Source organism: Bactrocera tryoni, unplaced genomic scaffold (assembly GCF_016617805.1).
Source record: "Bactrocera tryoni isolate S06 unplaced genomic scaffold, CSIRO_BtryS06_freeze2 scaffold_11, whole genome shotgun sequence".
Lineage (NCBI taxonomy): Eukaryota > Metazoa > Arthropoda > Insecta > Diptera > Tephritidae > Bactrocera > Bactrocera tryoni.
Window position 1 is genome coordinate 1,854,879 of NW_024395824.1, and position 72,089 is coordinate 1,926,967.

Below are 72,089 nucleotides of genomic sequence, written 5' to 3' on the forward strand. Positions count from 1 at the left end.
TTAACATGAACAGAATTAATATATCGACTTTTCCTAATTACGTATTCATCGCTAAAATTGCTATTTTTTGAATAGTTTGACCAGGTTTTGGCGAAAATCTGTGCTATTTCCACTGGAGTGGAAGCGCTTAAATTTTCAGAGTTTTGAATTACGTGGATATTTTTTGAAGGGAAATTTCCATGGATGATGTTTATTTTGCTCCAGAGAATTTGGGAGCTGGTTTGGTAATTAATATCCCTCGTAAATTCTATAAATGCGGTTCGTTTTGAGATTTTAACTTCTCTTTTAAACTTTGCATTGGCTTTTTTATAATTTAACACATTTTCATTCGTGGGATTACGCTTGGTAATTTTCCATAAATCCACTTTTTGAATCCTTAGGGAAGTAAGTTGCTCATTCCACCAGTAAGTTGATCGTTTGCAAAACCTGGGCTTGTTAACTGGTATGGACAAGTAAGCAGCTTGTTTTATTTTTCTTAGCATAGCTGCCGCTGCCTGGTTACTATTGTTAATGTTGAAGGTTAAGTCGGCTAAAAGTCTCTCCATAGTTTTTTGATATAATATCCAATCAGCAAATTTTAGATTGTACCCCCTATTGACGTTCATATTCTGACACCGATTACGCCCAAATAAGGATATGAAAATGGGTAGATGATCGCTGCCATGTGGTTGGTCAGAGGTCTTCCAAGTGGCAGCAATATTGAGAGGCGGATTACATATGCTAAGATCAATGTGTGTTAGTGTTGATCGTGTTGAAAAATGGGTTGGGGATTTGTCGTTAAGTAGTATTAGATTATTGTTTTGTATGAAGTTGGAAATGATTTTACCTCTTTTGTTATAATTAGGAGAACCCCATAGAGGACTCCACCCGTTAAAGTCGCCAAGAAGTAAATTAGGATGTGATGAAGTGTTAATAAGATTTGATAAGTCGGCTTCAGTTAAATTGTCGGTTGGCGATATATAAGCGTTAATTATTGTGAAAGTAATGTTGGATTTAATATTAGCAGCCACTGAAAGGATATTAGTATTTATGTTAACAATGGAATGTTCAAGTGAGTTATGGATTAATAGAGCTACTCCCCTTTTAGCAATTGTATCGCGCTCTATGTCGTTATTTGTGTAAATAGAAAAATTTGGCGGTATCATACTATTTGGTGGGTTATTGAATAAATGAGTTTCTTGGAGAGCAACTATATGAAACAGATTTTCTTTTAGAAGTAAAGTGAGCTCATTGTAATTGTTGTAATAACCATTAAGATTCCACTGCAGAATCTTAAGTACCATAAAGAATCAATGAGTGTTAGGTGGGAAGAAACTTCACTATTAAAGAAGTATTTAATAGTAAGAGTTTTTTATAATACTATATCGTCAACGGTTTCTGAGCTAAGAGAATCTGTTGAGAGAGCTAGAAGAGTATTTTGGATAGCAGTTCGGTCTTCGGTGTTTTGTAGTACTGTATTATTGTTTAAGTATTGCGTGAGAAGAGTGCGTGCGTTTAAAAGGGAGATTGGGTTATTGTTGTTGTTTGGTAAAGAAGGAATGGAAGAGGATATGTTATGTGAGTGGTTATTTGAATCAGTTGTGTAGTTGGATTGTTGAGTGTATTGTTGGTAAGGAGTATTGCTGTTATTGTTGCTATTGTTAGTTGTAAGAGAAGGATCAGAGGATGGGAATTGTTTGTTGTTGTTGTTTGTTTTTTGTTCTATTGGTTTTCTGATCTTTTTATTTATTGCTTCTTCTAAATTTTCTGTTGGTGAGACGTATTCTTTGGGTTTGTTGTTTATTTTTTCAGTTGCTTCTTTATAACTACATTTATTTAGTGTTTTGTATGTTAGAATGTCTTTCCTTTTAAGTATGGTGGGACATAGTTTGTGGTCCGATCTATGTTGTTGTCTACAGTTAATGCATTCTACTTTACTACATGGAGTGGGGTTATGGGTTGAAGAGGAGCAAACATTACACTTCGGATCGGATTTGCAATGTTTGGCTGTATGGCCCAAAACAAAGCAGTTTTTACACTGCATTGGGGATGGGATATAAGGTTCAACCTTAACTTTAAGCCAAGCGACATTAACTTCTTTGGGTAATTCATATGCGTTAAAGGAAATTATGTGAAGAGGGGTGTTTACAGTTTTACCATCTATAATTTTTGTAATTTTTTTGCACTCTGTTGCACCCTGTTGACGTAGACCGTCCACTATTTCATTTTCAGTAAGACTAGCAAGACAGCTTGCATATATAACGCCTTTCACCGTGTTTAGTGTTGGGTGTAAGTTAACAAAAATTTCACAAATGTTTGATAGTTTTGTTGCTTTAAGGAATTTGTTGGTTTGTTGGTTGTTTTTGGTGAGAATGAGGAGATCTCCGTCTCTGGTAAATGAGACAGAACTGGGTGGTTCATATGTGATTGATTCTAAGGCTTTTTAAAGGAGGAATATGTTAATGGATTTTAAGGGTTTTTGACAGTCTTTGTTTTTAATTATTAAGAAATTGGGACAAGAGGAAGGGGAGAGGTTCAGGGTTTTGTTGTTTTTCTTTATATGTGGGAAGTCATGTGGATTATTGAGGTTAGGAGTTTTCCGTTTGGGTGATGGCTCGGCTCCCAAGACTGCAAAGTAGTTTTGGTCACCACCTCCTGGATCGGAGGCCATGATTGATTTACAATGCAAAGTTTTTTTTGTTTTTTTTTTTTTTTTTTTTAATTACAACAAGATCACTATATTTTTGTTTACACTGATTAATTATAAGTTTAATTATTAAGAGAAAGTCACTATCTTTTAAAATTGACACTTGACAACAACAAAATTGTTGAGAGCGAACGAAATATGAGAAAAACAACCACTAAGAACGTGTTTACTGTTCGGTAGTCAATAACTCACTGGAGATACTATCATAATATCATAAAAACTTAATATATGTACATATTACAATAATATGTCATTTAATTTTCATACGCATCTACATATCAGCGCATAATTACATATGCACATATGTATGTATGTATGTAAGTACAATTCAAATACAAATCGTAATATCATTTATCAGTAAAAAGTGTGCCCGCACTGCTCTATATGTATGTATATGCATATGTGTACGACATTGCCGAACAAATAATGTATACCAACCAACATACAAATATGAGTACACATGTAAATATGTGCGCATGACATTCCCACACAAATAATGCATACACAACATACATACTTATATACGTTCACATGTAGATATGTCACCCGCAAAACTACGAATATTGCTCTACAAAACCACAATGGTTTCAAGTAGCATCAGCAGCGTCACAAGTCAATATGGCAGCCAAGTCGATGCCCAAATTTGTAGAAAATACACAACAACAATATTTTCATTCATGAACGCAAGCGCACTTTCAACAGGCAAGCTTGCTTCATTCATAAAAACAAATACCATTACATCTCCCCGATCATGGCTTTGCCGTCAAGCGTCTTTGGCGTCGATGGCAAAAGCTAAAAATCATAAACTGAACAATTTCTGATATTTGTACTGCTGGAAAACTGACAACCCTGCAAACTCGCAAAACACAGAAAGGAGTGACATAAAGTGGCAACAAAGTTCTCGTCGATTTAAAATATCGGGTGATTTTTTAAGAGCTTGATAACTTTTTTTTAAAAAAAAACGCATAAAATTTGCAAAATCTCATCGGTTCTTTATTTGAAACGTTAGATTGGTTCATGACATTTACTTTTTGAAGATAATTTCATTTAAATGTTGACCGCGGCTGCGTCTTAGGTGGTCCATTCGGAAAGTCCAATTTTGGGCAACTTTTTCGAGCATTTCGGCCGGAATAGCCCGAATTTCTTCGGAAATGTTGTCTTCCAAAGCTGGAATAGTTGCTGGCTTATTTCTGTAGACTTGACGTAGCCCCACAAAAAATAGTCTAAAGGCGTTAAATCGCATGATCTTGGTGGCCAACTGCCCATGCATCCCGAAAAATGCACTGTTTGGTGTGGTTTGTACGCTGGTGGAATCATTGGACCGTATTTTTTTCAAAGATGCTGTTGGACGCAACGTTACGGTGAATGGCGATCGCTATCGTTCGATGCTAACAAACTTTTGTTGCCAAAAATGGAAGAACTGAACTTGGTTGACATGTGGTTTCAACAAGATGGCGCTACATGCCACACAGCTCGCGATTCTATGGCCATTTTGAGGAAAACTTCGGAGAACAATTCATCTCAAGAAATGGACCATGTAAGTTGGCCACCAAGATCATGCGATTTAACGCCTTTAGACTATTTTTGTGGGGCTACGTCAAGTCTAAAGTCTACAGAAATAAGCCAGCAACTATTCCAGCTTTGGAAGACAACATTTCCGAAGAAATTCAGGCTATTCCGGCCGAAATGCTCCGAAAAAGTTGCCCAAAATTGGACTTTCGAATGGACCACCTAAGACGCAGCCGCGGTCAACATTTAAATGAAATTATCTTCAAAAAGTAAATGTCATGAACCAATCTAACGTTTTTCAAATAAAGAACCGATGAGATTTTGCAAATTTTATGCGTTTTTTTTTAAAAAAAAGTTATCAAGCTCTTAAAAAATCACCCGATATTTGCCAAATCTAAAATATTTTGCCGTGGGTCGAAAAAATCTGCGTCGATATGTATGCACGCTCATACATCTTCATACATATTTACGCAAGTTTGTTGGCGAAGCTGTTGTAGCGGCGACGGTTGGCGTTCGTTCGTTTGTTTTTTCGGCACAGCTTGGACAATAACACAATGTTATGACGCCTAGTCGTCGCGTCAGTCGTTCGAACAAATTGACTCTTTGACAAAACGTGACCTTCGGCCATTGATTGTCGTGACAACGGAGATTCGGAAAGATGCGTGCGGCACTTGTTATTCCCTTATGAATGTTTGTACATACATACATATGTACATATGTAGCTCGTATTTACTTTGGTAAACATACAGACAAATGCGGCAAAGAAATAATATATCTATGTCCTGAGTAAACATTTGCTTATTTTGCTTGTCGGTCTATGCGCAAAAAAAAAAGGCTTTTTTCCATTTAAGCATGCCACGTTGTATATGAATAAGGGTTGATTTCGCACTTGCCCATATGCGATGTCTGTATGTATCTACATATATAAGTTTAAACATATCAAAGTCAAGGTTATTGTTTTCAGAATATACTTATATGCAAATTTTATTGATTTATTATTATTTAAAATTAACAATTTAAAGATTTTGTATAAAATGTATAAGCAAGTTTAAAGTGTTAAAAAAATTATAATGCAGAATTACGAAATTGTCCATTTGAAATGAAAATTTCTCACACGACTTAATATATAAGAAAGTCATTGAATTTCACTTGCTTTTTTAAAAACAATTGCTGCACTTAAACAAGATGGAAACAACATTTGTGTTTAAAAAAGCTAAGCTCAGTTGCAAAGCTAAAAAGGAGAAAAATAAGAAGAAGAAAAAAGTACCTGAAAATACAACAAGATAAACCTGAAAATAGAAGAAAAAGCTGAAAATAAAAAAACCTGTAAATAGAATAAAATGCTAAATATTAAAAAAAGTAAATATGTATTTTCAATGAATTCATTACTCACCCAAAAGTAAGATGTTCTTAAATCAAACGGTCTTGACTTGCAACTTACTTTAGTTTTTTTAGTTTAGCATCGCGCTTCCGATGTCGTTCATTATTAATTTATTCTTTTACTAACCATTTCGAGTTTTTGAATAAAAGTACCGTTACCAAATATTCTAACAACTTAATTTTATGAGGAAAACACTCATCGGTTGGGTCAAACCACTCAGGAAAAACATTTTCCGTTTTTTTTTTAATTGCGGACAACATCAGACATCGAACATTTGAACTGTGAGCATATTTGTTGAAAAGGTTGACGTACCACATCATCTGCAGTCGACACACTTCGAAGACCCTATCACTTGGATTGACTAGCCTTAAATCCGCGTCATCCTTATAGTTTTTCGCTTTGATTAGGGCCTCCGAATAAAGCGATAAATCACTTTGTGTCTTCGTCATTGCCTTAGCGCATTTTTCGCAATGGATTTTACACAAAATTTTTTGGTAAATACCATAGCCAGTGTAATACCGCTTGATATGGACGTCAGCTGTGTCGTCCTCTTCAACAAAGTTTTCGTCTGGAATAGTAAACGATTCCAGGTCGAGTTGCTCAGATTCGTGTTCAACTCCCTGTACTTCTAGATGACGATCTTCGGGGCCTAAGTTCCAATCTAAATTTATGTCGTCATCATCCTCACAATTAGCCCCCTTATTTTGAAACTTTTGCCTCAAAATTTTCATCGAAATTAAACGACCTACTATATATTGTATCTCATTGGCAGACGGATGGGTATTGATACCCTGGCTAGCCCGGACTCTATAAAAAAAATTTTCCAACGCATCTTGATTCATTTTCCCAAGGAATATAAAACTTAATTCCTTTTGATCCCTAAATAATTCTTGGCTCAACTGAATCATTCCAACAATTGTGGAACAGAACCCACCTATACACCTACTTTGAGCAATGCTCGGAAGTTTGATTGATTTGAAATAATTAATGTATTCATAGAGGCGTTGGACCTTCCCGGAGTCGTTCTTTAATAACGGATATTTTAAGGGATTTTTTGAAACAAAATTTTTGCAGTCTAGATCATCGAATGATCTATTCATTTTTTTAACAAATAACTGCGTAGGCTTTGCACATTTTAATATATATTCGTCGGAGCCGAATAAATTTTGGCTATCGGCCATTTCTATGCCAGCCGCAACCGAATTGCTCAGAACTTGGGTTGCACGTTTTACGGACATTTTTTCAAAAACGCTAGGATATACGTGGGCCTCTGTGAGTTTTGGACATATCTTGAAACATGTATTGTCCTGATCTATGGAGTAAAGTTTTTTTATAACTTTAAAGCTGGCTATTCCATCTGGAGTTGAAATATCATATTTCATAAATGTGTTTCGGACGGACTTAAAAAGATGGCAATAGTCATATAAACAATATATCTTGGAACCTTCGTGCAAATAAAAGGGTTTTTCTTCAGAAATATTTAAATAATTCATAACTGAAATATTAGTGGGCCCTTGATCACAGACTAAAGCTTTTACGTTTAGACCAATCGACTTTAGTGCTGTGATGTTCTTATTCAAAATTTCATGTAATTTGAATGTAGGAAGTCCACTTTTGGCAATATAATATGAAAACACATATTTCCAATTGGAACTCAACCCTTTTATCATGAAAAAACAACACTTACTACCCAATTTCATTTCACGATGGCCTTCCCCATAATCCACAAACCCGTCAATAACATCCCTAACTCTATTGTATGTTAGGTCGGTCTTAATTGATATTTCATCAAATAGTAGAACGCAATTTCGTTCTAAAACGGACATTTTTTTTGTAATTTTTTCTAAATTTCCCAAGACATTGGCATCGAACCCAGGGACAACATACTTTATGGGGCGCCATCGCAATAGAGAGCTCTTGCTTGGTAAAGCGAAACCTAAATCGTCACGCATAAAATTATAGGATTTATTGGACATGTTTTAATGTTTTGTGCCAATGCCCTTTCATTGTCACTGAAAATAGTGCGCTTCGCGGCGATCATCCTAGCGAATGTTACAGCATCTTTGCTTGAATTTACTTCCGCAACTATTGCACATTTACTAAGGTCTTGATACCTTTTTTCCAAATCTTTAATAATATCCTCCAACTCTTTGATCTTCTTATTCAATTTAAGCGCATTACTTTGATAGTAACGAGCCGATCGAGCAAATCGTTCACGACTATCTAATGCAGCCTACGTCGTCATTTTGGGGTTCTAATTCTAATCTCCTTTGTTCTAAAATTGAATATATTTCGAATTCCCTCAAAGTTATGTCGTCCTTCTCTTCTTTACTTCCTACAGCTACCTCAGGACAACCATAAGTTTTAGAAACGGGCGGGCACACCCAAATTGAGTCAGCACTAGATGAGCTACGACTTAGTGCTGAACCTAATCTGAAACAGGGAAAAGCCCCAGGCAATAGTTTGAATTTGGTAACGTACTGCGAATCGAAATGGTTACGACAAATAAAAAGACTATCGGAAGGCGACACAACTAAGTTGCAAGCCTTTGCCCAACTTTCTCGAACATCTTTCTCTTTAGGAAATTTGTAGAGCGTTTTCTGCCTATTAACGCAATTCGAAATGCAGCACCTTCGAACCGGCAATTGAGTCGTCCACAAATGCTTAGGGGGTTCGTCGTATCCTATTTATGTACATAAAAAAATTTTAAAGAAATTCCAATATGTACGTATATATATAAAATTAATAAAAATTTAAATGTAATTTTAAATCAAATTCAACCCACTGTTTCCAGTTTGATAAATTTTAAACAATTTTATAATATATCTGTCGAAAATTCTTTTAATTAGAAAAAATAAAATTAAATTAGTTAAATTTTAATTAGAAAAATATTAAATATCTATGTTCAAATATATTGAACATACTATACATTGCATATATTGAACATGAAATGCATTATCATGCAAAACAATGTTTGTAAATGTACGCACATGAACACAACATACATATGCATGTTAAAACAATAGGCAACATAAACATACACACATGCAGGCGCGGATCAACGGGGCAAAGTTAAAAGTAATACATTATTTCCATCATAAGTGACACTCCGCGAAGAAAAAGACTTTGAGTTACAAGCACAAAATTATATAGTTCCCTCCCCAAAATTCTACTCTGGATTCGCCCCTGCACACATGCACATAAATTTAGTTATTTAGGATATTTTGAAAAATAATATATGAAGCTTTGAAATTGGAAAATAAAAATTAGAATGAAATATTTCTAAGCTTAGAAACGAGCCAGTTGTAAGAATCTAAAGAATCTGATTTAAGTTTAAAGTTTGATCATACCAATCAAACAGTTTGATATTACAATTCAAACAGAATTTTTTCTTAAATTTTTCCTTTTTTTGAATTTTGAAAACATAAGCATATTCTTTATACATATATGTATGCATGTATATAGAAAAATATTTATGAATCATACATACATATGTATGTATGTACATACACATATATCGCTCATTTACATGAACACAGAATTTTTATATCTAACACGAGATATTTTACGATAAGAATTACTTTATATTTTTCACAAACAACGTTTATGCCAAAGAAAATATTTTACTACTTTATTGAATAAACTTATGCTGGTTTCCATATTCTTAAAACAACTTATGACACTTTTCATGTAAATGAGCGATATGTACAAGAACTTAACAAGTACAAAATAAAACTTACATATGCACATTTTAGATTTAAAAAAACATCACTTACCAAGGTTTAGGGTGGGCACAGCCTGTGCCTTCAACTTTTTCACACCCACAGCACTTTGTTCGAAGTGCTTAATGCAAACAAATGCATTGTGGGTGGGTAAATCCTGCGATGGTGGGATGCGTAAATTTTCCACCCACTTCAGGAGCTCCTCCTCTCTTTTAGGGAATGAGAAGAATCTTCCGGAAGATTCTGTCTCACACTCGCGAACGCGACACTTCCTAACTCTAGCCATTTTTTAATTAAAATTATTTAAAATTCACTTAAAACACTTAGAAAACGAATTGGCGACCGAGCTAAACTTTTCTCGACGAAATTCTATAAGAACTAAAATTCCGTTGACGATTTCTTTTTCAACTTTCATTTTTGGCGCAATTTCCCCACCCAAATATATTAGGATTAGAAGGAATCCAACTACTTGCATATACATACATATGTACATACATAGAATACAAGAACTTTTCCAACCAACCAGAAAACACCTGCATATAAATATATATGTTTATATTAGCTTTAACGTACATTGGCTCTCTTTTATATATATTAACATATTTTTTCCCATTGGCTCTAATAACTACTCAGTTCTGTTATTGTCGTGCCCCTGATGTTAAATGGTGAAATGCGCTAATAATTTTCTGTGGTGAAATGCACTCATCCAAAGCAGGTAATATCCCAAAACTGAAATATCCCTAAATTCTCGGCGTCGTGAACCTTCTCTATAATATACCTTCTCTGGTAGATGAGCCAGTTATGCTCTTTATAGGGTTTTGGAATATACGTGAATTATGTGTACATATGTATGTATGGTATAAAATTTAATTCGCAAATACGCTCTTGTTTGTTGTTTTTTCTTTTTTCTGTGCTTGCCGTAGCTTACTTTAAGCAATCCTGCTTATACTTGATTAAGTATAAGGGGCTGAAAATTTCGCAAATTTAAATACTTGAATTTTTGTATATTTTTTCTCTGGGTAGTTTTGTGTTATAACACAACGGTAAGCATTTACCGGCAATCACTAATCTTTTATATACAGTACCAAACTGCTTTGTTAGCGGTTTTCGGTTTTTACCGGAAAATAAACCGAACTCCGAAAACAGTTTGGTAACGGTTTTCGCTTATTTTTCGACCTGAATTTTGGTCTGAACCGTAAATTTAAGTTTTAGATACTAAACCATACATATGCATATGAAAGTGATACAAAAATTGAAAGGAACGATACAACTCACTTTCGCCAGGGGCTTTTGGGGATAATATGAGAGTATGTGTATGTGCCTGTGCTCTTGCCTGCGCTTGTGCCTGTGCTTGTGCTTGTGCCTGTGCGTCTTTCTCCAATCTTTGTGTTGCTGGTGTTGTTGGGTTTTCCTTGTTCCTCTTTTGTTTCGATTTGGTTTTGTTTTCACCGCACTGTGAAATTTGTTTGTTATGTCAACCTTTAGTTTGCGCACCACACTTTGTCACCTCACTCTTTGTTTTTTTCACCTTACATACATGTGTATATGTATGTATTATATATGTATTTTATGTTTAGCACCGCACTTTTGTTCAATTCTTTCACACTTGGTTTGCCCACAGGTATTCACTTTTTTAACATATACAATATACGTATGTACATATGTATATTAGATTTTGTATATATATATTTTTTCTTTGTTATCACTGTATTTACGTTGTTTGTAAATTTTTTTCCATTTTTTTTTTCTTTTTTTCACCACCGCTTTCCTCTTTTTTTCAATTTTTGTCCAAAGTTTCACAGTTTTTCACTTTTGGTTTTTCTTTTTTACACTACCGGTTTTGTTCTACACCGGGACTTTTTCGTGGTCACCAACGGCCAGTTGTTACTACCGTTTGAAGTTTTTTTTTTTGTTTTACACTACCGGTTTTGTTCTACCGGGACTTTTTCTTTTTCTTGTCACCAACGGTCAGGTATTACTACCGTTTTCCACACTTATCTTCACTTTTTTTTTCACTTTTTAATTATACTCTCGCAACAATGTTGCTAACGAGAGTATTATAATTTTGTTCACATAACGGTTGTTTGTAAGTCCTAAAACTAAAAGAGTCAGATATAGGGTTATATATACCAAAAAGATCAGGGTGAAGAGTAGAGTCGAAATCAGGATGTCTGTCTGTCCGTCCGTCCGTCTGTCCGTCCGTCCGTGCAAGCTGTAACTTGAGTAAAAATTGAGATATCATGATGAAACTTGGTACACGTATTCCTTGGCTCCATAAGAAGGTTAAGTTCGAAGATGGCCAAAATCGGACCACTGCCACGCCCACAAAATGGCGGAAACCGAAAACCTATAAAGTGTCATAACTAAGCCATAAATAAAGATATTAAAGTGAAATTTGGCACAAAGGTTTGCATTAGGGAGGGACATATGTGGACGTAATTTTTTTGGAAAAGTGGGCGTGGCCCCGCCCCCTACTAAGTTTTTTGTACATATCTCGGAAACTACTATAGCTATGTTAACCAAACTCTACACAGTCGTTTTCTTCAGGCATTTCCATATACAGTTCAAAAATGGAAGAAATCGGATAATAACCACGCCCACCTCCCATACAAAGGTTATGTTCAAAATCACTAAAAGTGCGATAACCGACTAACAAAAAACGTCAGAAACACTAAATTTTACGGAAGAAGTGGAAGAAGGAAGCTGCACCCAGGCTTTTTTTAAAAATTGAAAATGGGCGTGGCGCCGCCCACTTCTGGACCAAGAACCATATTTCAGGAGCTACTAGACCGATTTCAATGAAATTCGATATATAATATTTTCTTAACACCCTGATGACATGTACGAAATATGGGTGAAATCGGTTCGCAACCACGCCTTCTTCCAATATAAAGCTATTTTGAATTCCATCTGATGCCTTCTCTGTATAATACGAGTATAAACATTAGGAACCAATGATGATAGCGGAATAAAACTTTACAAAAATACGGTATTTGAAAAATATGTAAATGACGTATTATGAAATCTCGATTATCACTTTATAATGCGAGAGTATAAAATGTTCGGTGACACCCGAACTTAGCCCTTCCTTACTTGTTTTTTCATTGCTTTTTTGTTTTTTCTAATTTTTTAATATGTATGTCCACCAACGGTTTATTAACCGTTTTTAAAAAGTGTCACTTCACTACCGGTGTCTTTACACAAATTTTTTTCACTTTTTTGTTTCACCCGTTTTATACTCCGGGTTCTGTTTTTTTTTCACTTTTTTGATTTAGTTACCGCGTTTCCGTGACCGATTTTTATTATATTTTTTATTATTTTGTTATTGTTACCACTACTGCCGTCCGGTACGGCTTCGAAGGACCATATTTAAAATAGAAGTCTTCTTTTTTCCGAAAAAAAACCTCGCGGCACTTACCCTTTGTGTTGGCGAAACGATTTCAAAGCGGGATACTTGGTTGATACTCGTATGTACGTATAAGCGCACGGATCGTATGAGAAAGAGAGGCTGGCGCCGTCCGCCAGTCCCTTTTGTTGCTTGTGTTTGGTGTCCTCGGGTGTGGTGTGGAAGGTGTGGTGTAGATAATGATGAGATGAGAGTGTGATGAAATGATGTAGATGGTGTAGTCGTGTTGAGTGTGGTGTGTATGAGTGGGGTGTAGTTTTATTATATTAAGAGGGGGGTCAGGTGCTCATTTAGCCACTAAGAAAACTCAAGAAGCAAGAAAATTCCATTCCAAATTTAAAAGTTCAAAATGTTGCCGAAGGTCCTTCAGCAGTAAGGAGCAAATGGATGATTGGATCTTTGCAACAAGCTAATCAGTTCGAACCAACTGATGCTGTTTCTAACATTGAAAAGAGATATCAACGGCGTGCAAAAGAGCTCAAAAATACATTTGACGAAATTGAGCAAAACGAACTGAATTCTCTCGAGCAACTGAGAGAATTCAATACCAAGCTTCAAATACATTTTGAATATGTACAAGAAGCATATTTGGAGACTTAAAATATCCAACTAAACGAAATAACGGAAAACTCTATTGAGGATCAAATAGAGGAATTTCGAGAAAAATATACAATTACCCTCGAAAAATATACAGAAAAATTAAAGATAAACAATACAACACAAAAAATGTGTTCTAATATAAAACTGCAGGAAATTAAAATTCCGATATTTTATGGTGAAATGAAACAATGGTCGTCATTCCGCGATATTTTTAAAAGTTTGGTGCATAATTCGGAACACTTTACTGAAGTGGAAAAGATGTTCCGATTGAAGACATCATTAGGTGGAGATAGATAGATACAAGAATAGAAGACTACAATTCGTAGCACAAGTAGGGAGGCTACTGGATCAACCGTCAGCAAATGGAGAAAAAGCAGCAAGCATGGATAGAACCAAGGAATGTATTTACGCTTTAAAAGGACTCAATTTAAATTTAGAAGACGAACAAGCCATCATAGCTTGCATAGTGGTTCAAAAACTAGACAAAGAAAATCTACGCTTATGTGAGCAGAACGTAAAAAAAAGTAAAGAAATACAAAACCTAAATGATGTTTTCTGTTTTCTGGAGCAGCAATATCAAGCTCTAGAAGCAATACGGGACAAAAAAACAGCTAAATGGAACAATCAAAAGCAGCCACAGCGAACCCCTACATTTTATAAAGCTGCACAAAAAATTGTGTATACTGCAAGGTTCTTGGGCATCAAATTTTTGAATGCAGAAAGTTCCAGGCACGAAGGAAGTTCCAGGAATGAATGAAAGGAAATTCATAACGAGCAACAAGCTATGTTACATTTGCCTTGATTACGTATATGAAGGCAATTGTAGTAATAAGAAAAAGTGCAATAAGTGTGAAAGAAATCATCATAATTTGTTGCATTACAATGAATTCTAAAAAGGAAATGAAGAAAATATCGCAAAAAATCCTCCAGAATGATGACGAAACACTCGGAAGCAGCGATACTCCTAGTAACAGCACAAATAAGAGTAAAAGCAGCAGATGGAGGGTATGTCACACTGCGAGCTCTAGTCGATCAAAGATCTGAATAGACTACTATTTCCGAAGAAGCAGCTCAAATACTTCATTTACCTAAAATAAGAGAAGTTACTGAACTACAAGGTTTAGGAAATACCACAATGGGGGTGTCCAAATTTAAAATCAGCATTGAAATCAAGCCGAGATTCCTAAGCAACGAAGCATACAATGTCGCAGCAATAGTTTTGCCGAAATTAGCTAGTGCTCAACCAGACAAATCGTTTAAATGGGATGTAGAACAATGGAAAAACTATACGTTAGCTGATCCCAATTTCAATAAATCAGATCGAATCGATGTCGTCATTGGAAGTGATATATTTGCTGACATACTAGAAGAAGGCATATTTAAATAGGATTGAATACTAGGTAAAGCAACGAAATTGAGCTGGATATTGTCAGGAGGTTTACAACAACCGAGAAAAAACAAGACAATTTTAGCAGCGGTTACTACAACATTTGAGAGATTTTGGGAAATAGAAGACACCACAACTCAAGCAGATGAAGCAGATGATGATCAATGTCTAAAAATTTTTGAAAAAACAACAGTAAAAGATGAAAATAATCAATTTGTCGTCAATCTACCTTTTAAAAAGGAAAAATAGTTGGCGACTCTCGCAAACAAGCTATGGCGAGATTTCTTAATCTTCAAAAAAGGTTCGCTGCAAATGACGAGTTAAGAAAACAATACGAGCAATTTATTAGGGAATATTTAGAAATGGGTCACATGAAATAATCAATTGAAAACAGATGCGGAAAATACTATTGCCACATCAAGCAGTGATTCGAGAAGGCAGTCTAACAACTAAACTACGAGTAGTTGTCGATGCGTCTGCAAACACTACAAATGGAAGTAGTTTAAGTGACATCCTCTTCAGAGGACCGAGACTTCAAAAAGATAAATATTACATTATAATCATATGGAGACTTTAGCAATATGTATTAACAAGTGATATTGAAAAGATGTTTCGACAAATTAAAATAACAGAGATTGATCAAGATTATCAACATATATTGTGGAGAGAAACAAAAGCAGAGCCGAAAGAAGAATACAAACTACAAAGAGTTACGTATGGGGCCGCATCAGCTCCTTTCCTGGCAACGAGAACTTTACATGAAATTGCCAATTTCTGCGAGCCTCACAACTATTTGTTTTCAAACATCATTAAAAACGACTTCTACGTGGACGATTCAATGACAGCAGCAGATTCAATAAATAAATGTAAGGCCATTCAGTATGAAATATCGAAACAACTACAAAAATATGGATTTCACTTAAGGGGGGAGCCTGCTTTAGAGGCTTCAAAAAATCTACATTTTCAAGGATTTTTTTGGAAAGGAAAAAAAATATCTGATTGAAATGAAACCTTTAGAATTTATTCTTATATATTTGAAGAGCCTTCTCAAATTTTTTTTATTATTATACATTAGATATTCTTCATGTTTGAAGAAATTTACGGAGGCGCCTCGAGTGTGCAATTTCTGTGTGGCGGGCAAGATGCAGGTCGCAATTTTCATCTGAAACAAAAATCCAAAAGAAATTTTTAATTTTTAATAGTGTAATTCCTAGGTGAACCAAGAAAATTCAACAAAAGGTGAAAAACTCAACAATTTTTCGCAGATTAAAAAAAATGCATTTAAACAAAAAAATACTTTAACTCGTTTAAAAACCGGATTAATGTTAACTTTCTTAAGGTATTTTATGTTCACCTAGAATAGAATTTAATTCCAAATACAACACCCTTTGATTCGTTTCGATAGGACGTTTACTTTTTTCTATCTTGCCCGCCAATTAAGAAAAATCGTAAAAATGAACAACCGAGAAATCGCGCGTCAAAATTTTCACTTTCTGCCCAATCGATCATATATCTGCTAGACGCTCGGTCACTATTTTCCTTCTAGCTCCGAAAATATTTCGAATTCCCATCTAAAACTTTGGGGACATATTCTTAGATTATTTTTAAAGAGATTTAAGCAAAAAAAAGGTGCGTGGAGTCCCTACGCGCGGAAGAAGTTATACTTCTTAGTGATATTCAGAAATGCATATCATTTTGTATGAAAGAAAACTAGAACATTTAAATTCATTATGCACATTTTATAAAGCAAAGTCTAAATGAAGGAATTTTGACTCGGAAAGTAGTTCTGTCTCTTCGTTGCGGAAGGGAATATGCAGCGTAACCATATCTTTTATACTCTTCGAATTGGGTTGTCATATTATAATTTGTATATCTTATATCATGGTGTTTAGTCAATTTCTTGTATTCATTATTGGCGTTGCATTTGTATTGCGCACAAAACTGGGCCAAAGTAAAATGAATTTTCTTTTTATTTTTCTTTGCAGTTTTTCAATAAATTTAAATAAGTTTCTTAATAAATTTAAATAAGTTTTTTAATAAATTTAAGTAAATTTACATGTATTTTCATTTATATTTAATTATCAATAAATTTTTTTAAAATTATTTGCCCTAGTTGTCCATTTTATTTTCTCATGCATTTCAGTCGATTCTTGTATAGAAATTTGACCGGCGTAGAAGCAAAATGCGAAACAATCATACATATATTATGTCGTTTGCACATTTGTCTGTATGTTTGCGAAAGCAAATGTTCTACAAAAACATATTTCTATACTTAAACAAAATTATTTGAACCATCGTATATTTCTTACATGCATAACCAAACCATACTTAAGACAACGCCACGAAAGTGTCAATAGTGGAGTTGGTGGTAAGCACATAAAAAGTCACAATGTGAACGCAGGTTCGAATCTCGACGCACTTAGTCTTTAATTTTTGCATTTTAACATCGTAATACTATACTAATAAATATTTTTCTTACTAATAGAAATTAAATTTATCACAGCAATATACCTAATATGCATATACATAATATTGCTGTGATAAATTTAAATTTCTATTAGTACGAAAAATATTTATTAGTATAGTATACGATGTTAAAAAGAATACATCTTTCTATCCTATCTTGTGTATCTGCACATGCTCATATGAATGTATGTCAGTGGTCGGCATTTCTTAGCACAATTGTGCAAACTAACTTCACACGTACGCTTACGCTCTATCGTTCAGTCCAGGAATAATGGGATGCCCAACTTGTCTCTCACTGGAAGTGAGAGAACAATTGCTAAACGTCGAAACCACCTAAACTTTGACAGTTGACTGGATTGAGGAGGTTTTGACGTTTAGCAATTGGAAAAGAGGGACGACCAGATTAAAATCCCGCCAAATTATTATTCGAATGGAGACATTTTTCATTTTTTTGTCTCCATTTGTAACGGCCATTATTTCGAAGAATACCGAATGCGCAACAGCACGCAGATTGAAAGCTGTAAGTATATTTTAATTTTTATTAAATAAACTTGCATTTATTATATACTTTTTTATTTATTTTACAGATAAAATGCCGAAAACAACCAGCAATTGGAGAAAATGTGTTGTTGGCTGCAACGAGGGAGGAATAACATTTAGTTTTCCAAACAGTGGAACGGACCTCGAACGGTGAGTGAAAAACCATAAATAGTGCAAAAAGTGTTTGTGAATTTGTGAAAAATTTCGATGAAATCAGTGTTAATAAAATTGAATTTCCGTGTGTTTTTAAATGTGATGTGCTGAACAAGTAGAGCGCGACAGTCTGCAAGCGACATCTGTTAAATATTAAAACACATACGTTCTTATGGACACAGTTATGTAGTCGTGCAGCTGCCTCAATAACTGTGTCCATAAGAACATGTGTATTTTAATATTTGACAGATGTCGCTTGCAGACTGTCGCGCTCTACTTGTTCAGAGCGTAACTGTCAATTTAATTGCCATTGCCGTTAATTAGTTAAATAAATTATTTTAAAGTAACGATTTATAATTGAATATTTATGATAGTTACAAAAAAAGTCGTAATTTAAATATTCATTAAATATACACTTTTTGCACTATTATTATTATTATTATACATATTTTATAATTAAATGTTTGCCTTTTTGTATTTTCTTTTGTTTCTTATAATAGGCGTAAATGTTGGCTCAACCGTTTAGGTGTTTCCGATGAAACACCTAAACATATTTTTGCTTGTGAGCGGCATTTTTCGGCAAAAATGCGCCTTGAAAAGCGATTGCGTTCGGGGGCCGTTCCCGATATAAATTTAAAAGTTGAGCCTACATTTGACGTCCCAAATTCCGAATTAAAAAATACAATTTTATTGGGTCTAGAAGATTTTGCTCCTCAAGTTGAAGAAGCTGTCTCAAATGCACAAAATGCATCGAGGCAGCTTTTTCCAAGTATCGAAAATGAAATTGAAGATGGAATTTTAGAGCCTCTTCCATTTTTTGAGGAGGATGTATCTTTTAATTTTGATAAGGCCGCGCAAACAGGTAGGGGTCTGACCGCAGGTACAGAAAGGAAGAAGAAATTGAGGGAAGAGAATAGGATTTTGAAAATAAAGTTAGATCAAAAAGAGCAGGAAAATAGAAGTTTAAGGGCCCAGTTAGTTGAAATGGCCGCAGAGTTAGAAAGATGTAGGGAACAGCTAAGGAATAGCTCATTTAGGGAACAGTCAGACCCTCTTTCTTTAGTTTGTAGTAAAGTTCCTCCTCAGTTAGGTGCTTGCATTAGGAGTAGTTTTATAATAGTAATCGCCGTACCCATGGTCGGCGATATGACAATTTTTGAAAACGATAGCTTTGGGTGTATTTTTTCTATCGCCAGTTGCTTTTCGGCACTTAAAGCACCAATTAGATTTTCCATCCGAAAGTACTTTGGAAAACTTTGTTACAGACTGGCCCCGTTTCCCAGGTTGCACCCAAAGTAGCATAAAATCGTTAGATATTAGGAGTAGGGGATTCACTTCCGAACAAAAGTTCGTGTCGGTTTCATGTGATGAAATGTCACTGAAATGTCACTGAAATGTCATTTGCAGTATGATAGGAAATTCGATAGGGTGATAGGTATTGAGGATTATGGCGATGAAAATCGCACTTCTAGATTAGCAACTACTGCAATGACTATAATGGTGCAAGGTATAGGTGGAGAGCCTTGGCCCCACCCATTGGCTTATTTTTTCGTAAAAGGTTCCTGCAAAGGGGATGTCCTCAAGAAATATACATTCTTGAAGCCATTACCCAACTGCAAAATATAGGACTAATTCCTTGCCATTTTGTTTGCGACCAGGGCACCAATTTTCAGAATTTCGCTAATTTGTTAGGTGTTTCATCGTCACGGCCTTTTTTTAATGTTAATGGCAAGGAAGTGTATTTTTTTTACGATAGCCCCCATTTGATAAAAAGTAGTCGTAACTGTTTACAAAATTTAAAAAATACGGTTTTCTTTAAAAATAGACGGGTAAGTTGGTCGGATATTGTTCATTTTTATGAAACCGACTCTAAGGCGAGTTATCGGTGTGCGCATAAATTAACCGATGCTCATATTTATCCAAATACCTTCCAAAAAATGAAGGTTAAATTCGCGTCTCAAGTATTGAGTAATACGGTCGCTTCTGGTATGTTGTCCCTATATAGCTCGGGAGCCTTAAGCTCGAATAGTAGGAGCTTTATTAACACCGCGGAATTCGTTTCGTTTTTTAATAAATTATTTGATATTTTAAATAGCAGTTTCGTTGAGGCTGTTGTACCCACTAAAAAAGTGTTTGTAGGTTCCCCTGAACAATTAGACTTTTTAAATGAGGCAGAAGAAGTTTTAAAAACTATTCGGGTCGTAGACGAATTAGAAAGCAACACAACCAATAATTTTAGTTTTATAAAGGGGTGGGTGTTAAATATTAACAGTTTAAGACGATTGTGGCGATTTTTGTCACACTCAGGTTTTCCGTACTTGAAGACGAGACGACTATGTCAGGACAGTTTAGAACATTTTTTTGGTCAGATTCGAAGCAGAGGAGGTACTAGAGTAACGCCCTATATGTTCTCTAGTTTGTTTAGGAAATCGTGGGGCTTACGTTACGTAAACGTCGTAACAAAAGGAAACTGTGAGCTGCCTTTGGAACCTGATGCTACAGTAATTTCGGAACATAGTAATAATGTTCTACGTAATGTGTGTAATGATTCACTATTGAATGACCTTTCTTGGCAGGATTTTCAAGGCCTACCACGGCCTGAACACTCCCTCGTTAGATCAATAACATTAGATAGTAGTTTAGAAATTAATTTTTTGAAAGAAAATGCATTTAGCTACTTTTGCGGCTATTTTTATTTAAAAATTTTCAAACTGCACACATGTTCCCTGCCTTTACCATATTTAGGAGATGAAATTCCTTCGGACGAATTCATCTTCATGCATCAAAATCAAATAGACAAATGCAATTTAGTGAAGCCGCCTGAGAATTTTATTGCATTTGTAAAAATTTTGGAAACCAGATTTTTAGAAGAATTCGACAGTAATTGTCATAAAATAGGAATAGGAGATATTCTTTTAATAAAATGGAAGATGTTAGGCCCTTTTTGTGTTGTGATAATTGTGACCCAAAAATAGTTATAGCCCTTTTATTAGAATTAGAATATATTTCTTAACTAAATTTTTAAATAAAGACCTTTCTGTCCCTAATTTTAAAAATAAAATTTTGTGTGTTTCACACCTATAGGTTTCAATTTTTTTTTATTTTTTAGTGGTTACAATATGCGAACTCAAACTTATGATAGAAAATAAAAAAGTAGAAATTTTGTAAACAGTTAGGATAAAGAGGCTCTAAAATAAGAAAGCAATTTTTTTTAAGGAAAATTAGAATTTGGGATATAAATGTAGGCATTTGTATATATGTATATATGTTATTTATTATTCTGTGATATTTTTATATATTTTTTTACATGAATTGTTATTGTTTTGTTTTTATCATTATATGTATACATTTATTCGTTATATAATGAATTGTTATCGTTTTTTTACTTTATGTAAATAAATTTTTAATGGGTGATATAGGCCTAAAGGGGAACCGAGCACCCAAAACTAACTTCGGTAACGCGCCGTTTTGCATACCTCCTGGGTGGTGTGGAAACTGCAATTGGGCATTTTAATTAAATGCCCAAAAATTCTTATTTCGTTCGATCTGGCCACAATGGAAAATGTTATAAAAAACGCTTATTTTGAGGCGCTCTCACACTGGAATAAGTTGGGCATCCCATTATTCCTTGTTCAGCCCAACTCCTCTCTCACTGGAAGTGAGAGAACAATTGCTAAACGTCAAAACCACCTAAACTTTGACAGTTGACTGGATTGGGGAGGTTTTGACGTTTAGCAATTGGAAACGAGCGATGGCCAGATTAAAATCTTACCAAAAAAATATGTAAACGGAGGAATTTGTTGCCGCTGTTCAAGATCGCTATTAAAAATTTAAAACAATGAAAATCAAAGAAAATGCGAAATTTAAATATATTTCATGAAACGTTTTGTAATTTGATGCATAATAGAAATCATTTTCTATTACAAATGATTAAAAACATTCATTAATTGACAACTAACAGGCTTAATTCACCTTATTAAGTATTGAAAGATCGAAAGTCAGTTGTTTTAATATATCATAAAATCATAAAAAAGGATTTAAGTGGTTTCGCCATATATTAAAAGTCCAATATATAATAATTTGCAATCGTAATAAACGTTGCGCGTTTTAATTTAAATGCCCAAAAATTCTTATTTTGTTCGATGTGGCCACAATGGAAAATGTTATAAAAAACGCTTATTTTGAGGCGCTCTCACGCTGGAATAAGTTGGGCATCCCATTATCCCTGGTTCAGTCGTTGTCGAGCCAGCAACGAATTAACATCACGCAAGGCTATAGCGCAAAACCAAATATACTCTGCAAGAAATATTTTATGATTCTAAATGCCTTTGGTGCCATGCAACTTCTTTTTCGTGCTCACCAACACAGTGACAGATCCTCTCATGCCGACCACTGATGTATGAGCACGAAAAAAAAGTAGCCCAGTGAGAAATTGGAATTAAAATTCAGCATCTAATCTAAATAATTAATAGTCTAATGAAAATTAACAAAATGTCTTTTAAGGATATATTCCCTATTATCTTTAAAAGACTTGGAACATAAAAGCCATTGCATGGCACCAAAGGCATTTAGAATCATAAAATATTTCTTGCAGGGCATATTTGGTTTTGCGCTATAGCCTTGCGTGATGTTAATTCGTTGCTGGCTCGACAACGACTGAACGATAGAGCGTAAGCGTACGTGTGAAGTTAGTTTGCACAATTGTGCTAAGAAATGCCGACCACTGATGTATACGCATGTGCGCGTTCAGAAATTCAAAGAATTTGCACAAAAAAAGAGAGGCGAAAGAAATAAAGTCATATAAAATAGTTAAGAATTCGCAAAAATGAAAGACAAACGAAAGAAAAATAATGCGCAAGCATACATAAGCGTACTGTACTTAATGACCGCATTATTTTTGCGTAAAACCTTGGAATTTATTCATTAAAATCACCACTCAGAAGTCGTTTTATCCGTTGTAAGCGAGCGATTTTCGAAGAAAAATAATTTCTGATATGCCACAATACAATATTAGAAATGAAGTTCATAAACCTCACGCTGTCAGATAAAACGATATACCTCGTCATCGCGGGTCGATTTCCAAAAAATTTAAATGAAGACTAACTACCAGAGATAAAGAGATGTCCAACTCCTCTCTCACTGGAAGTGAGAGGACAATTGCTAAACGTCAAAACCACCTAAACTTTGACAGTTGACTGGATTGGGGAGGTTTTGACGTTTATCAATTGGAAACGAGCGATGGCCAGATTGAAATTATACCAAAAATATATGTGAACGGAGGAATTTGTTGCCGCTGTTCAAGATCGCTAATAAAAATTTAAAACAATGAATATCAAAGAAAATGCGAAATTTAAATATATTTCATAAAACGTTTTGTAATTTGGTGCATAATAGAATAAATTTTCAATTACAAATGATTAAAAACATTTAATAATTGAGAACTAACAGGCTTAATTCACCTTATTAAGTATTGAAAGATCAAAGAAAGTCAGTTGTTTAAATATACCATAAAATCATAAAAAAGGACTTAGGTAGTTTCGTCATATATCAAAAGTCCAATATATAATAACTTGCAATCGTAATAAATGTTGGGTGTTTTAATTTAAAATGCCCAAAAATTCTTATTTTGTTCGATCTGGCCATAATGGAAAATGTTATAAAAAACGCTTATTTTGAGGCGCTCTCACACTGGAATAAGTTGTGTATCCCATTATCCAGGAATAATGGGATGCCCAACTCTCCTGTCACTGAAAATATGAGAGCCGCTCACCTACCGAACTTTGACAGTTGACTGGATTGGGTAGGTTTTGACGTTTTGCAATTGGAATGACTGGAACGGCCAGATTGAAATTATACGAAAAATATATGTGAACGGAGAAATTTGTTGCCGCCGTTCAAGATCGTTTATAAAAATTTAAAACAATGAAAATCAAAGAAAATGCGAAATTTAAACATATTTCATGAAACGTTTTGTAATTTGATGCATAATAGAAATCATTTTCTATTACAAATGATTAAAAACATTCATTAATTGACAACTAACGGGCTTAATTCACCTCATTAAGTATTGAAAGATCGAAAGTCAGTTGTTTTAATATATCATAAAATCATAAAAAAGGATTTAAGTGGTTTCGCCATATATACAAAGTCCAATATATAATAATTTGCAATCGTAATAAACGTTGGGCGTTTTAATTTAAATGCTCAAAAATTCTTATTTTGTTCGATGTGGCCACAATGGAAAATGTTATAAAAAACGCTTATTTTGAGGCGCTCTCACAATGGAATAAGTTGGGCATCCCATTATCCCTGGTATAGCCTTAATTTTTCAACGCGACAGACTGCAGCAGCACGACAGTGAACTGATAACGTCGTTGTGCACCTTACTACATGTACATTTTGAGAAGCAACAACAACACAATGGCCGGCATGTACACAAAACAACGCAGTTGTCCATTTTGTATGTACACAATTTCGTTGTGGCCATACTAATTCCATTTACTTCAATGAAATTTTAATATTTTGTTCAAAATGAAAGTTTTTATGCAAAAAATAAGTAAATAGGTAAATATTTTTGCTTTAAATTATCAATTGTTATTACAAATGATATAATATAGCTAGCTTATGCTTTTATTTGTAAAATAACGTCAAGTTTGTTAGAGCTGTGAATAATTTCACATTTTACATATTAGTGGCATCACCACTCTACCTCCTCTTTCTATCTTCCGTTCTACTGTCAACTCTACTGTCGTCCTACTATCGTTGGCAAAAATAGGAGCAAATTGAAGTTAGCGAAAACGACAACTGTCGGCCTGCAGTCGTGTAGTCGTGCAGCTGTCAAAATAACACTGCCCATAAGAACGTGTGTATTTTAATATTTGACAGATGTAGTTTGCAGTCTGTCGCGCTCTATGTGTTCACCACTTGAATATGTCACCAACCAAAAATTGAAACATTGTTCTACAAAAACAACAACAGCATAAGCATGGCAACATTGTGTTGTTGGTAGAAAAGCTGAGCTGTGCCGAAAGAAACGAACAGACGATCGCCGATTGTCACCGCTTCGCTTGCTGCTCGATCATCTTCGCAGACAAGGTTGAGTAGATTCATATTGAGCAAGGTTGCGCAACCTGAATCTAACGCAACCTTTTCCGAACTCGTATAAGAAGTATAACTCCAAAAAAAATCGATTTTTTGAAGATTCTAAAGTAGGCTCCCCCCTTAAGGAAGTGGATATCAAACAACAGTGAGATCATAGCAACAATTTCAATAAATAGCGCAAATGAAGTAATAAAAATAGCAAAAAACGAAGCAATAAAAACATTGGGTATTCAATGGGATGCTACCAAAGACGTGTTTGGATTTAATACGAATCTTTCAACGCAAAAGCTAGTTACAAAAAGGATGGCTTTCACTAATAACAGTAATAGCAAAGTTTTTTGTACAGAAACGTTGGTTGATAAATCTGAACTGGGACCAGTTACTTGACGAGGATTTAACAAAAAAAATGGCAAAAGTTTATGCAGCATATACCAGAGATAAAAAGAATAAAAATTCTTAGATGGTTTGAAACAAAAAACAACTTTAAATTTGAACTACATGGATTCGCAGATGCTTCAGAGAAGGCTTATGCAGCAGTTGTATATGCTAAAGTTGGATCAGTTATAACAATAGTTGCTGGTAAAACTAAAGTTAATCCAATTAAAAATAAGAAAACGTCGCCAAAACCTGAACTATGCGCGGCTCACCTACTTGCTAAATTGCTACAAAGGATAAAAACAGTTATCTACAGAGAAGTAAAAATATTTGCTTGGAGCGATTCATCTATAACGTTAGCATGGATAAATAATACTAAAATATTCTAGTTTAAACAAACTAATAAGAGTAGTAGCTTATATCTTACGATTTATAAAAATAATAAGAGGACAAAAATGTCCCGAATACTTAGGTCAGAAATGAAAGAAGCTGAAGAGTTGCAAAAACTTCAATTTAGAGAGGAAATTATGAGTTTAGAATTCAAAAAAAAAATTAATAATAAAAGTAGCATTGCATGCTTAAATCCAATTTTGGATAGTAATGGAATCCTGCGTGTAGGAGGTATGTAGGTTGGGTAATACGCATCTTAAATATAATCAAAAGCACCCAATAATATTAAATAAGTCACAATCCATATGAAATGTTCAAAAGGAAGAGGACAGAACACATTTAAAGGATACATAGCTGTATTTGTTTGTATGGCAACAAAAGCTATTCATTTAAAAGCAGTAAGTGATTTAACAACCGAAGCATTCCTAGCTGCTTGGAAAAGATTTTTTGCTAAAAGAGGTAAAAGTCAGCATATATACTCAGACAATGGAACAAATTTTTTCGGAGCTTGTAGAAGAGTAGACCTAGATTTCAAAAAGACAATCAAGAAAAATTCAACCGTAGCTCCAATATTAAAATCAGACAAGATTCAATGGCATTTTGGGCAGCCGTGATAGGCAGTGCTAGGGGAAAGTAAATTGACATTTGAAGAAATGATTACTTTGCTATCACAGATTGAAGCAGTACTAAATTTACGACCTCTATGTGCAATTGATAGTGAAAGCGATATGGACGTTTTAACACCTGGTCATTTTTTAATAGGATGCCCAATAATAGATTGTCCTGAGGCAATTAATGATGCACAAATTTTTTTAAACGAGTTAAAGGGCGATTTTACATTTTTTATGTGTCTAATGTCCGAAGATACCGCGGAGTGCATAGCTACGTTTGATGTATTTTATATTTGTCGGGCAAGTGCATCGGCTACGATATTTTCGTGTCCTCTTTGATATACATTATTAATTTTGCACCATACTCTTCTATTAAATTTTTCCATCTTTTCATTTTGGTATTTGGATTTTTCTTCGGATATGGAAAATATTAGTGCTTGGTGATATGTGTAAATTGTTAAATCAGCAATGCCGTATAAACAATTACGTAATTTCTGTAAGGCCCAAACGATGGCTAGCATTTATTTTTCGTTGGCCTCTAATGCATTTTTATCTAATTTAATTTTTACGTTAGTGCTTTTGTTTTTAGATATATTTCCGTTTTCTCCTCTGAGATACAGCTGTGGACACAAAAATGACATATGTATATCTTCTTTCTTGTGTTACAGTACCTATCATAAATGTTTTTAATGAATAACAAGTGTTTCGGTTTTTTTAAAAGGTTCACTATTTGTCTTCAATAACAGTACAAAATGAATTTGCAATTCATTCCTAAAAAAATAATCATAAAAAAATGCGAAAACTTTGGTATAATGAGCTGGACACAATGGCACTATCTAAAAAAGGTGAACAATTTAGTTCATATTGCATTTTTATAAATATTGTTCCATACAAACCTTTTTATTAGTAATATTTTGTGCTGTAACCTTTATTTTTAATGACTGCTTCACACCTGCGACCTATACGAGATTCTGATACTTAGCTTTAGGTACAGCGTACCAATTTTTTTTAACGCAGACCAGATCCATATTTTTATAACTAACCTTTGCAATTTCAGTCTTAATTTCATTCCATAGGTTTTCAATCGGATTTAAGTCAGGGCTTTGCGCTGGCCAATCCAAAATATCTACCCTCTCGACAGAAAACCAATTTTTAACTAGCTTCGAGGGGTGTTTGGAATCGTAGATCAGTAGATGATGGGGATAGGAGATGTAGGTCCGCACATCATGCCAAGAAAATGCTCACCAAACCATAATATTTCCGCAACTATGCTTTATCGACTTTTGAGTGTACCTAGGATTATATTCATGGCACTTAGGTTAGGTTAAGTTAGATGGCTGATCAAAGATCGCACATGGACTAATAGATATTGTCCTTTGTGAAGCCATTGAAAAATCGAACTCCCGTGTTCGGTTTTAGAGATCGGCAAACCGCCTAATAGCCAAAACAAATTTGCAGAGGCGCTTAATTTCTATTCCCGCCAGATCGGTAGGATGACGATGCCGCTGTGGCCCGGCACCCATACAAGTCTTATAATAAAAGCTCTCGCCGCCAGAGACAATGACGCCAGACACTCTTCGACCAACCCTGAACCCACTGTTAATGAGTTCAAGGATAGTATCGCCGCTCTGCTATCTGAGTGAATGGTCACTTTTTTGAACGTAGACACTCTCTTGAGCAGCAAATCTGCTGCTACCTTGATGGCTGCAACCACAGCCTGGAAGACACTGCGATAGTCAGGAAGCCTGAAGCTGGATTTGATAGAAAACTCCCGACAGTAGACCCCTCCAATAACCTTCCCTACAAACTTTGACCCATCCGTAAAGAAGCTTACTGCCCCTCTCCTCCAACGACTTCTTCCCTCCCAAACCTCCCTCGTCGGTATAAGTGCAGAGAAGGAGCCACCGGAGTTTGATATGGCGACTCCATGATCCAGATAATCCGGTATGCAGTCAAAGCTTGTGAGGATATCCGAGTGTTCAGATACACGCTCCTTTAGGAACCCAGATCCTCTGAGCCTAATAGCCACCTTTGCCGCCATACACCTTCTGGCAATATCCACCGGCGTTATGTTCACAATTGCATTAAGTGCAATGGTTGGGGTGGACCTTAATGCACCGCACATGCTGATAAGCGCAGCTTGTTGAACGCTCTCAAGTTTCTTTGGAAATGTGGTCTTCTGTAAAGCCCTCCAACACATAAAGACTCCATAGAACATTTGACTATGGTGTCATAGAGCCAAAGTACCACCTTCTGTGAGAGGCCACACCTCTTGCCAATAGCTCCTCTACAGCAGTATAGGGCAGTCGATGCCTTTTTGGCTCTCTCTTCGATATTGGCCTTCCATGAAAGCTTCTTATCCAGGATGAGCCCTAAATACTTTACTGTATCCGCCGGTTGCAGGCGAATACCTCCCATTTGCAGCAACGGTGCTACATGGATCTTGTACATTCTACTAAATAAAACCATTTCTGTTTTATTTGGATTGATGGCGAGTCCACTTCCGAACGCCCATTTTGTTACAACGCTGAGATATCCCTCCGTTAACTTTCCTTTCACCATAAGTGCTACATCGTCTGCATAGGCATTTACCTGACAGCCAAGATCTTCTAGCTTTTTGAAAAGGTCGTTAACGACAAGGATCCATAGAAGAGGAGAAAGAACTCCCCCCGGAGGGGTTCCCCTGCTCAAACTATGCCGCGCGCTCGCGCTGCCCCAATCTGTTTCGACCAATCTGTCGCACAGAAGACTGAAAATGAGGTGCTTGACCGTCTAGGGCAGTTATGACTGCCTCTGGCAGGACGTTGTTGAAAGCTTCCTCAATATCAAGGAAGGTCCCTACAGCGAAGTCCTTACCCTCAATTGCTTCCTCAAGCCACGACACGCTAGTGTGCAGGGCAGTGTTCACTGACCTTCCTTTACGATACGCATGTTGCGCTCCTGATAGATAGTCTCTCGGAACGCGCCTTCTTAGATACCAGTCCAGCAGTCTCTCCATAGCTTTTAGTAAAAAGAAGGAGAGGCTGATGGGCCTGAAATCCTTGGCCGTGACGTGGGAGCCCCTGCCAGCCTGCGGGATGAACGTAATTCTGACTCGTCTCCAGGCCCCCGGGATGTAACCTAATCTAATGCAGCTCGCATAGATCGGTGCCAACCAGCTGCACGATACCTTAAGAGCCTGATGCAGCTGAGCTGGTATGATGCCGTTCGATCCCGGGTACTTGAACGGTTTGAACCAATTTATCGCCCAAGTCAAGTGACACTCATCCAGAAGGTCGACAAAAGCCGTGTAAGCAGTATGCCGGCTAGACTAAATCCGATATACCTATGATCAGAAAAGGAGTGGTCACCGAGAACCCTCCAGTTTGAGATCAGCGGTGCAATCGCGTGTGAGGCTAGGGGGAGGTCGAAAACCTCCTCAGTACCTGCGGTCACAAAAGTTGGAGAATTTCTCCTATTGCAGATGCGAAGATTTTCGCTAACAATAAAATCAAAAAGCGACTCACCTCCAGTGTTGGTATCTGAGCTCCCTCAGACCGAATGTCGCAAGTTGGCGTCCGAACCGATGATGTCACCGGCACCATTCCGAGACGCTTCAGCCAAGGCCCTCCTTAGCAATGCGGGAAGCGGCTCCACCTCATCATCGTGAGGCATATACGCGGAGATGAGCCAGACATTCCCGGTGTCGCACCTCCAGAACTCGCAAGAGGTTTGGGTCATTATCCATGGCCGTTTGACCATCTCTAACGTCTTCCGCCTTCTCCTCCGCATCTGCAGCTTGAGTGTCAATAGCCCTGGCATCCGTCGGGAATACCTTCAGTACTACCATCTCGAACCCATAACTGATGGCTCCCTTGGTTTTGCTGAGAGGACCGATAGACTCCTCGTTAAGCATTATCAGCGCCTGCTGATATGGTTCATCGGTTCTGTCCAGCCTTATGACCCTCCAGTCATGCGCGGGAAGTGAGGGGTTGCAGTACCTGAGGATTTTCTCGATCTCTTTCGCAGTGGACGGTTCGGCTGGCAGCCAGACGCGAGCCCTAGGGCGAAGAGGAAGATCCTCTTTGTCCACGGCCTTCAGTCTGGCTCCCTTCCAGACCTGCCCCATCAGAGATACTGCCTTCTTATATAAGATGACCGATCTTTCATCGGCGCATCAAGTCAGCTTGTGCAGCCCATGGCGCCAATCCGCACTAACACATTTTGGGGGTGGCCCAGTGTTTTCCTTAACCACCTTGAGGAAGACTGAAGAGATAGCCGCCGCTACTCTCTTCCACTCTTCATGGGAGATAGCGCCGTCCTCCCTGCTGCGGTCGAGCACACCAAGTACTCTTGCACCAGCGCCTTTAGCGATTTCGCTGAAGGGTGACGCAGCCCCCGTTCGCGGTTTTTTGCCAAGGGATGTTTCTCCCTCATGCGACCTTTGCAGTTTAACTGTTGGTTCTGGTCTCTTTGTTTCGAGTCGTGACCTATCGGTCTCGCTCTCACTAAGCACCTTCTTGGCCCACTCAAGTGTGTTAGCATGCTGCTCAGATACCTGATCAGCATGCTTACCACCGTAGCCTTCCACGATTTTTGCCGTTAATCGACGGTCCGACTTCAGCTTCCTAGCTAAAGCACCTTTGCTAATGCCCCCTGTGGATCCCTTCATAAATCTAGCAGAAGTTCCTCTGCTAGTGCTGGTGTATGAAGGCTCCACCCTTCACTACCTTCTTTTCTGTCGGGTTTGCTCCGGTTTCCCCCATCTTGCCGCCTGAAGCGGAGACTCCTACCGGGGTCTTAGTCCTGTTTCTGCAGCTACTTGACGACGGTTTCGTCGCCCCGGGAGCAGCAGGCCCGCCTGGGACATATCTGGGTGTCGATTTCGACGCCCCTTCACCTCCCTTCGTCACCTTCTCGTCAGTACTTCTTTTAAAAGTGTCCATGCTACAAGGTCCCCCCTCAGAGCCGCTATCCGTCCACCGGAAGGTATGGTCCCAAGGTTATCTCAGTGATGAGGCCAAGGCGAGGGTTGACGTACGCCCTTATGAGGCAGAACGTTCAAAGCCGACCAGCGTAAAGAAGGAATCCTCTTAACTTACACCTACCACGCCAACTTAACGACGACGTTGGCGGGGGGACGTACTCTGAGGCCTGCCAGGGTTCGACATTAGCCCGACAGCCATTTCTGAAGAGTGTCACCCCATCATACTCAGGTGGCAGAATGCCGCCACCACCAACCCAGGGTTCTAACATATCCAAATAAGTATTCCTATTCTAAAAGCCAGTTCGATGCCAAAAAGTCGTCTAGTAGACCATTTAGCGTTACCCAGGATGCACCCCCTCGGGGATTTGCTATCTTGACGTGATGATCCAAAGAGCGATGCTTGCGGTAGCGTAGCTACCAGTAGGGCCACCAATGCCGGTAAGGTCGATGGTGAATATCGAAGCTAAAAGCAACCCACAACATATCAGCGTCTGTTACTATAAGTACGGCTGAAAGCGGATGTCTGTACTTGTATCAAGCGGTTCGCTATATAAATGTGTAAGGGAAACCACTGAAGTATACTTCCCAGCATATCATATGACAATGATAGTACAACCAAAACAATGGCCCTCAGTCTCCGGCAAATCGAGGGTGCTAAGAATCCCCGGAGGTAAAACAAAACAAACTTTAAACATCGGAACATTGAACACAAGAAGTTTATACGAGCCTGGAAAACTAGCTAATACGATTTTAGAAACGGAAAAATTAAACAAATTAATTAAATTAAGTGAAACATGGTGGCCAGATTGTGGAGAATTTATTTCCCAAAATACAAAGTCCTTTTTCTCTGGCAACCAAACTAAAAATCACCGCAATGGTGTAGGCATTATAGTAAAAGAAAACATTGCAAAATCTGTCATCGGATTCATGCCGAAATCTGATAGATCAATGATGCTAAAGTTATTTGCAAAACCACTGAATATTAATATTATTCAAGTCTATGCTCCAACGGCCGACAAAAGTGATGACGAAATAGAAACTTTCTATGATGAACTAGACGAACTTATGCGATTAACAAAACCATACGAAATAAATATAATTCAAGGCGATTTTAATGCAAAAGTTGGAAGAGAAAAAGTAGAAGGAGTTGCACTCCAATACGGCTTAGGTGAAAGAAATGAGAGAGGAGATCGACTAATTCAATTTTGTCAAGAACACAAATTAATAATTTCGAACACATTACTTAGCCTGCCTCCCAGAAGACTTTATACATGGAAATCTCCATCGGACGCCTCTGATAATATCATCAGAAATCAAATAGATTACATTCTGATAAATAATAGCTTCTGTTCCTCAATAAAAAAAAAGTCAATACATATCCAGGAGCGGATATACCTTCGGATCACAACATGCTACTGGCAAAATTGCGTGTAAGGCTAGCCGTAATTAAAAAAAGTAAGCCTCAATTTAAGCTAAATGTTGATAAGTTGTGAGACGAAAGTGTGAAACGCCTATTTGAAAGTGAAATCAATGAAAAAATAAATGATATCCCATCAGGAAGTGCGGAAAGTATATGGAGCGACTTAAAAGAGATAATTTGTACTATAGCAAAAAAACTCTCTTGGAATAAAAAAGAAAGAAAATTATAAAAATAATTGGATGACAGATGACATATTAAAACTAATAAGTAAACGCCGGGAATATAAAAATAAAAACACTGACATGTATAGACAACTGAATAGAAAAATAAGGAAGATGTTCCGTAATGCAAAAACAAGCTGAATATACAATGAATGCCAAGAAATTGAAAGACTACAATTTTTACATGATACCTTCCATTTATACAAAAAATTGAAAGAAGCCGTAGGTATTCATCGTAAAAATCCGCCCTCAATCCTCATAAATGAAAACAATGAGGTGGTATTTGATATTAATGAAAAGAAAAGTATATGGAAAAAATATATTGAAAACGTTTTTTTCATCTTCATCACAGACCAACTGGCAATTATATTACGAAAGGCGAAATAGAGAGAGCTATACAATCCATGAAAAATTACAAAGCAAGAGGTACGGATGAGGTTCCAGCTGAAATTTTAAAGTTAATAAATGACAAAAATATGACTCTCTTAGTAAAGCTTTTTAACCAAGTTTATGACATTGGCCAATATCCAAAAGACTGGTTAAAATCAACATTCATACCACTACCTAAGAAAAATAATGCGAAACATTGTAGTGAGTAAAGACTAATTAGTCTAATGTCACATGCTCTTAAGATATTTCTAAAAGTCATTCACGCCAGAATATATAAGAAATATGAAGAGTAGGGTGCCTCATTCTGAGTCAACCTTTTTTTTTCAACTGAAAAACGGGCTAAAAACTTTCGAAAATGTGAAAAAGAAAGTCACTCAAAAGATGGAGGTGCCTCTTTAAAATTTTCAGTTTTCCATATAAATTACATGGAAAAAAAATCATTTTTTTATGGTCGTTATTGTGCGGAGGTTATTATATGTGCACGCGATGGCTGCCAGTAGGGATGCTAAACTCGATTCCGATTCTACTCGAAAATCGAGTTTTCTCGTAAAATAATCGATTTTTCGAATGTCAAGAATCGATTCTTAATCGACTTCGACTACTGAAGATCGATTCCGAAAAATCGATTATTTTACGAGAAAACTCGATTTTCGAGTAGAATACCTACCTAGTACATATTATGAGCTTATTAATATTGTACATATTATTAAATGTTATATGATCACCAATATTCGAATACGAATTGGCAAATAAAGAAGAAGAAGAAGAAGAAGGATGCACCAATGTAGAGGCGACCTGCACTACATCGTAAAATGCATGGCACTTAGGACGATGTACAAATATTCTGACATCTTGTTAACCTTTGTTTCGTCACTCCACAATATATTTTTCTAAAAAGTTAAGCTTTTCTCTTGACGAGCTTTGGTGAAGAGCAGTCGTTTTGAAATATTTCTTTTTGAAAGGAGTAGTTTCTTCCTCGATATGCGTCCTAACAATTTTGCCTGTTTGAAATATCTTCTGACAAGTCTAGAGGACATTTATAAGCCCTAATATTGATTGATATCAGCTGCTACCTACCGTGATGATTTAAATAGATCACTTTTGGCGATCTTGGCTTCCGAATCCTGTCTTTCACCAATACTTGGGAATTCTCCATACATGATTTGATTGCGTTGTATACTTTTTACGAGAAATTTGTATACGTTTAACAATTTATTTATTTATTTATTTATTTATTTATTTATTTAGTAAAGTCTATGAACAATGATTCTTACAGACTAATGAAAAACTAGGATGCATATTAGAATTCTAAAATAATAAAATTACAATAACAAGAGTAGATAACTTTCGGCCACTTCTTGCCCTTTTTCATACATTTTCCAAATTATTCCCCTTTCTTCTAATGTACTATGCTTTCCGGATCCAATTTTGTATTATTTCTTCACTGAAATACTTTTAACTCTTTATATTTCAACAACACAAAAAATTGTGTTCTTAAATCAAAATCTGCGCGAGTACTACTTCGGCGAAGTAATCTGTGCCATTTATGTGTCCTTTCAAAATCAGCATTGACTATGCATAATTTTTAACGGTAAAAAAAAGCAAATCGTAACGGAATATTTGCGCAGCACAGTACAACTCTAGTACAGCAGCACCAAATTGAATGCAACATTTTTACATTTTAAACTTAAACAATATTAGCATTTATATGACATGAAACTTTGTGCCATTTATGTGTTCATAGTTGTATATGGTTAAAGGCTTTGCAGATATGTGCAAAATTTTGGACGAATTTCTTATAGTATGAAGCTAAACCTAGAAAACAGCGCAAATCTTTTAAATTTTCCGGTATACTATACGAGGTATGACAATTAATTAATGAGACCATAAAAACCGTATATTTGAAAATTATTCTACAACTCTGCCATCCCCTTCAAAGTAGTCCCCTTGGGCAGCTATATAGCGATTCCAGAGCGTTTCCCATGCTTCGTAAAATTTCTGGAACGCTTCGACTGGGATGTCCGCGAGTACCCTCGTCACGGGCGCCTGGATGTCTGTAATCGATGAGTTCCTTTGACCACAGATTTTGTTTTAGGAAACAAAAAAAAGTCACAGCTGCACGGCTGTTGCAACACGGCGATCCCTTTAGAGGCCGAATACTGGGACACGCTGAGGGCGTTGTGGCACGCCGCGTTGTCGTGATGAAGGATCCAGTTACGAGCGATGTCTGGGCGCACCCTGTTGACTCATTTTCGCAATCTTTCGAGTACTTGGCAATAGTAGACTTGATTCACAGTTTTTCCCGGTGGAACGAATTCTTTGTGGACGATTCCACGGCTATCAAAAAAGGCAATAATCATCGCTTTCACCTTCAACTTGCTCATGCGAGCTTTTTTCGGGCGGGGGGCGCGCGGAGACAACCATTGTGAGCTTGGGCACGACTTGGCACGACTAAGAGCACTATCACCATACACTCTTACAATTTTAGCGTACGTTTCCGAAGCTGTTTCGCCCAATCTGGCGCAAAATTTCATCGCGACGCGTTGCTCTTGATTTCGTTTTTACATTTTCGTGACGAGCACTACAAACACACGTCTAATCAACTTGACGCAGCAGGCGAACTGAACAAGCTAGAGCGATGGTACATATACATATCAAGGGAGAGGGGAGGGATGCCGGAAAAAGAAAGAGATTTTCAAGGTCACAGGTTTACCACAAGCGCAGCAATAACATCAGTCTCATTACTTAATTGTCAAACCTAGTATTTTTTTATGACTTCTATTTTTCCAGGATCTACCGTCACTCTACCATTTTTATCACGTGATCAAAATTCTGCTTGGGTTTGGAAGAACTTTGAATTTTCTTCAGACATTTTCATATTGGCATTGTGTAGTGTTTGTACTATATTAGTTATGTCTCTCATATGCTCTTTGGGTGTGGTCGATTATATCAGGACGTCATCTATGAATATAGGCATATGCACCATCTTTGGAATGTAGAATGTGTTGCGTTCTTTAACCCAAAGGGCAGTCTAAGGCATTCATATTTGGCTTCATTTATTGAGAAGGCCGTTTTTTCTCTGTCTTCTTTCCTAATTATTATTTGGTGAAATTCTGCTTCTAAATCTAACGTTGTGAAGTATCTTGCTTCTCCTAAGTTCTGCAGAGTCATATTTATACCTGGTATGGGGTGCCTATCAGCCATCTGTTCCCTTCTTTGAAACTGTCCATATGTGAGCATTATAAGAGCTTTTGCTTTCTTTAATTACACCATTAGCAGGCCCGTAGCTAGCTTTTCATTTCGGGGGGGGGGGGGCTGAAGTAAAAACATATATAAACTTTAAATTTTCTGTTTATTAAAAAAACAATATAAATTCATATACATATTACTTAAATTATTTGGTAGTTGTTACCTAAATAAGAAATTTTTTTCTTTTCTTCTTGTTTGCCATATCATTAATTACTTCATCTGGATCTATTTTAATATCCCAGTGCACTGCAATAACAGCAAGTGCACTCAGCCGCTCATTGCTCATCACACTGCGTGGTAAAGTTTTTATTCTTTTTAAGGTTGAAAAAGTTCTTTCAACGGAAGCGGTCGTCACTGGAAGAGTTGCTAAAATCGTAAGCAGGTAGTGAATATTTTTAAAATACGTTACATCGCAATGTTTCAGTTATTTCAACACTTCTATGGTTGGATCTATTGTTGATAAGCTGGCACACCACAATCGATACTCTGATTTTAATGCTGTCATTGATATTTGCCCCTCGAAGTAAATAATTAAATTTTTTAATTCTCCGGCATTATCAATTGCAGCAAAACCTGGGAGTAGAATTTGAAATGATGAGAGTATATCCTCATTCTCTAATAAACGTTCTGTCATGTTTTGAATCAGAGCATCAACGCATGGAATAAATATGGTAACTCTGAAGTGGCTTTCAGGGGTTGTGCAAGGAGGATTAGCACGAGTAGTTTGACGCGAAGTCACGCTATGCACTACAAGATCTGTGTCAAAAAGATCTTTAGACATTTGTGATGCTGTTTGGAAAATATCGTTGAAAAAACCATCCGCTGTTTCTCTTATCTGGTACAGAGTTGTTATTAACTCTTTTGCTCGGTTCATTGCTGATACAAAATCCATAGATTTTTCTTGGAGTTGCACAGACAGTGGCAGCGTTAAGCTGAACAATTGCTCACAGACGAATAGACTAAGCAAAAAATCGCTTTTCTCTACCGCTGCTAAGAAGGCTGACGCTTTAGACGAAATGGACCATGTCTTACTCGAAATTATTTCCAAACTTAGTACAATGAATTTGAAAAGCTCCACAATGCTTATAATGCTTTCATGCCTTTCTATAAACCTTGTTTCACAAAGGCGAACAAGTCGTCTTTTTTTACTTTCTGGTGCGTGCTCCTGTATAACGTCCTGGAAAGTTGTGTTTGCATTTGAATGGTTTCTAAATAAATTTGCTATTTCATTGACAATACCAAGGCAGTTCCGTATTGAAGGTAATGACATAGTATTAGAAAGCGCAAGGTTCAATCGGTGACTAGCGCAATGAACATATCGTGCATTTGGATACAGTTGTCTTATCCTGGTTTGCACTCCACTTAAATGCCCTGACATGTTTGCTGCTCCGTCATATCCCTGTCCAACCAAATTCGCCATATCAAGATGGAGATCTGTACAACGCTTAAGTATGACTTTTGATAAGTTTTCAGAAGACTGATCGGTAAGAAGTCTACATACCGTAGACATAACGAAAGTTGCTCTTTACCTGCAACATTCATTGTTTCATCACCAAGAATGCTAAAACACTTTGCGCAATTCACTTTATTAATTATTTTGCTTGTCACAATATTAGCGCCAGTCTCGAAAATCTCATTTTGAATATCTGGACTGAAATATTTGGCATTCTTAGCTATTCGCGATTTGAGCTCTCAAATTTTCATCGCCAGCATCCAATCTGAAGCGTAATAGGGCTCTAAATTTACCATCCTTCTGTTCAGGCCGAGTTAATGACAGCGCGCCGCTATCATGGTTGCCTCTTAAAGGAAGTTCTTGCTCTGCGCAAAAAAGGATTGTTTCAATAATAGGTTTGAGAGCATTTCTATTTTCTTCTACTGCCTTTGCGCGCTGCATATCCAATCGAGACCTTATCTCTTGTTTGCTAGATAGCACATTTAAGAATGAAGTGGCCTTTGAACACATTCTAAATGGTATATGTTTTGCTTGTGTTTATTAAAATTCTCTTTTGCATTCTTCCATTTTCGATAGCCAGTTACAAAATGTCCAGGATTTTGATGCCCACCTTTTCCCACACCTTCGTGAAAAAATAACCAACAAGGCTTACAAAAAACGCTGTCTCCACTTTTAGAGTAGGCAAGCCAAGCGAAATCTCCATCTGTAATCCACTTCTTTTGAAAACATCTTTTTTGCGATTTTGTTTCTGTAGCTGGAAATTCAAATGGTTCCTTTGGAAGCAATGTCGATGTGAGAACATTTTTTTTTTGTTGTGTCGTCTAAAGACTTGTTATTTGCCTTAGCAATGTCAAACTGATCCGCTTGTCAAATATCAAGACTCTCTTCAGGTTGGAATGCATCAACCATGTCTATTTCAGGAGTTTGATTTAAACTGTCATGCTGATCTAGATATGTATTAACAAAGAAATTTGAAAATCTTTAATTTATTATTTTGTTTGCATTCTTTTTTACCTTTCTCAGTGACATCAAGTAAAGAACTTGAACTACACACATTTGTAGTGCTTGGATTTTCCAAAACAACATCTATAAATATTTAAACAAATAGACAAAAAACAACATAGAAGAAAAACATTAACCATAATTACAACAAACACATGTATGAACTTAAACAGCGTAATATGATTTACTACAAAAACTAGTTAAATTTGTCAACACTTTTCTTAAGAATTTATGCACATACATTTATTATTATTTCTTATTGTTGTTATTGTTATTTGTTATTTACATACATAAATAACATACTGGTAGTTTGTTTAAATTCAGTGACTTGGATTATGTTAGATTAACATAATCAATAATTTCTCCTGAAATCAACCATAATCACTCTTAATATAATGCATATTTAACTGGGTTTTTAGGAAGTAGATTTAGAGTTAAATTTTAGCACTGACCACTTTGCTTTGGTTTAAAAAAAAAAAATGAAATAGTTTTTTGATTTTTTGATCGCTTTATCTTTTTGGTTTAGTTTTTATTTATTTTTTAATCTTATTTTTCGACACTTCTTTACACTTGCATAAAACTTTCAATAATGAACCAGCGAAACAAGTGAGATACCTACACATAACATGTACATATATGCTCAAAATAACGGTATTTTGTAGTATTACGCCGAATTGCATAGTATGACACTTCAGATTTTGTTGTTGCTTTTTTGTTTACATATATATGCCAATAATCTAAAACAGTCGTGTTCAAGCCTCAATACTACTACATTTTACGTTTGCGCTGCACAAATACTACTACACGTTGTCGCTGCCAAGTACGCTGGACATGATAATATTACCCCAAAAATGCTAATTGAGTTACCAAATATTGCTGTAGAAGTGCTCTCTTCGCTCTTCAGTGCAATTCTTAATCTCGGATACTATCCTATTTCATGGAAAAAGTCGCAGATTATCTTGGTAGATAAACCTGGGAAAGACTTAACACAGCCGTCTTCATACAGACCAATCAGTCTTCTACCCTGTCTTTCTAAAATATTTGAAAAAGTGTTACTATCAAAGATGTCTCCTTTCCTCCACGAAAATAATATAATACCAACGCACCAATTCGGGTTTCGTGAAAAACATAGCACGATAGAGCAAGTAAAATAGAATTACTAACGAAATAAGAAAAGCATTTGAGCAAAGAGAGTACTGTTCAGCTTTATTTCTAGACGTGGCTCAGGCGTTTGATAAGGTGTGGCATGAAGGCCTTTTGTATAAGATTAAAAACATTCTACCTTTAGAATTGTATAAAACATTGGAGTCTTATTTAAAAAATAGACAATTTATGGTAAAAGTGGGAGATTTCATATCTGACGAACGACAGATAAGGGCTGGTGTACCCCAGGGTAGTGTTTTAGGCCCAACTCTTTACATCATATATACTGCAGATCTTCCTACAGCTAATAATATATTGACCTCAACTTTTGCGGATGACACAGCTTTAGTGAGCCGTAACAAATGCCACATAATAGCATCAAGAATATTAGCCGAGCACTTAAGGTCTGTCGAAGAATGGCTAGCCAACTGGCGTATAAATGTAAATGAACAAAAATGCAAGCATGTTACGTTCTCACTAAGACCTAAAATGTGTCCGGCAGTAAAAATGAGCAATATTCTAGTACCCCAAGCGAACGACGTAACTTATCTTGGTATTCACCTAAATAGAAGACTTACGTGGAGAAAACACATATCTAGTAAAATAACTTGCATGAAGATAAGAGCTGCAAATTTAAATTGGCTTTTAAATAAAAACTCTAAACTTAGCCTAGACAACAAAGTGCTTTTATATAATGCGGCCATAAAGCCGATTTGGATGTATGGCATTCAACTGTGGGGTACGACCTGTGCAACTAATATTGAAATAATACAAAGGTTCCAATCAAAAATGCTTAGAACAATCACGTGTTCACCATGGTACATGCGTAATGAAAATATCCATAAAGACCTTGGTATTTCTATGGTAAAGAAAGAAGTAGAAGACAGCAGAATTAAATATATATCTAAACTCCGAGATCACCCAAACCCTTTGGCTAATGCTTTGGTACATTCCTGCGATCAAATACGCCTTAAAAGAAGAGATATGCCTGCGTACTAAGGAGCAACGTATCACCAAAACAGCTCAAACACTTGCTTGAGCTTGTCTAGTTTTTAAATAGATTTAAGATTTTAAAACTTATTGTTAGGCTTTTAAAACAAAAAGCAGATTCAATAAATAAAAAAGATATTGCAAAAAAAAAAAAAAAGTACGCTGAACAAATTAGTATGTTTGTTGTAGAACAACAGCAACAAACGCCGATTCTTTGTCTAGACCTAGCGTACGTGTTCAGTCGCTTTCGTGTTTGTGTAAGATTTTTCGCAGTAGCAGAATTATCGCTCAAACACTAGTGTTTGGTATTTTATTGCGTCTTTCGCAATTGAGCATCACTGATCTAAAATACTCACTACATAAATTGAATGTAAATGTTTTATTTGGCGCGTGCCATATGTTTTGTATTTCGCATAGATCTTAACGCTGACGAAACGGCGACAGTCAGTCACCGTCTAGTGTAGTTGCGTACGACTGTTATAGGTTTGAGCTGAGCTGTGTATAAGAGTTTCAAAAGATTCAGTCAGTGATAAATCTTTTTTATTTGCGATTTATTTAAAAAAAATTCCTTATTTCGGAGGGGTCCTCAGCCCTAAATTTAAAATACGATACAATTTTCAATAGATCGAAATAGAATTGGAACTTCGGTGTTTAAATTAGCCCAGTGCGAAATTGTTGTTGAATCACGTAGAGTTCTGGCGAATTTTGTATGTAACGAAAGCTGCTAACAGCGAGGTATATGGCGGTAAGGTTAAAACGAAAGTAAAGTCTACGCGGCGCAGTGGGGAATCGGATCGTGTCGAACGAATTGCGTAAGCGAATGTATCTACTTTCTCGTTGTCCATCCTTTTTGATAAGCTTGTTGGTGTATAGGCTTGTGTCGTCGTGTTCTCAGCTGTGGTGAACTAAGCTGTCTTACTAGGGTGCGCCAGTTTTTCCCGGGTAGAGTGGGTGGATGCTTAAGTCATTTAAACATCCTGGGCCCCCTAGGCGAATATTTTGCCTAGTATTAAGCTTTTATGCTGTTGCATGTATTTCGGCGTACTGCTGGTAGAGTAGCCGAGTGTGCAGAACACATGCTATAAATGTTGGTTTTAAACATAGTATTTGGTATGGTATGTACAATATTAGCTTTTATGTACATATATGCATAAAATAAGAAAATATATTTTTGAGGATTTATGAGTTTGTAATTACTAGTGATTATATTTGCGATTGTTTCTTTGATTGATTTATTATTTGTGGTTTATTTAAAGTTTTTATTTGAATTTTCCTTATTATGAAATATAGCGACGCCACGTCTGACTCAGATATGGCCAGAGTGCGTGCTCCTTAGCTTTGATGTTTGAGCTGTGGAATTAGAGGGGTCTTGCGAGAGAGTGGCCGGTAATTGTGAACGGCTTCATTTAGAATTATATTTCTTTTGGTGGGATGTTCAAGTTATTCAGCAGATTCCCACCCACAACCCTTATGTGGAGCGCTTATGTAGAGACGATAAGAGCGATCTCTGCTTTTGTTAGTTTTTTATTTATTCTATTTGAGAATTTATGAAAAATGTCGCTTTTTCGACTTTTTGATACAACTGTGTTATCTTTTATGTTATTATGTATGCACTGATTTGGCGTTTAGTAGCCCGCCACCGCTCTAGGATTTGTTCAGCATTGTATTTTTCCCATTATTGGCGAAAGCCATCCTGCGGGGCCAAAAGTTGTATGTGCTTTTAATATATGGACTGTCAGAGGTAACTCTGACTTTGTTTTTTATACCAATTTGTGGAGTATTGGAAAATTGTGGCTCTAGTGGTAGCTGTACGACGTACCGGCCATTATTTGATCGAGTAGTTGCGGCTTTCGAGTAGCTCTTACAATACAGATTTTCTAGTGTTTTATTTAATATTCGTGGAAGTTTCCCTATCTATTGAAATTTCCTTAATTGTGAATTAAGGTATTAATTTGATTTTTTCTCAACTTGAGTTGGTATGGTGGTAACTAGTTTTGTAACTAGTTCACTTTGTGTTTCGCTGAGTAGCGTTTGAGCTTTTTGTGCCTTTGAGCAACAGGGTGTCTCTTGGCAATTTTTACAGTTTTGGGTTTCGGGATTTGCTTTTGCAATTAAACCCGTGGTTTTTTTAATATACGCCCTTTTTTGGTGTGATAGGGGATATGTGCTGTAATGAAGCATCGTATGGTGTCTTTTGTGACAATGTAAGCAATTATATTTGCTTTTGCAACTTTTAAGATTGTGTGTATGGGACAAGCAGTTTGTACAGAGTCTTTTTGATCTGACAAAGTTGTTCCTTTCGTTAATATTTAATTTTTTAAACTTCTCGCAAGATATCAGTTTATGCCCTCTCGTGCATAGTTCGCATGACGTGTGTTTTCTTTGTTCTGATGTGAACGAGTGCGTTTTGTGAAAGCTTTTGTTTAAATTTTTGTTGCTTCTAGCTTGGGGTCTATTGAAGCTTCTATTTTGGTCGTGTTTAATGATCTTTGTTTTGATTATTTTTTCTTCTAACCTTTCCGCAATTTCATATTGGGTGGTGAGAAAATCTTTCATTTGTTGCCACGTTGGGCACTTTTTTCGTGATGAGAGCGATTGCTCCCATAGAAGTAACGACTTTTCTGGTAATGCGGCGATGCAAATGTTTACCAGAATTGGGTCCCAGCTGTCTGTGGGAATATTTAGCGTCGATAGAATCGACAAACAATTTGAAACAGTGGATTCTAGTTTGATGAATTCTACACTTGTTCCTTTCTTAATTTTTGGCAAGTTCATTAGTGTCGTTACTTGCTTATCGACCAATACTCTGTCGTTTTCATATCTAGCTTTCAGAGCTTCCCAAGCCAAATTGAAATTGTCGTCATTTAATGCGAACTGCTTGACCTATTTCGCCTGCTTGACCTTTTGTTTTGTATCATAGGTGATACAGTTTTTGTGCCTTTGATAGTTGTGGATGGTTGATGTAAACGGCTGTGAACATGTCCCGGAAAGACGGCCATTCTTCATAATCTCAGTAAAAGGTTTCTGTATCACATGCGGGCACCTCGAGTTGGATGCCTGAACTTGCCTCTTGATATTGTTGTATTTGTGGCAGCTCTACTCTACTGTGGGGAGTAGGTGCAATTGCTTTTATTAGCTTCAATTGATCGGAGATCATAGCTTTCGTTTTTTCAAATTGGTCTAAGCAGTTTTCATATATCACGTAAGCCGATTGTTTCAACGTTTGTGATAGGTTTGAATCGTCAGAACCTACTATGGCGTCATGATCCACTTGGAGACGAGTCCAAAAATTATCGAGATTTTCCTTTTTTATTTCTAATGCGGATTCAGAGTTTGCCTGAATAGGCGAAGATGAAAACCGAGTGCAGTATCTTATTAAACTTTCACTTTGTGAAACAAATTTAGCAACCTGTTTTGAGCGTGTAGCTCCTGCAAGTGTAATTTGACTTATATCGTCATTCATCTTTTCTATTTCTCCAATAATAATTATTCAATTAATTAAAATTTTCTCAGTGTAGACTGATTTTAATAGGAATATAGTATGATTTGAAACCGAATACTCTTTTATGTAAATAAGAGTTTATTATTTCGGTACAAACGTATATTTTATTAATATCGTTTGGTTTTTTATCTTTTATTTATGGTATTATTTTTATTTATATTTTATTTTTATATTTTATTTTGAATGGTTAATTACTATTCAACGTTTTTTATATATTAAAATATTTAATGTCCGAATATTTTGTATTTAGGTACACCCTAATACTCGGACTTATGTTTTGTGCGATTGAGAGTTCGTTGAAGAGATCAATACGCCTTTTACATTAGTATTTGTTTGTATGTGTTTATAATTATGTTTTTGTTCTTAAGCAATTGAGAGCTCGTTAGAGAGATCAATTTGCTTTTTGTATGCAATCCTGCTTGTTTTTGTTTGGCAAAGAACAAGAGGTATTGCCGGATAGATGCCAATGTGGACTTTGGATATTTGTGTGTACCAATGTTTATGTGTTAATATGTATTTTATATAGTTCTCACCAGTTGTATATGTTTTGCTGAACTTTTTTTTTGTGAGATTTTGTTTTTTGTATAAACGGTAGATTCTTTGCCGTATATTTGTATGTAAATGTTATAATACTTTTTTTGAGAGAGAGAGCTTGAACGCGGTATCGAAAAAGTTACTTTCTCTTATATACTTATATATGTAGATGTTCATAAGCACTTTTACATAGTATCTATTAGAACCGTCGTCTAGATGTATGTAAATATACATATGTATATATATATATTTCGCTTGGCAATTATACATACATATGTATGATATATTTATAATGAATAATATAATGAATATCTGTTTCCATATATGCATATATGTATATAAATATAGTTATTAGTTTTCTTGGTGTTTTTGTCTCTGTTTTATGTTTGCAAATATTTCTGCCTTTGCTTTTTTACTGTATGCAGTCGTGCTCATTGCTTTATCAAGCATAAGGGGCTGCCGGAAATTTTTCGCATGTGAATGCTTGAATATTGGCTGCTTTTTGTTTTGTTAAGAGATTGTGTTTGAATAAACCAAAATAAGTTTAACATATAGGCATTTGAAAATTTGTTTATTTAAATTTTTAAATATTTAGATAAATGTATTTTTATACCGAACTTTTATAGGTTTTTCCCGTAGATTAAACTTGGATCTTATAAGTTTGGCAACCGTTTAATTGTGATGTTAAAACGGATTTTGATTACCGATTTTATAATAGTACGTATATGTAAATCAGTTTGTTGTTTTATACATATATGCATATTACAAATTATAAAAAATTAGATTGAATACGCTCACTTTGTTCCTTCAGGAGCTTTTTTTTTTGTATGTATTTATGCTGCTTTCTGCGTTTCTCTCTTTCTCTGCTCCAGCTACCTTCTTGTTGTTTTCGTGCAATTGTCTCTCGTTGGTATATGCAGGTCTCTGCGATGTCCAGCTGTGTTGTGTTGCTCCCGTTTTAAATTGTTGTTTTTATTTTATATAGTTTTAGTTTCGCGCCCGCTTTGTTTATTTCTTTTACTTATCTTTTATTTTATTTTATTTTTTTTTTAACGCGCCCGATTGTGTGGATTTTTGTTTTTCATTTTTCGTTTGGGAGTTTCGCGACACGTTTGTTTTTGTTTGTTGAAACGAAGTTAATTTTCTTCTTGTTGTGATGCGGTCTTTTGATTTGGTTTTTTTTTTTTGTTTGTTATATATGTACGTATTTATGTAAACATAATCTTTTTGTTTTATGTCACTGCACTTATTGTTTCAGTTTTCTCCACAGCACTTTATGTACATATGTATATCTTTAACTTTGCATTTGAATTTTGCCACCATAATTATTTTTGATTTTAATACGTACATATGTCTGTTTGTTTATGAACCAAAGGTGCCTTTCGATAAGGCTCGAAGGACCATGTTTAACATCCCATTGGGTAGGGTATGCACAACTCACTTACACCCGCTATTAAACATACAAATGAAAATGCGCGAGTAATTTTGTGTACAATTAACTTTAATGTTTGTTAAATTTAAAATACGATACAATTTTCAATAGATCGAAATAGAATTGGAACTTCGGTGTTTAAATTAGCCCAGTGCGAAATTGTTGTTGAATCACGTAGAGTTCTGGCGAATTTTGTATGTAACGAAAGCTGCTAAATGCGAGGTATATGGCGGTAAGGTTAAAACGAAAGTAAAGTCTACGCGGCGCAGTGGGGAATCGGATCGTGTCGAACGAATTGCGTAAGCCAATGTATCTGCTTTCTCGTTGTCCATCCTTTTTGATAAGCTTGTTGGTGTATAGGCTTGTGTTGTCGTGTTCTCAGCTGTGGTGAACTAAGCTGTCTTACTAGGGTGCGCCAGTTTTTGCCGGGTAGAGTGGGTGGATGCTTAAGTCATTTAAACAATCTTGGCTTTCATTTTCCTAAGTGAATCTTCAAGTAATATGTCGAAATCTTTAAGTTTATCGATTTCTAAGAATTCAAATCCTTTTTCAATAATATGCTTTTTGCATACGGGTAATCTTTTTTAACATGACTACTTGTTGCATTTGAATCTATTAATATGAGTAGACGTGATTTATAGTATTTGACCAGCAAATTAAGCTATTCGCTTATTTTGTATGGAAGACTGAGCCAACATAATTATGTTGGCTTGTCATAAGCTATCATAGCTTGTATATCGAGTTAGAGGCATTGCCAGTTCATTTCTTTTTTTCATTCACAATAGCTAAATTTTTTCCAAAAAAAAAGTAGTTGGAAATAGCGAGAAACCTCATATTGACAGATGAAAATGTAAACGAACCGAAATTACAGGTTTTTTTTGTTAGGTATTGAGTTAAAATTAAGACAAATATGAACACTTCTTTTCAGTTTTTTGCATTCTTGACCTCAAACGAATAATATGTATACGAGTATATTGTATTGTATATTAATAATCCGTTCACAAGTTTGAAATTTAAAACCAAACTGAATATCAGCAGATTGTTCTTGTTCCCTTGCCAACACAATTCATTTTTAAACGAATATATGAATTAAGCTCAAGAGTGATAGAAACAAAGATTGCTTAATGACGAGTTAAAATTTTGTTCGTTCTGCGCATCTACGTCACGGTTGACCAACGTACAATCAGCTGATTTTCAGTTGTTTGTTTTTCTTTGCATTAAGAAGCAATTTTGTATTGCAGGCATACAAAAACATGAATGTCATTAATATAAGTGAATATTAATAAAAGATATCAATATAAGTGAACATTTACCTACATATTCATTTAATTGTATTTTCATTGTATTATTTAATTTTGTCTCTTTGCTGTGTTTGTTTCAACCATATATCTTCTTCTTCTTAATTGGCGTAGACACCGCTTACGCGATTATAGCCGAGTTAACAACAGCGCGCCAGTCGTTTCTCCTTTTCGCTACATGGCGCCAATTGGATATTCCAAGCGTAGCCAGGTCCTTTTCCACTTGGTCCTTCCAATGGGGTGGAGGTCTTCCTCTTCCTCTGCTTCCCCCGGCGGGTACAGCGTCGAATACTTTCAGAGCTGGAGTGTTTTCGTCCATTCGGACAACATGACCTAGCCAGCGTAGCCGCTGTCTTTTAATTCGCTGAACTATGTCAATGTCGTCGTATATCTCGTACAACTCATCGTTTCATCGAATGCGATATTCGCCGTGGCCAATGCGCAAAGGACCATAAATCTTCCGCAGAACTTTTCTCTCGAAAACTCGCAACGTCGACTCAACAGTTGTTGACATCGTCCAAGCCTCTGCACCATATAGCAGGACGGGAATTATGAGCGACTTATAGAGTTTGGGTTTTGTTCGTCGAGAGGACTTTACTTTTCAATTGCCTACTCAGTCCGAAGTAGCACCTGTTGGCAAGAGCAATCCTGCGTTGGATTTCCAGGCTGACATTGTTGGTGGTGTTAATACTGGTTCCTAAATAGACGAAATTATCTACGACTTCAAAGTTATGACTGTCAACAGTGACGTGAGTGCCAAGTCGCGAGTGCGACGACTGTTTGTTTGATGACAGGAGATATTTCGTCTTGCCCTCGTTCACTGCCAGACCCATTTTCTCTGCTTCCTTGTCTAGTCTGGAGAAAGCAGAACTAACGGCGCGGGTGTTAAGGCCGATGATATCAATATCATCAGCATACGCCAGCAGCTGTACACTCTTATAAAAGATGGTACCTTCTCTACTAAGCTCTGCAGCTCGAACTATTTTCTCCAGAAGCATGTTGAAAAAGTCACACGATAGGGAATCGCCTTGTCTGAAACCTCGTTTGGTACAGAACGGCTCGAAGAGTTCCATCCCGATTCTGATGGAGCTCTTCGTGTTGCTCAACGTCAGTTTACACAGCCGTATTAGTTTTGCGGGGATACCAAATTCAGACATCGCGGCATAGAGGCAGTTCCTTTTCGTGCTGTCGAAAGCAGCTTTGAAATCGACGAAAATCCTTTCACGGGTCTTTTCCAAGATTTTGCGCATGGTGAATATCTGGTCGGTTGTTGATTTGCCAGGTCTAAAGCCACACTGATAAGGTCCAATCAGTTTGTTGACGGTGGGCTTTAAAGTTTCACACAATACGCTCGATAGAACCTTATATGCGATGTTGAGGAGGCTAATCCCACGGTAGTTGGCGCAGATTGTGGGGTCTTCTTTTTTATGGATTGGGCATAGCACACTTAAATTCCAATCGTTGGGCATGCTTTCGTCCGACCATATTTTACAAAGAAGCTGGTACATGCTCCTTATCAGTTCTTCGCCGCCGTGTTTGAATAGCTCGGCCGGCAATCTAGTACTACAGATAACTATATTTCGGGCCCCGGCGATGTCGATCAGCCTCAACCCATTTGGGGATGTTTCCTCGTGGAGGCTGAATTTACAGACCGTAGTGCCAAAGATACCTTCATCGTGGCGGGGGCATCTCTCATAAGTGCGTTCCAAGCACTCATAAAAGGCATCTTTGGTCACATCGTCCTTCCCATCCGTCGGAGCGTGGGCGCAGATCAGCGATATGTTGAAGAACCTCGCTTTGATGCGGATTGTGGCTAGACGTTCATTCACCGGAGTGAATGATAGTACTCGGCGACGGAGTCTCTCCCACCACGAATCCCACACTAAACTTGCGCTCCTTTATATGGCCACTGTAGTAAATGTCACAAGGACCTACTCGTCTCTGTCCTTGTCCCGTCCATCGCATTTCTTGGACGGCGGTGATGTCAGCCTTTATTTTCACGAAGACATCAACCAGCTGGGCAGCGGCACCTTCCCAATTAAGGGACAGGACATTCCAGGTGCATGCCCTCAATTCGTGGTCCTTATTTCATTTGCCATGGTCGTCATCAAAAGAGGGGTTTCTCATCCGAGGCTGTTTGTCGTTTTTCATTGGGGTAGGCTTTTTTACGTGGGGGGTCCCAAACCCAGCGCACAACCCTATGCAGGGGATGTTTCGCCTTCTCACTTTAGCTCACCTTCGAACGGATGTTCTTAGGCTACCCAGAGGATACTTGGTCAAAGACCGGAAGTCGTGAGCTGCTTGAGTCATATGTAAAAGAATCGTTTCTGGCCACTCCCAAGTGAATGGCGATCAGAGAACTTTCCTCACTTGCGTGAGCTTCTACACATGACCCCATCCTCAACCATACATATTTATGCAAATAAAAGGATTGAATATTTTGTGACCAAGTATCAATTTATTATCTTATTTAATTATCTATTATCTGTTTAATTAAGTTTTTATTTAAGGAACGAATCCTGAAATACTTTCTAGCTCTGAAAAACAATTCTTTTACTTTCGAGCTACAATTTACAAAATTACTTAAATCTAAGTGCTTCTGGACGTAATTTGTACATATATGCAAATGATTACCATTTACGTCATCAAATACTGCAAGGCTCTCATATGCTCCATCAACATATCTGTTGGTTTTGAGAGTCCTCCTTCAGAAAGGTGATACACCCAAGACGAACAATTTTCTGGATTGGCACAAATTTCGGGGTTGTCTTTACCGAGTTTGTGGCAGATGTACCCTGCCAAATTCTCAAGTCCGTCGTTGTTGAGAATCTCCAAGTCATCATTTTTTCAGTTCGGTCAGTGGAATTTAGATCAACTGACACACGTTGAAAAATATTACCTGCAAAAATATAATAAACATACATGCATACGTATAAATAAATGGAATAAATTGTTAGTTAAGATTATTATTATAATTAGGATAAGAAACAGTGGTTAGTATACAAAAACTTAGTTTGTATGTAAGTACATATTTGCATTTGTGAACATCAATACATTTTTATATAAGAATGTTTTCTGTAGTTTTAGGTTTATAATACTATGTACGTTTAATATTTTGATAATTACCGGTTAGAGATAAGTAATTCCCTTCCAAATTTGGTGTGTTGTCGACTTCAACATTTCCTTCTTCTGTGATCGCTCCTTCGTTGTGACCAAGTGTATAGGAACGAAGCCTATGTTTGAACTCCTGCCTGTCAGGGTGATCGTGAAGACCGCCTTTTGACCTGATTACGCCAAAAAAATTTTCCAAAACGTCCTGGTTTAATCGGTAGGTCAAAACGTAATCAATTTTGTACTGCTGTCTTAAGTCATCCAGCAGCAATTTCAAAGCAATATTGATTTGGAGTATACCTGTAAATCATAAGCAAAATCAAAACCTGTAGAAAATCAACTTATCTAAATATACACATAGCTTGAGTATTACCTTTTTGGAATGGAAGCAACCCATTTTTACCAATGACTCTCATTGATGAAACCATCTCCATAATCTGTTCCAGTACATTATTTTGGTTGTTCAAAGCATCTCCATCTTTGGACACCCTGACATTCATTAGATCAAACCAGTCATTTGTCTACAAAATTAATATTTATTATATATGAACATTTTAATTAATATTTTAAAAATTACTTACAATTTTGAAAAGTCGATGGCATTCCCCCCAATTTTCGTTATCTAGTAGACTAATTGTGTGGGAGAACAATTTGGTAGCCAGTTTAACCATTTGCCTTTCTGCTCCTGTTACAGACAAATGCTTCTGGGAAATTTTGTGCGTGATGGACAGCTCGTTGGAGGTAAGCGAGAGCAGCTTCAGAATAATGTCTTTTCTAACAATTCTTCCATTGATAGTAAAGCCCTTATCCAAAAAATAATTTTTCTGTAGTTTTATTAAGTGTGGGACATCAGCAAAAACCACAATCCTGTCGCCGTTGTATGAAAACCTGTGATAGAAAAAGAAGAACACAATTTAAAGTATATCATAATTTAAATAATTGTTTAGTGAATGTACTACCAAGGTTTTTCCACATTAATTTCAAGGTCATTATATAAGCCTCTATTTGATCCACCCAAATCGCTTACAATGGCAGAAATATTGTAACCGCACTTTTTAACGCTTGACAAAGTGCTAAACAGCTCTTCCTTCGTCATTTTGCAGTCATATTCGAAGAATACAGGCTGTTTCCATTTACTTATCAAACCTAAAAGAACAAAGTACATTTGAAAAAATTTCCTTCAAGTAAATAATGAGTTTAATTACCTCTTACTATTGCAACCTGAACGTAGTTAACAGGAGGCAATGTCGAATCAGTGGATCTATCGTAACAATAACTCTTTCTGACCTTCATTTCATCAAAACTGAGTACACAAATTTTTTGCGCTTGTATCGGGTGATTTTTTAAGAGCTTGATAACTTTTTTTAAAAAAAAAACGCATAAAATTTGCAAAATCTCATCGGTTCTTTATTTGAAACGTTAGATTGGTTCATGACATTTACTTTTTGAAGATAATTTCATTTAAATGTTGACCGCGGCTGCGTCTTAGGTGGTCCATTCGGAAAGTCCAATTTTGGGCAACTTTTTTCGAGCATTTCGGCCGGAATAGCCGAATTTCTTTCCGAAATGTTGTCTTCCAAAGCTGGAATAGTTGCTGGCTTATTTCTGTAGACTTTAGACTTGACGTAGCCCCACAAAAAAATAGTCTAAAGGCGTTAAATCGCATGATCTTGGTGGCCAACTTACGGGTCCATTTCTTGAGATGAATTGTTCTCCGAAGCTTTCCCTCAAAATGGCCATAGAATCGCGAGCTGTGTGGCATGTAGCGCCATCTTGTTGAAACCACATGTCAACCAAGATGCTAACAAACTTTTTGTTGCCAAAAATGGAAGAACTGAACTTGGTTGACATGTGGTTTCAACAAGATGGCGCTACATGCCACACAGCTCGCGATTCTATGGCCATTTTGAGGGAAAGCTTCGGAGAACAATTCATCTCAAGAAGTGGACCCGTAAGTTGGCCACCAAGATCATGCGATTTAACGCCTTTAGACTATTTTTTGTGGGGCTACGTCAAGTCTAAAGTCTACAGAAATAAGCCAGCAACTATTCCAGCTTTGGAAAGACAACATTTCCGAAGAAATTCGAGGCTATTCCGCCGAAATGCTCGAAAAAGTTGCCCAAAATTGGACTTCTTCGAATGGATCACCTAAGACGCAGCTGCGGTCAACATTTCAAATGAAATTATCTTCAAAAAAGTAAATGTCATGAACCAATCTAACGTTTCAAATAAAGAACCGACAGAGATTTTGCAAATTTTATGCGTTTTTTTTTTTAAAAGTTATCAAGTTTTTAAAAATCACCCGATATTAGCTCAGTTGCTGCCGTCAACAGTTTCATCACCGGCTCTATGACACCTGGAGCTACGTCAAGTTTCTTTGACCACCATTGCAGAGTGCGCACTCCTGGTAGTAATGTAACTTTTCAATCACATACATAGTATGTATGTGTAATGAACTTTAATATATTTTGCAACATACTTTTTAGAATTTGGGCACTTACCTGGCCGTTGGTGAAAATGCAGCTAAGTTTTTACTCTAAATTATTTCTGTGGAATTCCGACGTTTTAATGGAAATCCTAAGTCGTTCTGCTAACTGCTCGTTTTTGCACTTATTCAAAGTTCTAACAACACTATTCAGCCTTTGTCTAAAAAGAATAAGAAATTCACATACTTATGTAAGAAAAAGAACAGTGGTTAACGTGGGAAAAGCGCTAAGTAGCAACTTAGTTGGATTCCGCGAACTTAAAACTGAAAGAGTTTTATAAAAAGTAAAATTATTGTAATCAAAATGCTATAATTACCCATTTTAAACTGCAAGTTTCTTTCGAAGGCTTCTGGCGCAAAGTGCACTTCACAAATGCATGCATTTTTAACATTAATTTTGTCCGTACGACGACAAAAATGAATCCATTGTTTTAGTACTGTTTTACCTTTAGGGAAATGGAAAAATCTCCATTTCGTGACGTCAGCAAGAACTGCTGACTGAAAGCAAACATGCGCATGACGTAATCTCTTTCTCTATCATTATTGAAATAAGCTAATAGCGTTTAATTTGTCAACGATTTAGCTATTAGCTTGTGTCAAATAAAACACGAATAATATAAACACGGGCTTACATTTGGTGTTGTGGTTGTGGCGGCATAAGCTGTGGTGGTGATACAATTTGTTGATTAAAATTTTGAGGCATATAGCTTTGTCGCGTTGGTCGAGTTTTTCTCAAGAGTTTTTGAGACGCGAAAAATTACTATAACTGGGATGCGCGATTAAAAAGAAAATCACCAATTGCCTGTTTCGAAAATTGAAGTTCAGCCGATAAATTAGAATGCGTGCATACCGTTTCACGTTAAAAATTACAATAGCATGTTTTATTTTGTTCTATGCAGTCGCTTAGCCTAAATCTTAAATTAACGGCTTAATCTAGTGGTACTAACGGATATGTTACAAAAGGGATAAGAACTTATCTTTCGTTAAATATTGTACTAGCTTATGTGAAGATAAGTATTAAGGTAAGTAATAGATTAATATTAAGAATGCATCATTAAGGTAAGTATTTTACGTAATTAAATTTCATAATTTAATTTTTATAATTCAATATCCAGTATTTCACAATTCATTTGATTATTTTGTTTTAGATATAGATATGTCGCTTGACGCAACACCGGCCACCTTGACAGGATCAGATTCCTTCAATTTTCATTGGAAGCAAGTCCTGCTTGTGGATGGGACGCTTAATTGTGCCCGTCTTGGTCGCTACGTCTACGACTCGCACCTTGCCGTCTTGCCCTTCGACGGTTGCGACGACGCGCCCTAGTACCCACTGCTACGGTGGCACGTTGTCCTCGTGAACGAGAACGAGGTCGTTAAGCTGCATGTTGCGTTTGGGGTGCAGCCACTTGTTGCGTTCTTGAAGGCCCGTCAGGTAAGTAAGTGGTGGTATAAAGGTGAAGCTGCACCCTTCGTCTGCTGCGAATCTCCTCAATTCTGGACCCATTGCCAGAAACGCCTCCTTCAGCTCGCGCAGCTTTCGATCGGCGCCGACGAAATTGGTGGCGTTGTCGCTGAATATCTTCGTCGGCATTCCTCGGCATTCAATGAACCTTTTTAGGGCGAGAATAAATAAATTAGACGATAGGTCTGAAACTAGTTCTAAATGTATTGCTTTGGAAGTAAAGCAAACGAAAACTGCAATATATGTTTTTACGGGTGGTCCACCGCGTATTTTTAACGTTGTGTATATCGGACCACAAAAAGCTCCGCCGCATATAAGAAAGGGCCGTAGTGCTCGAAGTCTTTTGACTGGCAAATTTCCCATTATGCAATGGGAATATTAATGGATTCCTAACGTTCACGCTTTAGCCCCAGCGTGGTGATTTCGAATATGCAGGAACCATAAATACGTTATAACGAAGTGTGAACTTTTATTTAATAAAAGCGGATATTTGGCATCGTATGGGAGAGGTGCATTTAATAGGCGACCTCCTCTTCTTCTTCTTTTTAATTGGCGTGGACACCGCTTACGCGATTATAGCCGAGTTAACAACAGCGCGCCAGTCGTTTCTTCTTTTCGCTGCGTGGCGCCAATTGGATATTCCAAGCGAAGCCAGGTCCTTCTCCACTTGGTCCTTCCAATGGAGTGGAGGTCTTCCTCTTCTCTGCTTCCCCCGGCGGGTACTGCGTCGAATACTTTCAGAGCTGGAGTGTTTTCATCCATCCGGACAACATGACCTAGCCAGCGTAGCCGCTGTCTTTTAATTCGCTGAACTATGTCAATGTCGTCCTATATCTCGTACAGCTCATCGTTCCATCGGATGCGATATTCGCCGTGGCCAATGCGCAAAGGACCAGAAATTTTTCGCAGAATTTTTCTCTCGAAAACTCGCAACGTCGACTCAACAGTTGTTGACATCGCCCAAGTCTCTGCACCATATAGCTGGACGGGAATTATGAGCGACTTATAGAGTTTAGCTTTTGTTCGTCGAGAGAGGACTTTACTTTTCAATTACCTACTCAGTCCGAAGTAGCACCTGTTGGCAAGAGCAATCCTGCGTTGGATTTCCAGGCTGACATTGTTGGTGGTGTTAATGCTGGTTCCTAAATAGACGAAATTATCTACAACTTCAAAGTTATGACTGTCAACAGTGACGTGAGAGCCAAGTCGCGAGTGCGACGACTGTTTGTTTGATGACAGGAGATATTTCGTTTTGGCCTCGTTCACTACCAGACCCATTTTCTCTGCTTCCTTGTCCAGCCTAGAGAAAGCAGAACTAACGGCGCGGGTGTTGAGGCCGATGATATCAATATCGTCGGCATACGCCAGCAGCTGTACACTCTTATAGAAGATGGTACCTTCTCTGTTTAGTTCTGCAGCTCGAACTATTTTCTCCAGGAGCAGGTTGAAGAAGTCGCACGATAGGGAGTCGCCTTGTCTGAAACCTCGTTTGGTATCGAACGGCTCGGAGAGGTCCTTCCCGATCCTGACGGAGCTTTTCGTGTTGTTCAACGTCAGTTTACACAGCCGTATTAGCTTTGCGGGGATACCAAATTCAGACATCGCGGCATAAAGGCAGCTCCTTTTCGTGCTGTCGAAAGCAGCTTTGAAATCGACGAAGAGGTATTGTGTGTCGATTCTCCTTTCACTGGTCTTTTCCAAGATTTGGTGCATGGTGAATATCTGGTCGGTTGTTGATTTTCCAGGTCTGAAGCCACACTGATAAGGTCCAATCAGTTTGTTGACCGTGGGCTTTAATCTTTCACACAATACGCTCGATAGAACCTTATATGCGATGTTGAGGAGGCTAATCCCACGGTAGTTGGCGCAGATTGTGGGGTCTCCTTTTTTATGGATTGGGCATAGCACACTTAAATTCCAATCGTTGGGCATGCTTTCGTCCGACCATATTTTACAAAAAGAAGCTGGTACATGCTCCTTATCAGTTCTTCGCCGCCGTGTTTGAATAGCTCGGCCGGCAATCTAGTACTACAGATAACTATATTTCGGGCCCCGGCGATGTCGATCAGCCTCAACCCATTTGGGGATGTTTCCTCGTGGAGGCTGAATTTACAGACCGTAGTGCCAAAGATACCTTCTTTGCTCACCCTGGCGTTAAAGTCGCCAAGCACGATTTTGACATCGTGGCGGGGGCATCTCTCATACGTGCGTTCCAAGCACTCATAAAAGGCATCTTTGGTCACATCGTCCTTCCCATCCGTCGGAGCGTGGGCGCAGATCAGCGATATGTTGAAGAACCTCGCTTTGATGCGGATTGTGGCTAGACGTTCATTCACCGGAGTGAATGATAGTACTCGGCGACGGAGTCTCTCCCACCACGAATCCCACACCAAACTTGCGCTCCTTTATATGGCCACTATAGTAAATGTCACAAGGACCTACTCGTCTCTGTCCTTGTCCCGTCCATCGCATTTCTTGGACGGCGGTGATGTCAGCCTTTATTTTCACGAAGACATCAACCAGCTGGGCAGCGGCACCTTCCCAATTAAGGGACAGGACATTCCAGGTGCATGCCCTCAATTCCTGGTCCTTATTTCGTTTGCCATGGTAGTCATCAAAAGAGGGGTTTCTCATCCAAAGCTGTTTGTCGTTTTTCATTGGGGTAGGCTTTTTTACGTGGGGGGTCCCAAACCCAGCGCACAACCCTATGCAGGGGATGTTTCGCCTTCTCACTTTAGCTCACCTTCGAACGGATGTTCTTAGGCTACCCAGATACTTGGTCAAAGACCGGAAGTCGTGAGCTGCTTGAGCCATGTGTAAAAGAATCGTTTCTGGCCACTCCCAAGTGAATGGCGATCAGAGAACTTTCCTCACTTGCGTGAACTTCTACACATGACTAAATCCTCTACATGGTTTAATTTGAATGACAGCGACATATCCGAGTACTCATGCAAAAACGGGTTGAGTTTTTGCAAGTTTGCGGGTAGGGTGGTACCTTTATGCAATTTTTGAATAACATCCGAAAATTCTGAATGTTGGACCACTTGTGCAATTTTTAGAAAACTCAAGTTTAGCTCTTCTAAAGTCAGATCTTGTCCCAAGGAAGATTTTGGTGGTCGCCTGATCCATCATAATATATATGCGACCACACGAAACAATTTTTTGTGAGAAGAGAATTTTTCAATGAGGTCCAATATTGAATTTTTCTAAGCAGTCGAAATTAATGTAAATGTAGTTTTCTTCTTCTCTAATGCTTCGTCTTCTGGTGAGAGCTGGAAGTGGTTATTAATTGGCCATAATGCAGGGTCTTCTAGAAGTAACTGTGGACCGCCAAACCATATTGAATTATTCAATTCGTCCACGTTACAACTCCGAGACACTTGATCCGTAGGATTTTGTTTCGGTTGCACATGTCGCCAATGTACTTTGTCAGTCAACTCTTGGATTTCGGACACTCTCTTTGCGACTAAGGTTTGTAGTGAAGATGGATGTGTTTTAATCCAATGTAAAACGATTTCAGAGTCTGTCCAAAATGTAATATTTTCGAAATGTCGACTCAACATAGGCGCTACTCTTGACCATAATTTCGAAAGAAGATGTGCTGCCGAGAGTTCAAGACGCGGAACAGATTTGGTCTTCAGTGGAGCCACTCTAGACTTTGCAGTAAGCAGCATACATTTAATACCACTAGCAGATTGGCTTCGTATGTATATGCAGCATCCGTACGCCCTTATTGAGGCGTCGGAGAAGCCATGTATTTGGCAGATGGCACTCGACTCAACATTTACGTAACGAGGAATGCTTATCGAAGAGAGCTGCATTAGGTTGGCTTTAAAGTTCTGCCAGCTAGTGTCAAGGTGCAATGGAATCGACTCATCCCAATCCAGTTTTTGGATCCAAAGCTCTTGCAATAAGATTTTTGCTCTGGTAACTGTAGGGCTAGTAGTCCGAGAGGATCAAAAAGCCGAGCAGAAACTGACAATATATTTCTTTTAGTGGCTCGCAGATTATTGAAATTGTCATCTAAAACAAAGCGAAGCAAATCCTCTTTCGGCAACCAATGGATTCCTAACGTTTAAGTGGAATTTTTGTCATTGAAACTTAATGAGTTTTCAGTGCAATTACTGTCGAAAAAATTAGGGTGGTTCGAAAATCATTTCGTTAAGGTGAATCCGGCCAAGTTTAATATTTTAATTACCTCAATTCTCAAAAGATCTAGAGACTCAAAATTTTCGGATCCTGTTTATAAATCATCAACATAAAAGTCTCTTTTGATGGCCAATGAACCGAGTGGATATTTCATTGTATTGGCATCACTGAGCATTTTCAAAAACCGTGTTGCGAGAAATGGAGCATTCGCAGTGCCGTATGTTACGGTGTTAAGACGAAAACTTTGTATTTGCTGACAATTTCTGTCATTTTAGTAATGTACGCTGTTAGTACATACTTATGTAAGCGAAAACGAAGAAGAGATGAGTATAATCCTTCTTGGATGGTTGGACCTACCATCAAAAGTTCATTCAACGCTATTTGAGTTGAAGATCGACTCGACGCATCAAACACAACTCGTAATTTGGTTGTTGTGCTCTCGGGCCTTGAAACGCATTGATGTGGAATGAACTAGTGTGGCTCACTAGGGATCTTATTGTTCGTTGGGCTCATGTGACCCTATGCTCTATATTCATTCAAAAAGTCCAGACACATTTTGCGAAGTTCTGGATCTTTTAATGTCCTTCTCTCCAGGGCCTGAAACCACCGAACTGCGGTTTCATGGGAGTGACCGAGTAACTAACGGTCAGCTTTAAAAGGCATTCTGACTTAAAGCCGTCCTGAAGGCAATACTTGAGTAGTATTAACGAAAAAATTTTCACACTCCTGTTGCTCTGGTGTGAATTTTATGCCATTTGATTCTAAAGGTAACTCTTCTAGAGCCCAAAATTTTTGGACTACTTAATCTATTGACGTAAAGTCTTCATCAGCTTGGCATAATGTGCTATGTAATCTAGGAGAAGAATTTATATTACTGGTGTATTTGCCAGATACAATCCATCCTAAAAGGGTTTTCTGAAGTGTTGGTTGGTTGGGACCATTTTTAATTTGGCCAACAGATAAAAGCTCTAAAAATATTTCAGCACCCAATAGGATATCCACTTTTTTAGATTTGTGGAATTCTGGGTCCGCCAATTCAATATTGTGCGGAATTTTCCAGGCACTAACATTGATGTTATGGTCTGGATGATTTGCCGAAATGCATCGCATTACCCAGAATTCCGCCGAAAATTCATAATTGTTTAAACGCGACATGACAAACGCACTCAGTTTTGAACCCACTTTTGTATTGGAATTGCCAATTCCAATCACGCTTAATGTTTTGTGCTGTCGTCGAATCCGCAACTTTTGTGCTAAGTCCTCCGTCATAAAGTTGACCTTGGAGCCTGAGTCCAGCAACGCTTTCGCAGGCAGGTAATCTTCACAGCTGTTCCTTACTTGAATCACCGCTGTTGCCAACATGACCCGATCCGGCATACTGGCTGTATGCATGGCATGAGTGGTTGATGGTTGCCGATGAGGTGCAGCGGGGAAGGTGACTGGATACTGATGCAATAATGTGTGAAGCGATCGATTGCACACACGACATCGATCCGCTCTGCACTTAGAGACAGTGTGTCCCTTATCCAAACAATTTATGCATAAGGGCACCGGTTTCACGAACTTGAACCTCTGCTGCACCGGAAGCGCCTTGAAAGTGGGGCAGGCAATCAAAAAGTGGTCCTTGGATTTGCACTGCTGACAAAGAGACTGCCTGGTATTTGCTGCAACTAGCTCCCATTTCGTCCTGTCCATGTGTTGTTGTATCCCATGACTCGCACTGCTTGTTGGCATGGGCTTCGTCCTTGAATTTGATGCTCCTTCCGCTGATAGTCGCTGGAATCTTCGATTTAGGGTGGCTTCACATTCCTTCCAAAGTGGCAGCTTGTCATAATCCAGCTGTTCCTCCCATTTGGATCGGGTAGCTGAGTCGACCTTTTTCATCACTGTGTGTATAATAATAGCGTTTGTTATCTGTTTCTCATCGCCCAGCGATAGCAATGAATCATATATATATACCGCTGACACTTCGTCAATCATTGAACGCAGGGAAGGCGCAGAAGGCATTGGGATTGTTGGCAGCTCAAAAAGTTAAGATGTTGTATTGAAATATATCAGACATTTATTATCATAAACTTTTTTGAGACTTGCCAACGCCTTCGGATAATTTTCATCCGACATCTGAAATGCTTTAACTGTTCCCAAAGCCTCTCCAGACAGACAATTAACCAAATGGTTAAATTTTTCAATATCTGGGATATTTGGATCGTTATGAACCAAGCTCTCGAACAAACTCATAAAATTTTTGAATTTTGAATATTCTCCCTTGAATTTCGGCAAATTCATTTTAGGGAGCCTTGAGCTGTGAGAAGCTACAAAAGATGTTTCGGCAAGTGAAGTTTTATTTTTCGCTAAAATTGACTTAATTATGGACTTCGTTTCAACGATTATGTCCTCTAACTCCCCTCGGGCCATGTCGTCTTCTTCAATTTCTTCAATCTTTGATTGGCACTTCATTAATTTTTCACTATGTGAATTTAATATATCGAGACGACATTCCAATTCTATTGGATCTAAAGACATAGTATTTTCGAGAAGGCCCGTTTTAATGCGCAAAATACTACTTTTCGCAACCGTTCTTTGACGTCTTAACGATTTGAAGTTCGTCAATTCCTTACTTGGAGAGAGGTTTGCGAGAGTTGGCTTTGGCTTGCTCATTTTGCTTGTTTAAATTTCCGAAAAAAAAGAATCGATTCTTAATCGACTTCGACTACTGAAGATCGATTCCGAAAAATCGATTATTTTACGAGAAAACTCGATTCTCGAGTAGAATCCAAATCGAGTTTACCATCCCTACTGGCAGCCATTGCGTGCACATATAATAACCTCCGCACAATAACCACCACAAAAAAAAATGATTTTTTTCCATGTAATTTATATGGAAAACAGAAAATTTGAAATAGGCACCTCTTCATATTAATATTAAGAGCTCATCTTTTGAGTGACTTTCTTTTACACATTTTCGAAAGTTTTTAGCCTGTTTTTCAGTTGAAAAAAAAGGTTACCTCAGAATGACACTCCCTAATACATATATAAACACCTGCGGCCAAGCGTAACTTACCATTAAGTTATTACAAGAATTAGTAATAATGAAATCAAAGACTTGTGTGCAAATAAAAAAAGTTTTCTCAATTTAATTTTACAATTGGGCCAGATTAAAGTCACAGTTAACCAAATATTTTCGAGCCATCTATATATTCCCCGTATTCTATTAAATCCATAAAAAAGTTACCCAAAGAACGAAAAAATTGAAAAAAGTGAAAAAAATCAAATGGTAAGTTAGCTTGGCCGCAGGTGTTTGTATGTGTACATGTATTTATATGAAAGTCAATATACTTGAAAGTGAAAAAAGGGAAAACCAAAAACAGAAAGTGTGCACTTGTTTTTTTTTATTTTATTTTTTTTTATTAATTTCATTTTTTTTTTTATTAATTTTATTTTTCTTTTTGTCACTCATAATTCCCGTCGTGCTATATGCTGCAGAGGCATGGACGATGACAACATCCGATAAATCGACTTTACGAGTTCTCGAGAGAAAGGTTCTGCGAAAGATTTACGGTCCTTTGCGCGTTAGCCACGGCGAATATGGCATTCGATGGAGCGATGAGCTGTATGAGATTTACGACGACGTTGACATGGTTCAGCGAATTAAAAGACAGGGGCTACGCTGGCTAGGTAATGTTGTCCGAATGGACGAAAACACTCCAGTTCTGAAAGTATTCGACGCTGTACCCGCCGGAGGAAGCAGAGGAAGAGGAAGTCCTCTACTCCGTTATAAGGACCAGGTGGAGAAGGACCAGGCTTCGTTTGGAATATCCAATTGGCGTCACGTAACGAAAAGAAGAAACGAATAGCGCGCTGTTGTTAACTCGGCTATAATCAAGTAAGCGGTGTCTACGCCAGTAAAGAAGAAGAAGAATGTTTGATGTTTTGCATTGTTGTTTGATAATAGGATATTTATGTACATATACATATATAGTTACAAATGTATCTTTTAATCGTGCAATAAATATATCTGAATACTCTAGTAGATCTATAATAGGTATGTTAGTTTGTTCTTTGCTTATTATTTTGTTAACTTCACGTGAGTTTATTGCTGCAGAGTAAAAGTTTTTATTTTTGAAAAATTGCAGGATTGTTTGTTGCTTTGGCTTTTCATGATTTACTTGCATAGTTTCGAAGTGTGAAATAAAAGTATTTTGTTTATTATTGTTTGTAATGATTTCGTTTAGTTTTTGTTTAATTTCTAACATGTCGTAATGATCCGGTACTCTTGTTATGAACTTCAGTAGTAAGCCGAGTGAATTTAATGCTCGTTTTTGTCTCTTAATGAGTAATTGTTCCTTTAAAGTTTCGATTCTATTAAATTATGCGATGTTTTGACCGGTGTGATGATTCATTGTTTTTGGTGTGTTTCATATAATTGTGTTGCGGTGTTGTAATATAGTTGTAATGTTCGTAATATGGAAAAGGTAATCTTCCTTTTGATATATATATGTATGTAGGTTGGATCCATTTCTGTCAAGATATAATTTCGTCCTTTAAGATTCGATTTTGATTGCGTCATCAGTGTTGTTAGGTTCAAGAGTAGGATTAATGTTTGTTTGAACATTTCTAATGTTATACTTGTGAATAATTCACCCCTTTGTAGTTAAAATCGTGTCCTCGCGATTCTCTTTGACCGTATGTTGAAAATATCTTTTTAAAATTTTTCTGCGAAATTTTCCAAAAATTATTTTTCTTGGTTGGTAGTTTTTGTGCGTCCTATTTTTTTTTTGTGGTAGTTTAGCATGTACTGCTGTTTGTTTTGTATTTTCTCAGAATTGTTTCGTTGTATTGTCTTACTGCCTCGTAGATTTCTTCTTCTGCCGTGCTTTTTCTGTCTGCTGCTATGGGTCGCGATATTTCTAGGATTGTTGAGTGTAACATCTCTACTTGACTGTTGAAGGTGGAATGGTGTATTGCGTTATTTAAGTGATTATTTTGAATTACTTTGCATGTTTCTTAAATTTTACTGGAATGTTACTTGTTATGTAAGTTGTTTTTTTTAACAAATGTTAAACACGCTTCAAGAATTTCTTAAATTTTGCATGCAAAAAGATACAGTTCTGGGCGGTAAACTTTTGTTTGGCATATACAAATTGAAAATTAGTTGGAATTATAAGAATTTAGTTTTACAAATAAATTATTTAAATAAATAAGCGAAAGATAAAAAACAAGATTAGTTTAGGAAATCAGCACATTTTATGTTTTCTGTCGATCAAATGTAAAAAAATACAGCCGTAGAAAACTCACCACCGAGAAATCTAACAAATGTCCCTGGTGTCCCTGGTTTTATACATAACAACTCACTACTTAGAAAATATCTGATTATCAGGAACTCAATCATATGACATACTTTGGCGTTTAAATCTTCTATTAATAAAAATATACCATAAATAAATCATTTATGATTTATATAAAAAATCAATATTTGTAGTTTTTGCCTCTATTTACTACCTCAATATATACAGGTTGCTACCGCTGAAAATCCAACATGGCCGCTATTCACACTTCAGAAAGCTACCACGAAAAGGTTTTCAACTGTTTCTACTGTGATTTGTAGTTTGTTTAGTCAGAGAATGTAAAAACATAGAGAAGGTGCAGGTTGAAGAAGAATAAGTTCTTTGATATTCCATTATTAACAGCGAAAAATGTATACAAATACAACTCTCTCACATGCCCAAGAATATGAAGACATACAAATATACTATATGTATGCATGCCCATGATTACTCTCTTAACTCGCTTATTACACGAGGCAACTTTTGTTGCGGCAACTCTTGGTTTATTGGCGAGGGGGCGACGAGGAGAGGAGAATCGCGCCGAGTTTCCAGTGTTCAGCAACTCGCTTTGTGTTCTTATTCGTAACAGTTCGCTGCGACGTTTTTCGGCATTCGTGTTCTTTCTTTCGTAGTACATAGTTGCATTTGCGTATCTTTTTTGTAATTAATATTTTGAATATATTTAAAAAATTTAATTTCGTCTTTTGGTAAGTAATTTGCAAATATGTATACAAATATACTTAATATAATATAAATATTTTAGGAAATGGAGTATGACGAAAATATCTAATTAATTAAAGATATTGTGAAATGTATGGAGGAAGCCATACAAATTGATTCAGACGATAGTGAAAAGGGTGATATATCTTGGTTTAATAAAAAAAATGCATTACTTAATTGACAGAGCTGATTAATATATGTGATAGAGTGGCCCAAATACCTATAAGGAAAAAGAAAAGACAATGGGTTAAAGTAAAGTGAAAGGGAATGAGAAAAAAACTCGAACAGAGTTGCGCTACACAAGTTGCTCGTGTGAAGGTAATGGGCGACAGCGAAAGAGAATCGCCCGAGAATTAGCAACAAAAGTTGCTCATGTAATCTCGGACTAACGAATGTAAAGAATTGCGTTTTGCCGTCGGCATTTGCGTACTCATGTCTAAATTTTTGCTTTCAACCAGGGAATCGCTTGTATGTGCAATATTTGCACATACATATGTATGTATGTATGTATGTATGTATGCTTTTGCGTTTTGCTTTTGCGTTTTGCCCTCAGCAATTCAAAATTGACATGTAAATACACTCGTACTTATGATATGAGTATAATTTTGTATGAGTGCATGCAAATTAAAAATTCCGTTTAGTTTTCGTGAGCCACTACGGGCAACTGCCCGTGGTGAACTGCCGAGGGCAACTCCCTGTGGTCAACTGCCTGTGGTCAACTGCCTCGTTTTCTTTATTACATTTTCTTAAATACAATATTTTGCTTAAGCCTAGATACAAATATTAATCTTACATTCTAGGAAGTATATCTACAATCCACTTGAGATAGGACATATGTAGGACATATGTTACAAGTGGGAAGATTCATCCTACAATCTATAAGTTACATTTTTGGACCACCTAAGGCGGACAGTATTAGCAAAGTACACATAATGTTACTTACGGATACTTAATACGGACCATATGGGTCGTAAGTGTCATGTTACATATTTATGACAGATAAAGAATATGTTCATGTAATGTGAACTGGTGGTATTAACTCCCCCACCACTAAATTGAAGCGTCCCGATTCAAATGGATATATAGTAGTACGTGAGGCTATAGACTATTTTATCAATTTGAACAGTACTATTTTGAAATCTTAATTTATTTAAATTTGACTCTTAAATATACTTTCGATACATTTTTTATTATTTTTGACTTCTAATTATTTTTTGATGGAAGTGTTTTTATATATGACATCTTTTATTGTATTATTGCCTGAATACATTTCAGCAATTTTTTCTTTTACATTTAGGGTTTTCTGAAGTCGCATAAAGCTATAAGTTATAACGATTCGAAAACATAACATTGAGAATTGTAAATGTGTAAACTCATTTTTGTATGAAATCTAACAACATTTTTTTTTTTAAGCAAGTGTAAAAATTTATAATTTTACGATTTTACGATGCTTTACGATGGCTTGTGAGTACCCCAATAATTGAAATTATTTATATAATATATTAGTACCTCCTTTTTTGGAGCATATTATTTTATTTTATTGTCGGTATTATCTTCGACTGGCGTCTTAGGATTTTCTAGTCCCAAGTATTTTAATTTTAGTATTTTTATTTTTTATTTGGCTTTTCGCCATTCTTTTTTGTTTTATTATACCGGTAAAATCTTCGGCTGGCGTTGTTGAACTTTTTGCTCCACAATTTTACAGTATTTTTTTATTTTTAGTATTGCCGGTACTTTCTTCGGCTGGTGCCTTAAGACTTTTTTGTTCAAAGTAATATAAATTTTGAATTTTTATATTTTGATTTACATATATATATTTATATTTATTTTATATATTTTTCCATTATTTTTTTGTTTTATTTTGCCGGTATGAACTTCGGCTGGCGTTTTAGGATCTTTTTGTCCCAAAATATTTTTTTTTTTAATAAAATATTGCCGGAAAAATCTTTGGCAGGCACTTCAGGAGTTTCTGCTCCCAAAGAATTATATTTTTTTCCTTTAAATTTATTTTTCGGTTTTGTTTGTTTTTTTTTTTATATATATATTTGTGAGTTTCATGAATCAAATTATTACTCACAATAAACAATTTTTATACTTAATTTAATTAATAAATACATATGTATAAGCCTTACTTACAACTAATTGTATGTTGCTGCTTCTACTGCTGCTGTTGTTACTGTTGCTATTGCTGCTGTTACTACTGTTGCGGCTATTGTTGACTTTGCTGTTGCTGTTGCTTTTTAAGTCGAATTTTGGCGGTTGGTTGTGCAATGGTCGTCGTTGGCGGCCGTGTGCGAGGTTTAAATGAAATCAGTTTTTTGGTGAAATGTCTGATTTACAGAATTTTTTTTATTTATTTGTTTTTATGTGGATAGTTTATCGATCCACGCACTTTCTTCTATTTGTTTGAAATTTTCAAAAATTTTCACTTTCAGTTTATGGTTTTTCAATTCACATTTTAAAATCACTTTATTTGTGAAACTGTTGTAGTTTTTTGTTTCTCAATTTTACTTATTTTTTCAATTGTTGTAACGCGTACGTTAGCTTGTTTTTCGCTCGTAATCCGTATAGATGAGGCGCGTTCTATTGGCAGTAGGCACAAACACACACTCGAAATTTTTTCAATAATTTTCTAAGTGGCTGAGATTTTTTTGATTATGTGTCTCTTTTTGGACTTAGCGTTTTTTTAACTTTTTTTTACTTTTCTCCTCAATTGAGGATACTTGATTGTTTTTCAAACGGTAACACGGGGATTTTTTGTCCCCTTAAATGATTACCGCCGAAATTCATTGTTACATTTTGGTCCGCCAGAGATTATTTCATCTCCTGGCAGGATCGCCAATTAAAAACTCCGTTTAGTTTTCGTGAGCAACTACGGGCAACTGCCCGTGGTGAACTGCCGAGGGCAACTCCCTGTGGTCAACTGCCTGTGATCAACTGCCTCGTTTTCTTTATTACATTTTCTTAAATACAATATTTTGCTTAAGCCTAGATACAAATATTAATCTTACATTCTAGGAAGTATATCTACAATCCACTTGAGATAGGACATATGTAGGACATATGTTACAAGTGGGAAGATTCATCCTACAATCTATGAGTTACATTTTTGGACCACCTAAGGCGGACAGTATTAGCAAAGTACACATAATGTTACTTACGGATACTTAATACGGACCATATGGGTCGTAAGTGTCATGTTACATATTTATGACAGATAAAGAATATGTTCATGTAATGTGAACTGGTGGTATTAACTTGCATAGTAATATTTATAGTCAATTTGGACTGCATATTCAATAATTTTATTCGATTTTTACATAATATACTATACTCATAAATATTTTTGTATTACATTTCTTACTAATAGCAATTAAATTTATCACAATATATAAATAGATCTTCTATCATATTAATCTTACATATCTGCACATGCTCATATGAATGTATGTATACGTATGTGCGCGTTCAGAAATTCAAATCCATGTAAAATATCTTGGTACTTGTTCATACAAAAGCGGTTTTGTAAAATCATCACCTTCAGACAATTTAAAGAAAGCAGTCATAGTAGTATGAGGTGGTGATCTCGCTCGTTGCGCTGCATTTCCTTCCGTAAAATACACTCGGGCCTTGGATCATGTTTTTGACAACGACATCAAACAATTTTGGAACTGTCGTTGCATCGGGAATTTCTGCCGAAATGACATCATCAACTTCATCCAGTGTTATTTTATTCACCATCCAAACCAAAATACGAGCATGAGTCAAACCGGGTTTCTGATACTCCACAGAGTACATCCAACAACGCATTTCACCAAAAATATAATTTTTTTAAATTAAATCCATGATTGATTTCAATTTTTGTTTGAATTTACTTATCAATAATTTCAGCCCATTGTGGATTGCCCGTAAACGTAATAAACAAATCAGTTCGGCTGTAATGTCGTACGTAAGTCATTGCGTCCTGTGCATATTCGCGCATATAACGTGAATTACCAGTGTGTGAAGATGGCAAAATAATCATTCTTCCAAGATCGTTCACATTTCCATCGTTGTTAATGGCATTACGAAAATGTATGTATGTATCCTAGGTACGTAATTTTTGCTGATTAAACCGAATATCTACAGCGTACTGATGGAAAAATCGTCGACAGACAAATTTGATTAATCTCATTTTGGCGGATCATCAAACGATATGAATAAAATTCATTGCGCTGATTTTTATTTGTTTCAGATCCTATAAGGAAACAATCCAACGAAATTTAAAATAATATATTTCCCAATAGATTTGATGTAGTTTTCACTCATCATTCGATGGATTTACCATAATTCATTGTCGATACCCATCATCTCCTTGCCTAAATATAATCGGACATTGTAAAGCATCATAGCAACGATGCGTTTCAGAAACACGTTGTAAATTCAAATTCCTACGATGCTAAGTAATATCATGTAACTGAAACTCATCTCCGACAATAACAATGGCAACTTCATCAATCGTAGGATCATTAAATCTCCTTGCGTGCTCTCGAACACGAGTTTTATCAGCTCGAATGACAATTTTATAATCATCCGACGGCATTCGATTAAGAGCTGTTAACTCCCAAAACCAAAGAGCTCAAATTACCAATGCCGGTAATTTAATTTTTCCATTAGTACAAAATAATCCCGGCGTTTAATTTTTGAATTTGAATGCTTTGAAATGTTCACAAACTACAGACATTAATCCTATATTAACTGATGCGTGCAAACTTTATTCAAATGTATTATTATAATTGAACGCTGCCCGATTCAAATTTTCTAAAACACGTGTCCTAATTTGCAAAACTCTTCTACGTGTAGTACGTTGCCGATCAAATAAATTTCTTTGCAAATGCTGCATATCATTTTCCAGTGCTCTCCTAACTGCAACCTGTGAAGCTGCACTCGAACGTCTCCCAATATTATTACGTTTTGGTGGCATTATTGAAAATTACAATTCAAAATCAGCAAATCTGTGAATAACAACTTAAAATCCATTAAAAACAATAATAATTTTAATTTCAAAAAAGAAAATCCAATCAAGCATAAAAATAGATAACTTTAATAAATATGCAGACGTTGCCGTCTTATATTATGAGTACATGTTCGGAAAAAGCAAAAGAACAGATCGTGGGATTTAAGTGTGCTCTGCCCAAGACACAAAAAAGGAGACCCCACGTGATAGCAATATAACAGATATCGAATCACAACAAAGAAGTTGCAAGCAGATAACAGCAGTCGCATTCCACAAGTATAAATAGCACTAAGTTTATAAAATGTAGGCAGTAAGAAATTATGAATAAAAAGGCAACACGAAAATAAGTGTACTGCCCAAATAAGTATAATTTCTTTTACTCGCGGCAAACAACAGTTTGTTAACTGGGGAGTCAACCGTTCTTTTCGTTTGAACTGAACCTGCCATATCCTGACATAAAGGGATAAAACTAAAATCCACTGTAGAGATTCCGCTTTATTCAAAGTATTTAACAGGAATGAACAGTTAAAGTTAAAAAATTCATAGACCTGTTCGTTTTGTACATTTTTTGTTAGTATGCATGTTTGCTGTTACAGAGTTGCATTGGAAACGGACTTATTTTCAACACCCTTCCTCAATGTGATTCTGTTCACATAAAATTTAATTTAAATACATTAACATAACAAAATGTAAGTGCTTTGCTTTCAATAAATTTTTTGTTAGTATATCAGCTATCATATTTTCGGTTGAAATGTACTTTAATTCTATGTCACCACTCTGGACAACTTCTCTGACGAATTGATATCTGATGTCGAAGTGTTATGGTAAACTGGATCCTTAGCGAGATTCTGTGCGCTAAGATTGTCGCCATACAATATTGTTGGTGTACAAGCCTTGCCACAACCAATTTCAATAATTAAACGTTTCAAGTGCAACGCTTCTTTGACCGCTGACGAAAAAGCCATATACTCAGCCTCCGTACTGCTAAGGGCAACGGAATTTTGTTTTTCCGATTTCCACGAGATTGGTCCACCTGCCAGGAAGAACACGTACCCGGTGCATGATAGACGGTTATTCATATCACCTCCCCAATCTGCATCTACATAACCTCCAAGCGCCTGCCCACAACCGTGGTAATTCAGTTTCAAGTCTTTTGTTGCTGCTAAATATCGCATTACATGTTTCACCCCTGTGAGATGTTCGGTGTGAAGGTTGTTGTTCCTTTGCACTAATTTCCCAACCGAATGGTAAATATCGGGCCTGGAAGTCAAAGCCAACCACATCAATTCGCCTATTGCTGACTGATAAGCCGTTGCATCCACTTCCTCTACGCTACGCTACCTGATATCCTGCATCCAATGGTGTCGTTGTTACCTTCCATTGATGCCTGCCGTGGCGTTGTAGCATATCGTCTATGTAAGGAGACTGATTCATTGAAATATCGTCTGTATCGCCATCGCGCTGAATCTGCATACCCAAGAACATCTGAAGTGGGCCTTTATCAACGCATTCAAACTTGCTTGAGATCATTGTTTTAGTTTGTATTAAATCAGACTTCTTCTGGCACGCTATAAGTAAATCATCTACATATATTAATAATAAACAAAGGCTACCTTCTATGTCCTTTTTATACAGGCACGCTTCATTTTGGCATTGAGGAAAACCAATTTCACACAGCACCGCGTTCAGTTTGGAGTTCCACTCCCTTCCTGCTTGCTTTAAGGCGTAAATCGCTTTGTTTAATCGTAACACTTTTTCGCCACACGTTCTGTCTACATACCCCTTAGGCTGCTTCATTTAGATCACATCTTTTAACTCGCTGTTGAGATAAGCTGTACAAAAGTCCATCTGATGCAAGTGTAACTTCAGCTCGACAGAGAGCGCGAGTATCAAGCGTATCGTTTCATATCGA

At 36.8% G+C, this 72,089-nt stretch overlaps 1 protein-coding gene and 1 non-coding gene across 2 annotated transcripts; both read right to left on the reverse strand.

Moving 5' to 3' along the window:
• Positions 1-7,795: 7,795 nt before the first annotated feature.
• On the reverse strand, positions 7,796-9,902 carry LOC120779538. The gene is made up of 2 exons (XM_040111885.1): positions 9,353-9,902; positions 7,796-8,259 (listed from the first exon to the last, which is right to left on the reverse strand). Exons 1-2 carry the CDS (start codon positions 9,582-9,584, stop codon positions 7,796-7,798), a joined length of 696 nt encoding a protein of 231 aa, XP_039967819.1. The 5' UTR covers positions 9,585-9,902.
• A 12,879-nt stretch (positions 9,903-22,781) lies between these two features.
• Positions 22,782-22,988, reverse strand: LOC120779952. Its single transcript, XR_005705772.1, has one exon. It is a non-coding gene; the product is annotated as a small nucleolar RNA U3 (small nucleolar RNA).
• Positions 22,989-72,089: the final 49,101 nt, after the last annotated feature.

Bases quoted from the DNA above. Each gene is read 5' to 3' on its own strand.
- LOC120779538 (XM_040111885.1), bottom strand. From the start codon at position 9,584: ATGGCTAGAGTTAGGAAGTGTCGCGTTCGCGAGTGTGAGACAGAATCT. The intron at 8,260-9,352 runs GTAAGTGATGTT...GTACATAAATAG, and splicing joins TGTGCCCACCCTAAACCTTG to GATACGACGAACCCCCTAAG.